Source organism: Haliaeetus leucocephalus, unplaced genomic scaffold (genome assembly GCF_000737465.1).
Source record: "Haliaeetus leucocephalus isolate CR32 unplaced genomic scaffold, Haliaeetus_leucocephalus-4.0 Scaffold228, whole genome shotgun sequence".
Taxonomy (NCBI): domain Eukaryota; kingdom Metazoa; phylum Chordata; class Aves; order Accipitriformes; family Accipitridae; genus Haliaeetus; species Haliaeetus leucocephalus.
The window spans coordinates 16,435,847-16,507,935 of record NW_010972664.1 but is presented as its reverse complement, the minus strand read 5'-3'; the positions used below and the strand labels follow the sequence as shown (position 1 = coordinate 16,507,935).

The window sequence follows — 72,089 nt, the reverse complement described above, 5'->3', positions numbered from 1 at the left end:
TGTTACTGACAACAACAATGTTTTGTTACTTTACACACCTCTGAAGTAGACCACATCACTTACATGTTTAAAAGCTGTAATTATTATTAATTAGGAGAAATTACCAAAAAGTAGGATTTGGTAATGAAATTAAGCTAAAGCTCTTGTAAGGAAAAATGGTCAGACTTTGTTTTAGTTCTCCAGCAGCACGACTGCCTACTACTACTGTGGCTTACTGGTACTTCCACAGTTAGTAGTGACACACTTTCTGCACCTGGAAACTGCCAGAATCCTGCTGCAGTGGCTCAGGGCACAGGGAACACAAGGGCTGAGGAGGGACTGCACCTCACTGCCTGGTCACCTTCCAGCACCAAAACAGCCACTCAGCACTGCCACACACTGACTCGGGGAATCATGGAAAAGTTTTCGTTTGCTCCCACAAAAAACCTCAGCAGTTTGCTCCCACTAAAAACCACTACCAATAAACAGTTGACATTGTTGCACCAATAATTACTTCACATTAAGGGAAAAAAGCAACTTTCAGCATTCATCTTACACTGCCTCTCGCACACTGGTAATTACTTTCTTACCATTTCTGCATGTTCTTGCATTTTTTTCTGTTGTACTGGTAGATGCGCCATTGCTTGCTGTACAGAGTATTAGAAGGGTGTTAGTTTCCCCTGTCAAGGAGAAATAGTCTGTGGAAGGAAGTTTTGCGTGGAAAAACTCCTGTTTAGTGAATGAAATATTTTGCCTGTGAAAGGACATTAGCTATTAACATGTAAGATACGAAAATATTCTGTAAGTATAAACTCTTCAAAGGATGAAAACCAGAGTATGTGGAGAATTAGAGCTCTTCTTTTCTAGAAAATAGCTGATTGTTTCCCCAGAAATCCCGGACTGTACTGAGAAAGTAAATTGGACACCAGAGCAGAGCTGTTTTTCTCAGCATGAACAGTCACGAGTCCACATTATTTTACTTATACTGGTATACATATTTTTGAGCTGTTCATCAACAGCATCTTTGTCCCCCACAGCCAAGCCCCTCCACCTTTCAATATAAAGTTACTAGCTTTATTTTTGTCAGTGTGCAAACACAATAGTACTTGGTTTAAGGAAAAAAAAAAATCTCACCTTAGAACTCAGTTCTACCTGTACAGCCTTCAGGAGGCTACCAGCAACAATCATGGTAATACCAAGGCAAGTAAGTTGCTACCCCACTGTGAGGTGAATTTTGTAGGTACATGTCACACAGTTTACAACCACCAGGCTGTGAACATGGGATTGGAAGGGACTGGATCATCCAGTAAAGTCACCTGCAATTCAGGTGAGCTACTGCCTCTCTGCTGAAAAGATATCCAAGATGAGAATCTGATTTCTGATAAGGAGGTATGCAGAAGTATGTAACAGTTTCTCAGGTCTTGCTCATGTTTGGGGGGTGGAGGCGGAATATTGCCTGGCATTCCTCACCCTTTAGCATAATGTATGAATAAGCTACCTAAAATATCTACACTGGAAATGATTTTTTATGTGTTGAAGAAATTCTCAATCCTCCCTTGTACATCTGTAACCTTTTATTCTTTATACTCTGGTCACAAAGAAATACAGGCCTTTTTTTTTTTTTTTGTCTAAAGGGAGAAGTTATGCCAACTTTCTTACTACCAAGATGCCTAGTGCTTGCATGGGAGAGGAAAAATAATTTGCTACAATACATCCCCATCTGAGAAGAGCTCAGCTCACTGCACTGTTTTATTACTAATTTAAAGGAAGTGAAATATAACCTTCTGTCTTTTGTGTCCTCGTGCATGCTCTCCTCCAAAATACCTGACCAGCTGGAGCATAATGGAAGGTTCATAAGTGAGTTCTGTCTGCTGCTCTGCAGTGGGAAGCACTCAGTTGGGGTTCCTTCACCCAGCTATCCACTTTTAAGAAAAAAAAAAAAACCAAAACAAAAAAACCCCTGAAGACTGTGCTTTTTCAAGTTTGGCTGAAATTAGCCCATGGCTTTTGGCAAAGGAGAGGGTGCAGCAGATAGACCATGCAGAAAGCCTTAATTCCTTCAAGGAAAGATAGTAAAAAGGATTAGTAAAAGCTCCATAATTAGTCAAGAATTTCCATCAGTGCAAGCAAAGCATAAAAGTGCTGCCTGTGTCAAGGCCTCTTCCACATCTGCTCAGGAAAGGAAAGCAGGTGGAGGCAGGCAGAGGAAAAATGCAGTGGAACAACTGTAGCAACACATATGTCTATATTAATAATTTTGAAAAGCTGATCACTCTCCCTGACCTGTCAATGACAGCAAAATTTTGCAGTCCTGTTTACAGTAGAGGTTTGTAGTATCAACTTAGGTGGAATAGTTAAAAAGATAAACTTTGTCTCAACAGTTAAATGACATTCCTTAGCTGCCAAAGTCATGAACAGCTATCTGTTTTGCATTTCATGAAGTAAAGAGACAAGAAAAAGAGTTCATAGCAATTACTAGGAACAGATGAGGAATGGCTACAAAGAAGACAGAGCAGGGGGAATTTTAAATGATGAGGACCTTTAACACAGTAGTTTTTGTAGTTTAAGATCAAAAGGCAGGCAAGTTTCACACTTACCTCTAAAAGGCAATAAATAAAGTAATTAAGAGCCTGATGCAAATAAACCAAAAAGGCCAGTGATATTTTATACTCCTTCATACTTCAAAGGGAGAGAAAACAGAACCTTACTTTTAACAGTCATCTCTGGTTTACCATAGTAAATTTAATTTAAAGGAAAGATGAAAAATGGACAAACCACTGGAAAATCCTCAGTACAAGACTTTAAAATGGGCATGGACTCTCATACAAAATACACTATAAAGAAACTGAGCAGAAAAAATAAGAACAAAGGTCTTTTACAATTAACTACGATTACCTCCATTTCAAATTCTACCACTGAAGCTAAGAAAGGGTGTTGTAAAGATGACAGGCTCCATGCACAGGAGCAGACAGGTACCACCACAGCACGAGTGGCAAAGAGATGCATCCTGCAGGCTAGAGAGTGCGAAACTCGGGCAGCACTGAAACCAAGCCTAAAAACCAAACTGAAGCCTGAACCACGCTGAGACGAAGCTGACACCTACTCCACAGGGACACATGGGATTTATGATGTCTTTGTTTTGCCTTAACTTTGATTCTCTCCTTTTTAAGTTGCTCCCATTTTTCTGAAAATTGAAAAGCCTTTCTGTTCTTTAGGGAGCTCACTGTAAGTAGAAGTCCAGGGAAATCTATCTCAAAGCTCTACCCCACAGAGGATCCCATCACAAAGCTACATAATTTGCATGGGAACTGAAAGAGGAATGTATAATTTACATTCATTGCAGTCTAGCAGATAACAGTACCTTAAACAGGAGTGCATACAGACATGAAAACTAGTATCTGTCTTGAACTGGTATTTGATGTATTGTTCAATCTCATGAAACAGCAGTGAAAATTTCTGATTCACAGGAACCTTGCTGAGATTCAAAATTTGTTTTTAGCTCCTGCTGTGAACGCAAAGTAATATTCTATATCAGAAATACCAGCAATGTAAAACACACACAAAAATGTAAACTCATTTGTGTATGTAGAACAGATATGATAGAATATATTCAGGATTCAATCAGGATTGCATTTGCAGAACAAAAGTTAGAATATTCTCCAGGCACTGAGACAAAATACTGCAAACAAGCCTCTGCTTTTTTCTTCAGATTTTACGATGACAATTTTGGAACAAAAAACAAAATGGAAAAAAAATTAAATCCCAAAGGAAGTTCCTAAGCCATCTACATTAAAAGGTAACTTACTCCAATGTCTCCTTCTGCCCAAGACGACTGATAACATTGGGAGCAAAAGCTTGCATTTTTCAGTAAAGCTCAAATAAATGTTTCATAACTTTAAGAGATTTCCCAGCCACAGTTTCATGCAACAAGAAAGCATGGCACTGGTCCAAAAACTCATTAATGTAAAAAGGTAGCCAGAAGAGGGTTCATAGATCTCAGCCCACATAAGACCATTTTAGCTATAATCCTGGAAAGTCATCTTCCTTCAGACAAGTGAGCAAAAAGACCTCATGCTACGGTCCTCAAAGAATTACTCAGCACCCTGTCTCAAGTCATATCTGGCACAATACACAGCATATAAATAAGCATGCACCACATACTTGCAATAGACAGTGTTCGGTCCTACTACAGAAATCTCACTATCTTAAATTATTCAAGACACAAAATTATTTCAGAGATTCAAACACTAATAATAGTTCATTAATTACTAGTGAAGAGCAGCTTTCCAAATACTGACAAACTCTTCAGGTGTAACACACACAAAAAGCAAGCTTCTCCCCTCCCCTGCTCTTGCATCCATAAAGTTTCTAAGGCTTCAATTAAGTGACGCTTCGGACGAGGACATTCTCTCTCCCAGCAGCAGCTAGATCCCCAACTTAATGTCAGGTCCCAGTTTTGCAACTAGGTTAATGTAGGACAGCTTCATATTGGTTTTGGTGGGGCACGGACCAGCACACCACTGGAATAATTTGGTCTCAGAATCTGCCCAGGCAATGTATGGCAGGGGCTGAACGTACAACAGGCTCCAAGGAAGCTCTGTTGTAACTTCCAAAGGGGATTTTTTTTTTGTGTGTGTGTGCTTTCTAAGTCCTGGTTGTTTTTTATTATCATTCCTTCTTTTATACCTACCTAAGATCAATCCTTCTGTTACTAGCCTAGATGGCCAGCTGCCTAGCTTATTATTTTACATTCCTGAAGGTATTTATAAGCATGTATTACATAGCTGTAATAAACCATAAGACACTTGGTTAACACCAAACACTGAAACCACTCCTCCAGCACCATGGACTTCCAGAATTTTCAGTTATCTTCCAACTCACCTTTTTGGTAGTCACAGCAAACCACAATACAGTGTTATTTTGACAGTTACCTTCGTTTCCCAAAATTAAATGGGATCAGAATCCAGTACTTTATGTAAAGGAAAAACCCCCAAATCTTAATAAAATCCCAGTTCCTAACAGCGTATTATAATTAATGATGCTTCAATTATGTTTTCATAGCAAAATAAAAATAATTTTTGCTTTTATGCATATTTTATAGCGTTTTTTCAACACAGTAGAGGAAGATGAAACCATATACACAAAGAACTGGCCTCCTACATAAAGCAAACAAAAAAATGCTGATTATTAAACCAAACTTCTCTCATAAAACTAGACCTCCACTGGCAGTATTCCCACTCCAAACAGTGGCAGATACTAAATTTGTCAGTATCAAGAGACTGAAACCATTATTCATTATTCCAAACGTTTTAATGTTTTTTGCATCTGTATCCGATTTTAAACTCATACAATAATGAAACAAACAGCCACATGATACCCAGTACTAACAAAGCTGCCTGCAAAAATGATTTCCCACTGAGTTGACCTCAAAGACAACTTGAAATACAACTGTATTACTATTTTCAAAACCTGTGCATATTTCCAAATTCAGCTTTTTATAAGGCATGCGTATAACTGAGTTAGCATTAAATAATTCCAAGAATATTTTTTCTATAAGTCATGATACCAGCCCTCTAATAAATTTAAAAAAGATATCCTCCCGTACTCTCAGCTGCAAATGATGCTATCACCTTTTTGTTTTCTGTAATGCTGGACACCAAGAGACTCTAACATATATTGGTATAGCAAACCTTTTGTTGGTATAGCTCATCTTTTTCCTTAACATATATCTGTGCATTTGAGACACTTTATTTTTCTGTCAGTCTCCACCACCAATGACTTCTCTGATTTATCAGTCTGCAGGATAAGTGCCTAACGGTTCGAATGACTAGGTCCAACTATATACCAGTTGAATCCTCCTTCATAAATGACAGTTTAAAAACCCCCTCTAGTGATGAATTACTTTGTTGGTACAAACAGAGAGAGGGGTACGAGGAAGCTATTTTCCTGTGTGAACAACACTATTATACTTCAGGGTTTTTTTAAGGAAAAATTAACTAGCTCTGAAATGTCAGACTTCTGGAGGATCTTGGATGCAGGACTTCTCAGAACCAGCAGACCAACACATCAGAGTTCCGAGGAGCTGTATATACAATTTTACACTATTTCAACGAGGTTTTTTTGCCTTTCATTTTGCATTGTAAGATATATTTGACAAATTCACTTTTTTCAAGTTCTGCAGTTCAAACAAATATTTTCAGAAGATCTTAATTCATGTAGTTAAATAAATGCTTACCTGGCTTTCCTTTTTGCTTGTCTTCAGACTTTGCTTAAGTATAACCTTAGATGGTTTGCATGTCTTCTAACCATGAAGTTTCTTATAGAACCAAACAAATTTAACATTAAAAAAAAAAAAGTTGATTTTCTTTAACTAATCATTTATCTACAAACACATGCACGAAGAATGTATTTACAATACTTTATGTAGTTATGTGCTATATGTAGTTCTATTTCAAGATAGTGTTACAAAGTTTTGCAAAATAAAAGCAAGCCCTTATTCTCATATAACTTGGGGAAAAACAGCACATGAAACCACATTTTTTTGGCACAAACCAATTATATAAAAATACCACTGTCTTAATCAGGTTTTCTCCGGTACACAATGCCAGCCAGTTTTGCCATGAACTGAAGTTTATTTCTTCATAGCATTAATAACTCCATGGAAACAAAACAAGTGGATTCTATTACCAGCTACTTTGAGGTTGATTAGCAAAGTAAGACCTTGATTATATAATCTAAATATGCAATGATAAATACTTATAAAAACCCCTAGTGAGTCAAATTTAAAATTGCCTGAATCCTGAATGTGGGTTATTTCAGCTTGAAACAAGAAAAATAGAATTTTTGCTTTCATATCAAGTGAGGTATTATTCAGCTCAGAACATCATTATTTATACAAAAAAGCATTTTATATTAAGTATTATTGCAAGACATTACTGTACATCTTTGTATTAACGTAACTATTTTCAGATGAAAACTGTATTCAAAAGGCCTTAAAAATAAGTGAACCACAGACTTCCTATTTTTTCCGCTAAAGAAGGAAAGGGCCAATGCCTGGCAAATGCCAGGATCAATCCAGCATTTTCCTCTCAGGCACCTTATTATCATGAGAATCACACATGTTATGTGTGAACTGAGCTGGAGGGAAGCATATAGTTTTTTAGGCTTACAATACAAAACAGTTTCCCTGATTCTGTTCCAGTAAAGAATAAATTGTGTCCAAATGTGCCTCTTTCATATACAGGCATCTGGAACAGCTGAAATGAATGCAGACGCGTTGATTTAGTGATGTAAATCTCAATGCAGAAGATACAAGCTTAGACTGGCTTAGACTTAGACTGGGATGCAGTTGTCTCACTTGTATTTGCCTTGTTTTTACTCTTTCCTAGCTCGTGGCTGGCACTGGAAGACAGTACCATGCCAGATGGACCCACTTAAGGTTGTTCATATGCTACCTGTGATTTGGGAGTCTCTGGGCTTGCTTTCACATTGGCTGTTCATACACAGAAGGTCCAAAAAAAGCTGTTGTGTGACCATACTAAAAACGCAAAAAGAAGTAAAGGAGAAAGGACCTGTACTCTGTTCATACAGACACAGTGCTGAAGCAGTTTGATCCAACACTGGGAGCTCTTCTAAGGCTACGACTATCACAGATTCCTGTGCGGGAGACTCGTGAGCCCTGGCACACAGGTGCAGAGTGTTTGGCACATAACAAGCACTCAACTGCAGGTTCAGGTGAGAGACTCAGACGCACAGCTGCCAGGCGTGCTGGCAAAGGTGACACGGAGAAAGCACCACCAAAAGCACCAGCTTCAGCGAGCGCTTTCTAGGTCCAGCGCCACGAGGCAGCGTTTTCACCAATATATGTCCCCAGAAAGGCCCACAGGGCGCACGTTAAGTCCCTCAGGCCCATCAGCTGCAAGCACCCAGCCTGCTCGCCTGGGCCCTGTTCCAACCGCAGCCCACCCCCTGACCTGGTGTCGGCGGCAGCGTCCTCTCCCCTCACGCCGGACCCGCCAGGGCGGGGGACGCTGGCGCAGCCACGCGCCGGCCGTTACCACCCCGCGCGCAGCGGCCCGCCTCCACCCGCTCGAGGGCCACTTACGCCAGAGCCGTTGCAAGTCCCACCCCCCTTCCCAGCTCCTCGGGGCCCCATTGGCCGCAACCAGCAACGCTCCTCCCTCCCGCCCGCTGCTCACCGGTTGGCTCAGGCCCCCGCCGATCAGCGCGACAAGCCGACCCCCGGCGCCAGCGCCGCGCCAGCCGCCTCACCTGGCCCTCGCACCTGGGCGGGCAAGAAACGGCAAATGAACCAAAATAAAGGTGTGCCGGCCAAACCGCCGGGGAGCAGGACGGCGGCAAACGATGCTACTGCCAGAAACGCGCAGGGGTTGTGCGAGATAAACTGGGAGCAGATGATGTCCGACTCCTCTCTGACAGGGCGCACCGCCCTGTGCCGCACCTCAGGGGAACCAACGCCGACAGCTCCGGCATTCCCGGTCTTTCACCCGGCAAAACTCACCTTGTGGGGAGGGGCCAAGATCATCCCCGTTCCTTCCCCACTGCTGTGTCCGTCCCATTAAGAAGGTGTAAGTTTCGGACCAGGCCAGCATCAACCAACCGCCTTTTCCTAGTGCAAGAGCAAGCGCTTTTGCGCTTAGCACAGCGAAGTCTCAAGAACAACTATGCCAAAGACTTGAACACAGAGGGCTTGCCTTTCCCATCAGTTTCTAAGGAAATCATGCTCTGCCTGCCTGTATCCCACCCCCCAAAAAACTTTTGAGTAACATTTGGCTGAGGAAAACCTGCCAGCATTTCGATGATGTTACAGTTGTTAGGAGTTTTACGAAATCCAAAGTGAAGAAGAGAGAGCGTAGACAGTGTTACAAATACACAGCTCAGGCTACCTCTCTCTGAGACTCCTTGCTTAAGAGCTACTGGCCCACCTCTTACAAAAGTAGTAAAGCCCAGGATCCAAAATGGGGACAACTCAATTAACTTTGGTACACTCCTGAAACTTTAAATTATGCTCCCCACTCCCCGTCAGAAGGGAACTTTTTTTCCCCCAGAACTCAGCATTATTGAATTGAAGTCACGATGGGAAATAATCTTTCAACAGCTGAGAACACTTAAAATTACACCTGACACATTCATACTTCCTTTCTTTCTACGACATGATTGCTATCACCTGTTAGGTAGATATGAAAGTTCCTGACAAAAAAAGTAAGTTTCAGGGCAAATCCCGAATTAAAAAACTTAGCCTATTTACTTAAGCCATGTGAGACATTCCATTTCAATCAAAACCCCCCAGAAGCCAAAAATTATGAAAATGCCCAACAGGCTTGTGCTCTGTCTCCTAATTTTCTTACCTCCCTTTGAAAAGCAACTCTTGACCTTTTTAGTTAAGACTTGGCTTTCCACTGGTTGCCTGAGGTGAAGTTACGCACTTAGAAATCTGAATGATAAATTCCTCAAGCTACAGCCTAAAACCCATTGGCACAATTACAGTTTATACATCTGTTAAGCAATTCTTGTATTTAATTCATTTTATCAATAACAAAAATATGCAGAGATAAAATCTTATCCATAGCTTGACTTCTTAGCTCATCAACTTCGTTCAGCATCAATGCCTTTTTTTATGATTAACTGCAAAGCCAGAAATGACCGTGCATGAAGAAAGCTTGTTCAAAGACTTTCTGTGATCATTGCTACATCTCACATGAGACCCAGCAACAGCAAGCTTAAAACATGGAAATCTGACTTTAAGCACTTGATTTTTTTTTTTTTTTTCTTTACTGAACTCGGCAAATACAAACCTGTGCTTCGTTTTGCTTGGTCAAATCAGGAATGGCTGACACCAAAATTACGTGAACACCACTGCTGTTTGTCAGTCCCGGGTTCTGATGGCTGGTCTCCAGCCGTGGCTTATTAGTCATCAGAACATAATACTATGAAAGACCTTAGATGCAGAAACCTATCTGCTTTGTAGGCCTTCTAATTCTTGTAAGGTGTAGCTGATGATTCACTGATTGTTCTTTCATTATTTTTACTTTTAGTGACTTTAATTTAAAGTAACACTGCTACAGTCAAAGCAACACACTGAGCACAGAGCCAAGGTAAAAACTGAAGCAAGGCCCCTCTTTCACAGAACTGATAGTACTTCAAAAGTCATTGTCTCAATTCTGTTTATAAATAAAATTCCCAGGATCTGAACAAGACGGATCAGCAAAAGCACTCATGTCACCTCTTGATTTGTCCATGGGCTGCTTTTCTTATGACTGTATCTCATTTCGTCAGCCTCCAAAACAGACAAACTGCACACAGCACTACCTCGGTGCTCTTCCCGCTCCCTTCCCTTTTCTACATTTCCATACTTTAACTCTGCATGCAACTCGGACCACTACGGAGGTCAGAAGCACAGCAAGCCATAGAGACATCCTGGCAGCACACGCTGCTTTCAGCAAACACCTGGGAGGGGCCTCAAACTCCTCCTGCATGTCCCACCTTTGGATGGCACAACGCAGGCCAGCCCACGCGGGGACTGCAACCTAATTACATGACTTCGAAACGCACCCTGCCACCCACCAGGATGGCCACCCACCACTGGCACGTTTCCTTGGCATCCAGCGTTACATCACTGCTTCTGCCCAGCGTTAGGGGACACGGTCCCCCTGCCCTCTGCCACCGTGACAGATTTCTTGGCACACCCACTGCGGGGAGGAGTGTTATTAACTGCAGATGTTATTATTGTCCTGAGCTGTTGTGAAGCCTCTCTCTGCACTGTCAAGTAACTGCCACATTTTACCTCAGAGACAGTGACAGTAGCTCAGTACACACCCCCCCGCCCCAAATGTTAACTCGTTATGATCTGCTATGGGCAGATACTACTTCCTTCCTTTTTTCTTCTAACCATTCTGGGATTTTTTGACATATTTCTTTTTCCAGTGTTTTCAAGCTCATTGTCACTAATAATACAGTCCATAGAAAGCCCATGGATTCATACAGGTTATCTGAGAGGCCTCAAGAACTTGTAACCTAATCTTAAACCCTGAATCCCCCAGTATTTTAACTGGGTTAACACAGCTGGTAATGGAACAGTTTCTCATTACACACAGCAGTTGTGGGGAAAAGGCAAGTAACTTTGGGTAGCTGGGTCTGACACAGTAGAAAATTTCATTTTTTCACAAGTTTTTTTTTTTAATTGTCTCAATTTGAAAGGGATCATTTTATGCGCTCTAATGCAAAGAAACAATGGCTGCAATTGAGTAGGAGTATAACTAAATGGCCTTTTTTCATTTTGTTTCATGCTGTATGTTTGTCAACAGAGTACATAGTACATACTCAATAGATAGACGGATATTTTGATTAGAGCTGTCCGAAATATAAGCTTTCCAGGGCATGAACTATTTTGATTTCTTTACCTATAGCAATTACCATTTGATATCATTTAAATATTGCCTCTACTTGCACTGGACCAGAATCAGCCCTATTGTCCTTTTCCTCTCCTAGCTGGCTATATGGGGAAAGGGAGAAAACTTTTTCATGCACTTGTGAGTGTATGCAAAAGACAAACAAACCCCACTCTTCATCTGCCTGGCTTCCCATAGCCTGGGGAGAAAGCAGGACACAGAGCAAAGAAAAACTACTCAACAATCCCTCTCTTCCAAACAAGAGGCCACCAAAGCAGAGGCAGCTGCCCCAGGCACTCCCAGCTCATAACAAAATTGTTCTTGGAATTGTAGAGAATAATGCAATTAGAGAGAACTGAGTCAAAACACCTTTGTTCAAAAACTATGCTCCGCAGTTCAGAGCATGTACTTTCCATTGAAAACAAAGAAATTTTATTACTTAACTTGGCTGTTCCCAAAATCATATGGGCTTTTCAGATCATGTCAGGATACACTGTCATCTCAAGCAGCTCAGCCAAATTTCTTTGCCTTCAAATCCAAAAGCAGAAAAAGTACTTTGCCCTTTCCACCATTCTCCCTCCTTGTGCGATTACAGTTTTTTCTCAAATCAGCTCTCTCATACTATACTGCTCCCAATGAAGGAAGACACCACCTTCTTAGCATGTGACAAGCAACTGCTTTCTCCTATTTTAGATCTAGACTTAAATCCTAATTGGTATGCAATCTCTCTTTACATTATCAAAACTTTCCAAGCCTTCCCTTCCCTGACCTGCTATCTTTGACTTTACTCTGGTATTAGTCTGATTTCTCAGAGGAAAGAGAGAGAGCTTTTACACTGTAATGTGTCATTAAAATACATGGCACCCCATCCAAACGCTATTATTAATAATCTCCATGCAACACAGCCACTTATATAAAATAGATGCAGCATGTAACTAATTTTTCCAGACTCTATAGGTCTGTGATCATGCTAATCTGTTTCATATGAAGGACTCATCGCTTTATTTTTAGATGAGATGAGTTAAGCAAATGTCTATGTTTAGAACACAGAAAAACCAACCAAGGCAGACAGATGCTGGATGTATATGCACGAAACTGTAAAGACTGAAAAAGACTTGGAAAAATTCTGTAACTGAAGTGCTACTGAAATATCCTGTAACTCCTGTTTCACTTGTATGTCTCTTTATATAAATATAGATATAGATCCCATTAATGAAATTCAATCCTAAATAGAGATGGCAACCAAAAGTAGTACAACAATTTTTGACATTAAGATACACCTCTCTCTTAGACCTCCCTGTAATTTAGAAATGAGATTTAAATTGCATATAGGTTTTTCATAATGGGATCTTTTTACTTCCAGATATTTTTGCCACTGCTAAAACTGAATCACAGAACTCCAGAAGATAAAATGCTCCCATGTGTAACTGTCATCTTCAAAATTACAAATGAAAACATATATTAAAAAAACCAAAACCCAGAAATGTACTCCATTTAGCTCACCTGTTTTAGTCCATGTTTATCATATAAATTTAGATTACATCTACTAACAGGAATCTTTTGCACAGTTGTATTTATTAAACATCCACTCCTCAAAAGAAAAAAAAATTGCAATAAATAATATCTTTCTCTATTTATCTGTTCTAGAAAAAAAGATAGGGAAATGAAAAAACGCACTTTCTAGTACTTTAAGCATCTATGTATCATTAATTTCGGTCCACCAAACTTAAACCACATTTCTGACATGCATCTTTCTTTTTTTGAGAGTGTAGGAAATAGGCAAAGTTCCATCAGCTCAAAGGGACTGAATATACGGCAGTGATGCAAGATAACGCTTGAAGTAGCAGTAACAAAGGAAGCAGCATTTTCCTTTGAAAGGAAAAAAAATTTTTTTTTTCTTATCACTTCATATAGGTAGAGGACTATTCCCCAGTGTGGGCACTGAGGAACACATCTACAAAATTTTCCTGAAAAGGCACATTCATGCAAGCTCTGGCACAAGGGGCAGACCAACAGCATAGCTGTAGTACTGGCACAAAAGGCAGTGTAAGGAGGTTGCTATAACTTATTTTCCACTCTTTTGAGCAAGGTGGATTCCATCTGCTGGGAGTAGTTCATCAAAACTGCCATTCCTATTGCTCTGGTCTGGGCAGCACAATCCCGAATGGTAAGACAAACACTGCAGAGCTGCTCAGAGTTAACAACAGTAACTGCTGGAGCTCAAGCAGCAGCTTCCAAGGACATTGTTCAGAGGGTACAAGAAAGATATAAGACGTGTTTAAAGCTGTGGTAAGATGAAAAAAAGGTTTTGGGTTTATAAACAAAGACTTAGACCAACTTCTGGAATAATAGAAAGAGGAAGATTTGTCTGAAGACAGGTTTTCTCTGTGGATGGGTTTGAAGACAATGTACATTTCAAGAGAAGAGGTTCCTGCACAAACCTTTGGGAGATAATGGGCAAACTGCAGCACTACTTGCTAGACTGTGTTTTTTCTAAATAAGTTTTTTTTCTGGTAGACACTGACTCACTGAAATACACACCTCATTATTCCGTCTCCTTTTACTAACATTTTTACCAGATACTTCATGAAGAAATAGAATCACTGACAATTGCACTGTGACTTAACCACCCAGATGACATATTATTTCCTGAAAGTCAGTTTCTTGGAGGATAAAAAAAAAAAAAAAAAGGAAAAAAGCTCCTGCAGTCTGTTTGGAGCCAGAAATCCTAAATTCAGTTTTGGCAGCAACTCCCATCAGGACTTTCCAGAGGGCTGCATGGGATTACATTTTCAAAAGGACTTAAAAGGTTTCAGAGCACATCTCATTGTTAAAAGTGATTTAGACTAATGATCTTAAGCATTGCTAAATGTACTGCTTCATGCTCTGTCTTGCCCAGTGCAGTGAGGGGCAGGGCCCTCCCACAGCTCCTGACAGATTTAGATGCAACGGTTTGAAATACTGGAACCCTGTTTCTACAGGGTTCTGATGGAGGAGACTGGCCGTGACCAGGAAAAGCGGACGGGGACTCACATCTTAGCCCACCATAAACCATCAACAGAGGGAGATTGTACTTCCAGGCCAGGCTGTGAACTTGAGGAGCACCCCTTCTGCTGCTCATGGCACAAGTATGAAGCAGAGATTAAAGGAAACAGTACCTTCTGTGGCTGCAAACAGATTCACCACAGGCCATCTGTCAAAGGTCACAAGCTCCTAAGTGCCTGAGACACTTTTCAAAGCAGGCGTGGGTGCCCTTGACAGTGGCACACAGCCTCCCTGTGCCACATTCCCTTCTCTTGCTCTAGTCTGTGATTTCTTTCTTGTTTTAGTGTGGAGGGTTTTTTTAGGGGAGGGGGAGGTAAGGCACACAGAATACTTATCAAAGGAATTAAAGTGTTTTATTCCATTTGCACTTTTGCAACAGAAAAACTTTTTTTTTTTAAATTTGGATGTACCATGGTATACTTGGCCTAAATTCTTCAGTGCTGTTCCAACATTTTGTGAGAGACTGGAAGTAACTCCTAAACATGTAAAATTTTGAAAATGAAACATGAAAATTGATAAGCCTGTTCACGAGCTGCAGTGTTTATTTTCTGAAAATTAATTTGACAGATTTTCTGATTCTTTGTTTTCTATCGACAGTAAGTCACCACACCACGGAAATGAGGGCTTGAAAGGGGAAGAGACATTTCATGTCATGTCAGAGTCTGAACTTTTGCGTGGAAGGGTGGGGTAGGTAGGAGTGCAATTGTGGCCTAATAGCTATATTAGGTAGATGTTTCTGCTAAAAGGTTGAACACTAAAGTAGTTTTTAATCTAAACTTTCTATTAAATCATAATTTTTAAAATGTAAATCAGTGTTCTGATGCCCTCTAGCTTTGCAGGTTAGTCTCAGTACCTAGATAAAACCAAGAAATTGTGCTTAAACAAACTCCAAACTCCTAAAAAATGCCCTCTATTCAATCATAAATCAAGTATCAAACTGTGATGAATATGCTGTGCTAAACTGGTTGCTTTTTCAGGATAGCTGAAAAAGGTATATAAAACCTAAGGCAAGCCATTCGGCCCATGCATGTGGCCCACAAACAGATTTTAGCACCAAGTTCTACCAGCTCAAGCTTTTTGTTGGACCAAGACCTCACTTTTTACCCATCCAAAGCTCCATTTAAGTCAAGAGAAATATTGTCTGAATTAAGGGCTGAGTAAGAAACGAATATGGACCGTTACTTCTGGCCAGACATTAGTACCATATAATTTCTTTGCCATTGCAATTCTCACCCACTATGTTATCTGTTGTTTGAAGCTCGTCTCACTACAAGTTTCCCAGGAAATAAATTTAGGAGCACACATAAATAAGAATGCAGCCTCAGGTACATTTGGTTTTGGATGATGGAATAGCACCACCCCTCAATTTGCTTACATTCCCCAAACCTGTTACTGAAACAGATCCAGAGCTCAGGGGAAAGAATGAAAGGTCTGCACTGCACGTTCTTCATTTACAACACACCTTTGCCTTTGTTCAGAAAGCCAGGGAGCCTTATTACTTCTGAAAGAACGTTTTCTTTTTTCTGAGCTTTAAGTGGATGACAGTTATGACAAAACCTGTCAGGGTTGCTGCTGTGCCAGAAACCACGTAGGCAATTCCCAGGAATGGGTTACTTCCTCCGCTCCATACCACGGTTGAAAGAATCACATGCTTCCTCCCCTTGAATTTGGTAACAGGGAAGTCTGATAGAAGGACGTTAAGGTTTTGCTAACAAAGCTTACATTATTTCCAGGGGGACAAAAAGTAGTGGTAAATGCTCAAAAACCTTTCCAAGGCATAAAGAGCCTAAAGATCTGCATTTGCTGCAAAAATTCCTTTAACTGATCTGTGATGTCTCTGCTATTCTGGGTCCAAAAACCCAGTAGAAGCTGGTGGTGAGAAATCTGGTTATTTCAGATACAGTTTCTGGGTGAACATGGAAATACTTTTTTTTTTTTCATTTTAAATTTCAGGTTCATAATTTATGTAACTGCTACTGTGCTAATTTGCTATGAAAACTCAGTTGAAAATGAGCCTTTTGGGCAGCGTATCATGATGATACTCCACTTATCATGATGATATTCGCACTGAGGGAAGTGCTCACCTCTACCTAATATGTTGTCTACCTAGAACGTTACATGATTTTACCTTTTATCTCTCCACATGGAAGCTTTCAGAATGGGACTGTGCTACAACATGTAAATCATAGCTCTCCTGGCTGAGAGAGGAGAGAAATTTATAGTCATCTTGACATAACTCCTGGTGACAAAACAAGTGCTTTAGTCAGCAAAGTTCACGCTGTTCAGCATGAGAGTGTACTTTCACCAGCACAGAAGTTCCATTCAGCACATGGCCCAAATCTGCCAGAGGGCTCTGCTGACACAGGCGTCCCATCCTGCACAGCTCTCCACCGCAGTGATACCTCTGGCACTTCGTGCACCCCTGTAAAGGTGTCTACACATCTGATTAGGCCACTATTAAATATTTCAGCTAAAGCAACTCTTCAGTTTTACCCTTCGCGTAAAGTTCTCGTGCTGTCTCCAGCCAAAAGTAGCCCCCTCAGAATCAAATCCAAAGTCACGGGCTGCCATTTGAGTAACTCGTCTTAACTCCATCTGCACGGGCTAAAGAAAATCCACTTGTAGCTGTCTCATCACCCTCAAAACTAGGTGATTTAGTTTTGGGTGTTTTGCTTGGTTGCTTTGCCATTTTACTATACAAATCCCATCCACTTCCATCTTGTTGTAACCATCTAATAGTCTTGGATAATATGAAAGGATACTATAGGAAATATGAAAAGTGTAATTCCCTGCTGGGAGGCCATCTGCAAACTGCCTTATCCGTCTGACACGACGGTAAAGATTTCTGAATGTAGCAAAGGCTGACACTCGCATCCAGATAATGAAGTCGTCATTTACATAACCGTTGTTCCTTTCATCTTCCTCATCTAACAAATACACCGGTTTCTGCCAGTAAGGAGGTCTTGCTGTCCCTGATGAAAAAGAAAGCAAACAGGAAAGACACACGATCAGTAAAAACAGTGGTTGGTGACTAACTTCTGGGCCTACTCACAACCAACACAGAATATGAGATATGAAAGAGACACAGACTGTCCAGTATTGAAAAATTCTATATGCTACATAACACTTTTCACCCAACCATCTCCACTCACCTCGAACATGAATTAACAGAGTTTAACAGTACCCAGGGGTTGCTACACATTAGAAACTTCAAGCACAGGAAAAAGAAAGTGACTTGGACAAATAAAAATACTGTTTATTCTGGATTCTTGCCTCTTCAGCAAGCAACATGCTCTCTACGGGGAACTTGCCTTCGTTTTTATACATTAATTTATTCCTGTACAACCGGAAAGGCACCTTTTTGGAGTCCTAACAGCACAGCCTATGATATCTAGAATATGTCATATGAAAACTACTTAGATAATTAACTCTTGCGTATTGCATCCAGTACAGCACTGCCCTGATCCAGAATAGGAAGCTTTTAGTCCCACTTCAATACAGATCAACTATCACAAGGAAACAGCCCTAGGAAACAGCTGTTTGAAAGAACTAGTGATAATAGCAGCCTCACTTGCCTCACAACTCCCTAAGAATCTGCAAAGGCATGAAGAAGGAAAGATGTGACATGCAATTCTCCTTCATAGATGTTTTCAACAGGAAAAAATAAAGTGACTGCATCCTTGCTTTCTCTGGACAGATTAAGCGTTACAAGAAACTATACGGAAGGGTGTTGATGTGGGCTAACTTCAGTCTTCCAAAACCACTTTCTCCCAATTTCAGTCAGTGATTTGAAAAAAACAAAAAAAAGTGGTACTTTGGCTAAATCTGTCTTCTGCTCTCAGTCACCCTCTAAAGCTGCTTCTCCCACCTGGTTTGGGAGGTATTTCTCCCAAAGGCAATTCATCTCAGAACGGGAGACCATCACACACAGGGCAGGGGGAGGTAGGGAAGCCACTGAAAAATAAGGAATACCAGTAGAACCATTCTTACCTGCAAACGCAGAAGAGAGATTGTATGATTTTGGATTGCGAAATTTCACATTTTTATCTGTCCACCAACTGTTTCCAGTCTTCAGCAGTGGTACTTGAATAACAGATGAGTTAAGATTGTAAAACAGATCAATAGTATCTGCAGGGAATACAAGAAGCAATAACTATGAGTAAAAGACAGTCATTCTAATTGCCAGCACAACTAACAAAAACTGTCACATTGAAGCACCTTTCAAGCGAATAGAAAACAAAACAAAAAAATCCCGGGAAAGGTTTCATCATGACTGTGTACAGAGCATGGTACATTCCATAAGAAGAATTAAGATTCCAGAGCCTTAGAACTTCTGACATTTTAAAGGCTGAACATACTCCTACCAATAATCCTGTTGAATCCCTGTGTAGAAATATGTGCAAGTATCTCATGTCCATCAACTCCTGTGTGACTAAATTCTTTGCAAATCACTTCTGGACCTCTCTAGCTAGTTACAGAAGTTACTCTCCTAGCCAGCTTTCCCTAGCATTTCTTTGACAGTTGTCCTGAACTGATTGCTTTGCTATATATAATATGTGTTTTCAGGGAACAGGGGAGAGGTGAAAGGACAATCAAGGGAATCCATGATCCTTTGGAGAAAATTTTGCTTTGGTCCTTGTCCACCAACTTGGACGTGACCACTTCCTGCAACCAAAACACATTTAGTTAAAATTGTGCTTAACCATGCCATTTTGTTTCGGTGGGCAAAAAACAATTTTCCTACTTAGATTAGTTTAACATAAGGCAAAAACGTTATAGGTCTCATTGCCATCTATGTAAACACCTATGCAGCCAACAAGATGATGGGCAGAGATAGTTAGATGACATAAAGGGGAGGGGCTGCTTTTTAGGAAATATGAAAAACACAACTCAACTGCATGAGCATCAATGAAAACTTCCTTTTTTTTAATCCTGCTACAAAACCTGTGTTCACACAGCTCCTTAAGGCTCGGACATGCTCTTCTGAGTAAGTGGTCACTCTGTGCCCCACTACCTCCCCAGCTGTTTGTCACTAGTTTATTAACATGAGTTGCAATTCTCCGACCTCTGCCTGTTTAACTGCTTGTCTGACTGCTCCCTTATGGGCTAGCTTAGGTTAAAAACCTTTCCCGTGGCAGGAACTTGGTCATCTTCCTCATTTTACAAAACAAGATTAGAGAGCAATCAGAGAACCAGATGAAGTGTCGAAAGTGAACAGGAAGCACCCTCTTTCACAGCAGAGGGACAGAAATGAGCTACCAGAGGGGGGATTCAGACATCACCTCCTTCCCCCACATCACCAGCGGCTGGAACCTTTCAACACACTGTGCACTAAGGACAGATGCAAAGGCAGACACTGGGAGGCTGACCCTTCGGATTTTAAAATCTTAGTATCCCTAATTCTCCGCAGGAGCATTCTGTCCTGCAGCCAGTGCTCCAGAACAGTGTGGGCTCCACACAGGTAGCTCTGCTGGCCTAGGTCTGAGCCCAGTCCAGTAAGTCAGCCTTCCAGGGGAGCAGGTGGGTGCCAATCAAATGATGAAAATCAAATGAATCTACAAGTTACTGAATGCAGCTGCCCTTCACAAGTCCTCTAGTGTGCATGGCTCAGCTGCTTGAAAACAGCTGCTGCATTGCCAAAAACCACTGTGTGGAACAGGTCAAAAAAAAGGGTGTGTGTGGGGGTGAGCGGCAGACAAAAAGGATGGGGTAGGGGGGAACAGTCTGTAGAAGTTTTTTGTCTCCTTTCCTCCCAAAGAAATCCATTCTGAAATCTGCCAGCGTTCATGGCTAGGAGCCCTCTAGGTTTCAGCCTAAATGTACTCTGTAGATTACGCCCACTAGGTTACTACAAACAAGACCAAACCCGGGATCAAATTGAGTAGGACTATGTATGCTTCCAGCATTCAAAGAACAAAATGCAACCACATAGATCCAAAGGTTCAAGCCAATGTGAAGAACATGTCACCTCCTTCTTAGCACACCACTGTAGGAAGGCAGAATCTGGGCTCTCCCATCACTGTACGAGAATGTATTTTTTAGCAAGGAAGTACATTAAATCTGTTGTATCATCGTTCCTTATTTCACCAGGGACTCAATTCCTCAGTCCTGTTGTATATTCACATTGAAGAGGGCCTTAGTAAAATAAAAATCTTCCTCAGTTTCAAAATGAGGGGCAAGTTACTAAACTGTAGGAAGCAGGACCCCATATTCACCACAGTAGCACCACCAAACAAAACCTTTTGTGGGAGAAAGACAGAGATCTTGCAATATCAGGACTCAGCTGGATTGGGGTAACGGAATAGTTTCAAGTGGAAATCAGTAAGGCAGATGTGGAAGGTACCTACTTACCATTGAACATGCTGTTGGCAATAGCACCGCAGGGAGCCATGGGTGTCCCATTTCGGTAGGTGGTGAAGGGTGCGCAGTAGCTCTTCTGAATCTGCATTCAAGGTCACGGAACAATCAGGCACAGAATCTGGGGGTTTTGTTTGTATGCGGAACATGTCTTGAGAGTTACAAGAAGCATTTTATAAAACCAACAGATTATTATGGCACAACCATCATATGTACTGAGAGGACAGTGTGTGGACTGTGTATATATTGAGAAATGCTACTTTTAAGCCAAAGAAAACATGTTTTAGATTTGTAAGTAAAAAAACCCGAATGCAATGATTGCATTTTCCAGTTGCCTTATGTAGGCCTGCTGCAGGTGCTGCTGTCTAGCCTCCTCTTTAGACCTCTAAATTGCATACTTAGCATGCTACATGATCACCTATTTCACCATAAACCTTTTCCTGCTCCTTGTCTGCTTCCAAAGCCAGATGGCAAACAAAAGACTCAGAATAACTTAATTCCCTAACCCTATAATAAAAGCACAGCTTAATACATTTCTGGCTAAGAAGACTGAAAACACTAAAGGAAAAGCTTTCTGTAAATTTATTTGAAAAAGACAATGTATTTTTAATCAGCATCCTTACCAGGTGCAGGTTTGAGAATTGCAACACTGGACTGACATCTTTTATTTATCTCCTCAATCTTCCTCTCTTATTAACTTATTAGACATAATGGCCCTAACAATCATAAAAGCAGAGACCAAACACTGAAAATCTGTACCTTCTTATTATTCCCTAGAGCCATCTTAACACACTTACAGTTACGTCTAGTTAGTTATCCATATGGTCAAAGATGCACCTGATGGAAATACTGACAATCTCGTAATAAAAGAAGAAAACTTACATTTACATTTCGACCCAACAATTGTGCGTCACTTCTTGATATCACATATCGACGGTGGTTTTGATAGAAGTTTTGCAAGCCATAGTACATAAAAACGTCACCCTAGAATTCAAGGATAAATCCCTTCAATAAGCTGAGTTCACATAGACAAAGTGAAATCCTATTACTTGCTAAAAAAGAGAGGGGAAGAGAGTACTCAATTCACGTTTAAGTGTTGGTAACTACACTCTAAGAAATTACTTCAGCGCATGCTGGCTAGAATCTCGTCTTTACCCCAACTGAAAAGTTCAGTATTTTGGCACAAAATTAAACATACTTTAAATCACCAAACAAAACCTAAAATAAAAATGTCTGATTATTATTTTAGTCAAGACAGCATGGCTGGCCATGAACCTGCAATGACTATGAATAATTTCATGAGACAGACACTCATTTTCCATAAAAGAAGGTGGACAAGAAACTTCAAAAAGTACCCATTAGCTCTTAATTCCTTCAGATTTTTTGAAAAAAATAAGGCTGCCTCTCATCAATTATTTGAACCCTTTGGAAAGTTTAGTCCTGTAATCAAAAGGAGGATGCTAGGCAGGCAAATACAAGCAAGAAAGAGGATTATTAAACTATAAAAAACCCCATTATTCAGTTAAATAAACTTCTCATCTCAAACAGCATTGTAATCTGAAGAATGACAAAGTATTTTAACAGCCTCTTCAATACTGAAGAACCCTAAAGTGACTTTGTAATTCAAATTGCACTGTAATTTTAAGGGATCATTTATGCAGTTCTAAGCATAAGATCTCTTTGGTGGAACATGAAGCATTTTAACAGTCTCAGCAACATGACCCAGTAGTTTAGGACAGGAAACGAAGGATACTTTTCCCAAGTGAAACTGCAGAATGACATTGCTACACTTGAATTATTTCAAGGACCTTTGGGATTAACAGCATAACCCTTGTAAAAAAAGACTACAGGGGTTTACTTACGACAAGTGGTCAGAGCTTCAGATTTCCTTCTCATTTGAGAGCTTAGCAATGCGGTAACAACTAACCCTTGACTAAGGGAAAGGGTTTGCTACTGACTCAGAGAGAGAGATACAGAAAGAAGTCACCTCCACAATCAAACACTATTTCCTCCAGCCCCATCTTCTCCTTGGACATCTCCCAACCAAGGACAGAGGTAGCCTGATCTTGATTATTTTTAACATGTACCAAAATGAACAGTAAAGGCAAAAGTGTAAAATTTTGAATATTTCATGTTTTTAAAAAGTACAAAGAAAATTTAGTCAGGAGTTCTACCAAGCCGAATTGGTATATTTTATCATATAGGGATATATGTAACAGAAAGTATTAAGCAAGTTGAGTTGGTTTCATGCATCCACTTACCAACATATCTTCCTTTAGCATGAAATTAACAGAGCAGTGGCATTCCTTATTCCAATTAGAGGAATTTTCACGAAGTTTTGAACAATCTGAGCACTTATCTGAATAATCAATCTGTCAGAGAAGTGAACAAGCAGAGATACTGTAATAAGGGGCATGCACATAGGAAAAGGTTAGTGGTTTAGCTCCAAGACTTCTCAGAGCAGTTCTCTTCTAAGTGACTCTGGACTGCCAAAAACACTATTAAAAATCGACAGAGGCAGAGAATCAGGACTTGGCCTCAACAAACGTCCACAAATTTTATCCCTAGTTTAAAGCTGCTTTAGAGCCTTTTGACGACTGTTGCAGAACCTCCACATCTGCTCCTCGGCAAAGGAGTGCTGAGTGAAGAACACTTCTGCAGCTCGGTCTGGCTGACCAAGTAATGCCTGACAAATCCCCACAAGCATTATGGCCCACCCCTCTCGAACAGCCTGGATGTAGTGCTGAGTGTTTGTTCCAACCAGGAGTCTATTAATACCACCACAGGTCTAACCAGCCTTGCCTCCAGGAGGCATTTAAACATCATGGCTCCCTGCATTTTAACATTTTGCCCCAGCAAACATGTACGTTCTTCTAGTACCAAACACAACCAAAGGGATTAGTTTATTTCCTTTCAAAAATCCAGGAAATAATAACAACATTTCAGATATTACAAGCCAGTGGCAGTAATTACCACCCATATTTCAGATATTACCACCCAGTTAACCACCCAGTGCTCAGATTTTATCGGTTACCAACTATCTCTGAGGATTTTCACAGGAATACTGGCTGCTGGACACATGTGCAAGGCATGAAGCCATTGCTGTCATCTTTATCCAGGAGCAAAAACTCAAAGCCTTTTCCCTCCAAACGTAGCCCAGTTTCTTCTTCATAGAACATGTTCATTAGAACACCACGCCCAAACAAACCTGGATTTCTCTGACGCTGTTTGCAGATATAATGAGGCAGACTCCCACAGAAAGGCAGAACACGCCTGTGAGAAAAAAGCTGGACAGCACAGCCGCAATGGTAAGCTGGGGCTTCCAAGCTGGTAGCTTCTGTTGTTTGAACGCACTGTTATCCGGACATCTGGAAGGACGTGCCTCTCCTTCTTGCGGAAGGGAACTTGTCTTGTTTTTCATTTTCTTCTTGGTGAGAGGAAGGAATAATATACTTGTGCTGGAGAGCGTTTAAGCTGAGATACTATCCTTACTGTTGGGAGATTATTGTTTGTTCAAACCTGCATTATGGTCAGGAATTACTTATTAACTAGATCTCTCTCTTCCTCATTTTGTACATTTGTACCCGGATCCCCATGATCAGCTTGTACCAATCAAACGATTGTGTACTTTGGTCAGGGTGTCCACCTCATGCCTCCTGGAAAAGCTTAAATATATGCTTTTTCCTGCCCCACAATTCAGTAGGATTTGTTATGTCTTATTCATTTTCAGGGATACTGCCAGCTATACTGGAATTTCTGTGTAATCTCAGATGCATTATTTCTTCTCCCTTCATTTCCATAGCTGCCAAGCTAACAGGCATGGTATACAATGAAAGGAGCTCTTCTTAAATTGCACTGGATGCTGCTGGGGAGAACTGCAGGTGCTGAGACAGCGCTGGACACAAAACATTGCTTTGGAAGACCAAATCAATTTTCTTAACCTGCTACATTCATTGCTATTGATTCAGATGCAATTTAAAGTTGTAAAAAGGTTGGGTGTCCTTTATCACAAAAGGACAACTCATTCTCAAAACATCTGATTTGGATCAATGGTGTTCCAAGACGCTGACGATATGCTCACCTCTGTTCATCTTGTCCTCTGAAAAAAGTCCATCCATTCCCTACTATCCACAAGGACAAAAAAATCACCCAGAGATCATCTCCTTTTAATTTAAATGGACAAACAGAAGAATATTTTTTGCACACTTCAACGGTTTAACCAAATAAAGTCTCAATATAATACAATTTATCATGTAATAGCAAAAAATAGCATTTGGCCAGCTCTAGAAGAGATAGGTGAAAAATACCTTTTTGACAAATTACTGAAATTCATACAACTTTTTCAAAGACCCTTGAGGGCAAGAACTAGATTACAACTCTCATGAGAGAAGTAAATGTCTCCTTTGGGACAGCAGAGAGAGAAAACAGAAAAATAAGTTGTACAAAGACTTTCACACCCAAGTTTGCTCATCTTCAAAGTCTTAAAAGTGACATATAGCAGTAAATCTAGCAGGTGACTGCAATGTAACTCTCATTTCAGTATCACATTGTTCCTGCAATAAAAATCATACTAAAACTACAAACAAAACCTCTGTTTTATTATTAAAAGGAAACTCAGGAAAGGTCACAATGTGCATTCTTTCTGTATTGACAAACCTCTGAAAACTCAAAATTCTTGATTCCATCACCTGTTTATCACTTGCCAATTGCAGGCAGGATAATAGTAAAATGCAGCTGCAAATGACTTCCTTGTTGGTAAAACCATTAAAAGAGTCCCAGCTTCACAGACCCTTCTCTGCACAGCTTTATAATACTCATCTCCAGTAGGTCAATTGTTTCTTTCTTTATCTGAAGAAAACAAAAATCAAAGAAAGCATCGGAAGTTACTGATAATGCTTTGGCTAAATACCATTATTTATTTACTCAGGCACCTTACTATAGGACTAGAAGTGAAAGAAAAGGTTCCCATACAAGGTCCTGAGCTCTAGAATACTGCCATTTTTTAAAATACCTAGCATTTGCTCTGCAATCCTAAAGTACAACTACGGCTTGTGAAGTCCCATCTAACATGGCTATGGAAAAGCTGTCATTGGTGAGGAGCTGATAAAGCATGCTGCAGCAAGAGGTCCATCCTGGCTTGCAAAATCCCTACGGGACTTCCCAGAGTATCAACCAGTGTCAAGTAGTCCAAAGGCAGTACTGCACTGCAACAGCCACAACAGTGTCTGAGAGACCTGAATGAAAGTGAGCATGAAGGTCAGGTCTGCATGTGCTGCATGCAAAGTACTTTGGTTTATAACACGGATATGGCTGTAGCTTATTGCTTATCTAAAGATAAAAGACAAATGTATTCGAGAGTAAATATTGACTACACATTTCAGCAGGAACACAAGATTCTCTATCACAGTTAGTCCAGAGTCTCCTTATAGCTCCCTCTTCCCACTTACAAATAACTTATTTGCAAGTTTTATCTCAGGATTATATCCTTCCGTGCCTCCACTCTGCACAGGAATAAATGATGTGAGAAAGCCTGACTAACCTCTATTCCACACTGGATGTGCTACATGAGGGTGAAAACAGTTGTCTTTCTATCACAAGTCCATTTCCTATAATTTTGTTTACTTTCATGAAGCCTGGAACTTAAACTTTCCGTATTTTCAAACTTACTCAAGGCTCAGTGTTTGTATTGTTTGGAGACAATACAATATTGGTTTTTGTTGAAAAAACTCCATTTGAATCTTACAAACAAGTAATCTGAGGAGTTGAGACAGCTCTGTATTGCCATCAACCTCTATACACAAAGCTTTCAAAGCAGGAAGCTTGTCCTTTGGTCAGATCAGAAAGTATACAATCGATTTTTATTTAAACCTTTGTGATTTAGTATAACTCCACTGTGCCAAGACAGGGTCTGACAAACTGGTTCACCCCTCCTTTGGTTTCTTTGTGAGCTTTCTTTTTATTTCCTTCTCTCCATTGTTCGGGATGAATGAAGCGGGAGAGACAGAAACAGAGGAAAAAAAATCTAACAGCATTAACTAATGAGATGTTGAGGCAACTGAGAGAGCAGTGGATCAGGCCACCATCCATTACGTAGATATAATGGGGTACAGGACTATCATGTAGGAAGATTCATGTGTTTTTAAATTCATATATTTATCAGAATATACCACTGTGTACATAATTTTCCACTGAATATCAGATGAGTACAAAAACAGCAAGTAGAATAGACATGTGCTTCCAGCTGTTCTTGCTTTCTGGTGTAATTACAATGAAATTTAGCAATGCAGCACCTTAAATATGCAAAGAAATTACTGACAAGTGAGGTTTGCACTGAAAATAGGTCAGTATGCCTCATTTCTAATTTTAAGGGTACAATTTTGCCTCCGCAACTAATACAGGATGAAAGAAATTAGTACATCAAGCTGCCAGTTCTCTAAATTACATTTTTGGTACTATAATTCCTCTCCTCTTTGAGAAAACTTCTGACTATTCATAGCAAGTATTTGACAATTTTTATACAAGTAAAAGAGTAAGATCCTCTGCTCACTAAGACTGTATTCCATATTTTAAGTCTGCAAGTTGCCAAAACATCCCATTGGTTTCTACTGTGTTAAGATGACTTATCTCCAAAACGTTGTTTGGGTACCTTTTATTGCTAACATTCCTTATAAATAACTCTCAGGAATCTGCCTGATGTCTGCAGCAGGACAAATAGCTGCAAAACGCTCCACTTACACAGCTCAAGATGTCAAAAACCTTTCTGTATGTTGTGTTACCCAAGTCAAGTGCAAGTTTGAATACTTTTCTGTAATCACATATTCACTATCCTGTAATCACACATAAATATCTATTCCTTATGCTAACACTATATATGAAGGTGTAACATTCTTTCTTACTTGCTTTTAACTCGAGCTAAGCCTTAACATTTTGATGTTAAGATAGCCTTAAGATTTTGCCTTCATAAAATGCATCTGGAGTCAAAATTTTTGGCCTATATTCCCAGACAGACATGCAGAAATGCTGTGATGCTACCTACAGTGAGCCGTAAGGGATAGTTCAGGTTTGCAATAGCCCAAAATCAAATATTAGCAACATAATCTTCAGTTTTTTGAGGTGAATCACCTACAGTCTACTGTAGCTATATTTACTTCAGTTGACTTCAAAAATCCATCCCACTGCAACCAGCACCTTTTGTACTGCTGTCTGTGAATTTGTGTTCTCTGTTCTTTAAAAAACTTACAGGTAAGTGCAAGCACCATACAAAAAAGCCTTATGTATTTACCACAAGAGGGAGCCTGCTTGCCTCAAAAAGCAAAGCTGGGTTTTTTTTGTTACTTCATTTCTGCAGTGTATTTTTTTGTGGGGCGCTTTATCTGAAATTATTAGGAACAGGTACCTTTGTGTGTGGGGGACTATAAAATACAGCACACCCAAATACACAGACAAGCACAGAGAAGGATTAACGACTGATAATTTGTCTTCACTTGTGAAACAGCAAAATATATATATCTAAAATAATAGTCCTTTTCCCCTGGGGATTCTGCATATCAGCCTGCTCTAAATACACAATAAAAAGGAAACAACTGTGCAGGAACTTGGGAGCTTCATAATGACGACTGATGGAGGAATCTGCCTCTTTCACTCTCTCTGGCTAGATACCAGCTGATGCCCGACAGCATACGGTAAACATGCCTTGTCACAGCAATAAACGTGAAAGCTGGATTACAGAACTGAAAAAAATAGGAAATTATCTTAAAAGGAGTCTACAAATGATGGATGGCTCTACATAGTTTGCACCCTACTTCTTGCCAAAAAAACCCCCCAAACCCCACAAAAACCCAAAACAAAACAAAAAAAGAACGAACTTGTCTGTGGATTTACTCACGAGAAGTTATCTTACTCTCAGATGGAGACAAAGAAATGCTTCTCCAAAGTTTTATTTGGTTTTTGAGGAAACTTTTACACAAAATCCTCTTACTGAGAGAACTTCTGGCAACAGGTAGAACAACCATCTAGCATAAACAGGAGAAATTCATAGCACAACTGTGTAAGTCACAGCTATGACTTGCAATAAAAAAAGGAAAAAAATCTTCCTCAGGAGGCAATTTTGAGACCTGAGAGTACAGACTTACCAGTCAAATGTTGACTTCTTTGTGTTTCTAGATCACTGAAGTCAGCTTTACAGAAAGAAAACCTTACTGACCAAGATCTGGGCACTAGAATCAAAAGTGGAATATATGGAATATATTATATACAGGTGTTTATACAATACCTCAGGGATATCCATCATTCTCCTTAGTTTCTGATCCCTCCAGTTCCAATCCAGAACCATATATTTTGTGGCGTTCAAGTACAGGCCATCTAAAAAAGGCAACATAAATTTTACATAAATATGACATGTGCTTATCAAAATGATTTTTGAATTTTACATCTTTTGCTGTCTGTTTCCAAGGAAACTAATCTTTGAACACTTAAGTACTACATTTGCTGGTTAGAAAACTAATGCACTGACACTGCAAACTCCCTTAACCACATAATCCCTTACCTTTTTCGAAGATAAACACAAAAGCAGAACAACTACTGTTGCCAGGCTTGTCAAGAGCTAACATCCTGCCAGAAAATAATTCCTCAAGCTTCCTCTTGATGAAACTGCAGGAGTTGAATTTCCATAGCTGATGAGGAGCTGGTAAGTTACAAGGACCCTAGCCTGAAAACTCTTGTTAATGGGAACTGACAGCATTTCGCAATTTACAGGACTGGGTGCTATGTGAATATGAGTCAGGTCAGTGGTGCTGCTGAAGAATTCCTTTATCCTCCAAAAAAATGGTGGTGAAAGAAGAAAAAAGCCCTTTCTGAACTGGCCCTCCAGCTGTTCCCCCCCTATTCTTCCCTAGTCTTTTACACAATGCCCACAATTTTCTATATCAGTTTTGACTCCTCTCCATTCTCTAGTGACCTGGCACTGCAACACTTAAGTGTCAAAAAAGGACTAGACCTTAGCATAAGATGAGACCCCTTGTGTCCCTTCCATAAGTTGCCTCCGCCTAACATGGCAATGTGCTGATGTGCTGAGCAGTAATGATTTAATGGTGGTGGAGGGCACAGAAAGCAACAAAATTATGCTACTCCTGTACCCTTTTGGAAGGAGCAGTAGAGTCCCGATCCACAGCCAGTCCCTGACCAAGAAACCACAGTCAGAGCAAGACAGCGTTTAGAAAGAGGAATGGAAAGAATCACCTTATCATCTTGTCATTTTGTTGTTTGTTTTTCTTTGTGTACATAATGTCTATTGAGTAAGTAAAAGTACTCAAAATTTGGTAAGAGAAAAGGAGATTTATATAGAATAATTAATTTCATTATAGGCAAATCAGAAATAAAATCAAATCACCAAGCAGATCTTTCATCCACCCCTCACAAAAGTTTACACTGAGCTCAGAGTGACATATGATACAACGACTTCTGCCATTATTTCCTTTTGATTTACTCGCAGTCTTTGGTTTCTTGGAGCTTTAAATCTTACACCATGGTTTTGCAATCACTTTCAAGTCAGCATAAATCAGTATTCCTGCCAACAGAGTAAGTCCCCCACTTCTGCCTGCTCATTACCTGATTTTGTATGCACACTGGTTTTGTTTTAATTGGGATCAGTTCACTGAGCTGCCAGACAGACTGTTGGGCTAGCGCAAGAAGCAGGAAGGGGGAATATGTGGGCGCTGACTAGAAGGGGGGGAAGTATTACTCTGCCCTTCTCTGGTAATACTGACTTATACCAGCTTAAAGTGATCATAAAATCAACTACTAGAATCTTGACCTCATTTTGACTGACACAGTAAAAGTGGAGAAACAGAACTGTACAGTTTAGTACCCAAATCCACAGATTCATGACAACCTAAGCACTTCAAAAACAATTGCAGTCTCGCTTCTCATGAGACCAAGTATAAAATACCTATGGAGAAACCCCTCCTTGTTCTCCTACCTTGCTCCACTAGCGCTTTTACTCTCCCAGGAGTTCCAACCCCTATGTGGAACACACCTTTCTCCAACATACTCATCTGTTCTTTTATCTAAATTGAAGAGAGAAAGACAAACCACAGTAAAACCACAATTGTTTTAAAATTTCTCAAAGAGATGGAAATAAATTCAAGATCTCATAGTATCTCTTTCTAGAATACCATCAAGTAACAAATGCTATTCATCTTTTAAACTGTCGAACTGATATATCCGGGAGAAAGTTTAAGAAATATAACAGCCAGCTGGGCATCACACTTCTCTAGAAGTTCAATCATTTTCAACTTTGAAAATCTGCTATAGCACCAACTATTTTTAGAGGTGAGAACAGTATGCTTCCTTCAGCATTTAAACAAATTCTCTGGAAGTATCTGGAAAACTGACAAAGTTGAATTAGCTTTAAACTTCAAGATGAAGACACTGGAAAAGGGTGAAATAAAGCAAGTGTGAAATAAAGCAAAATTTGTGTGTTTGATGGCATTCATATCAAAGGCCAAATGCCCACTCATTACTTCCAAAATCCCCATAATTTGTGCTCTCCAACAGGTATGAATGTTGGGTAACCAGGCATCCAGTCATCAGAATGCAAATGTGGACGCTGGTATAGTTTGCTTCTACAAACCTATGTGTGTGAGCCTACTATTTAAACAGGCAAAAGCCATTTGAATGAGCACCTCACAGGAATGTGGAACACCTTTAAAACATAGCACATGCATAAGCATCCACATTCTGCATAGGATTGCACCAGAGCTACTGGAGATGGTGTTTGGCTAGATTTCTCAAACTGCAACAATGGGTTACCAAAGGAAGCATTACCTAAAGAAAGGAACATTATACGAACACTGTATGAAAGGCACTATTGCTAAATGCATTAAAAAGAAAATGGTATGACACTAGTTAGTTGTTTAGTTGTTCTACCAAAATTCCCTTGCAGCCCTTTTACCTTTATGTGCTTTGCAAACAACTTGAGAACTCTGCAGTCTCCTTTAAATGCTGTCATTGACCTAGCAATAAAAAAATTGAAAAAGGAAATGCAAGCATCAGAGCTGGGATTAAGACCACACAGGAGAAAAGCAAAACTAACTGACATTTCTCAATATGCTTTGAGACACACAGTCTCCCAGTGACCCCTGCTTGTACTTTGAACACTATGTACATTCTTGTTTGCTACTTGATCAACAGTGATCAACAACTGGACAAACACAATAGCAGATATCAGTAGGGGGCAATATTGTTTAGATAGCTTTTCAGCTAATACTTAATAATTATGGCCTGTGCTTTCACAGCTAACTTAGTTCAAAAATGACTAATCGCCGAATTCTAATTCAAAAATATCTCAAGTTACTGAGATACAGGCATGAATGAACATGCATGTGCGTGCACAAAAGAAAAGATCTGCGTATGGACCAATCTACATTTTACAGAGTCTTCCTGCAGCATGGCTGCTGGGAAAACCTAGGCTGTCACAGTCTTTACTGCAGAGATTGCCCAAATTCCAGTTAACCAACACGCATTTGTTGGAAAACCTGACTTGATTTTCTGACACTCCATTTTGGCACACCGTAACAACTCTATGTTCTATATTAATCAAGCTGGAGACAACATATTCAGTATTTACTGAATGTCATTTAAGACAGCTTTCTCTGCATGTTTTTTGCAGTGCGCCAAATTTTCAATTTTCTCTTGTGCAAAGCTAAAGGTTTATATACAAGCATACATAAAAACCACCTAAGTCTCAGAAGGAGCTAAGCACTACTGGCACATCTGCCGTATCTATGCTTCTATCTGCGGCAAGGAGTCAAGCCTCCCAACTCTCCATCTCATGTTGTGCTGACTGACAATCACAGGAAATGGGGTCAAGACGCAAAAGACAACCATGAAATTTGTGAGGTATACATTAATTCATCAAAGTCATCAAGACTTCTGGAATAAGAAGGGGGAGGATAGAGAAGGGAAAAAAAAAAAGAGGACAGGGAACACTGAAAATGGTCATCTCTGCACAGCAGTTTTGCCAGCCTGAGCCAGCTGAGAACAGGACACAGACCTTGAGGCACTCAGGCCAGACGCAAGCGTTGGCACCTGAGGCCCTGGAACGCCATGTCCTCATTGCCTTTGGTGCAAAGTCGCGATTTTTAGTGGTGGATCATGATGCTTTACGGGTATACTCTGTTCCCAAGTATAACATGTTGCGTGTTTCCCCCAAATTGGTTACACTTTATTTTTGGTTTTTAACAAAAATAGCACTTCCATGCAACTGAAGTACTAAGCGTTACTTCAGTGTAAAACCAAACACCACACTCCCACAGTTTAAAGAAACAAGGGATATTGCATCAGTTTCAGTCAGTGAATTTGTTGGCTAGCAGAGGACAGTGTCCCAGTTTTGCCTTTATGTCTGTGGTTCCAAGACAAAACCTCTGACTGACTGCCAACCTCAACATAACATTGGCTATCGACATACTTGATGAGTTCCAAGGAACGAAGAGCAGAACTGCAGATAACCAGCATCACCACTGACTTCTTCTCCTTGTGGTTTTTACGGAGTTTTGCCCACTTAGGACAAACTGCAATGAAAAAGCCCATGTACGTACAGAGAAACTACTACATGCCACAATTTTAAATCACAAGAGTACATGATGAATGGTAGCCAGCAGCAAGAACACACATGCTGACTCCTATGAGGTCTGGATCTCTTGCAACACTTTTACATTTAGTCATGGCTGAGAAATTGGAAAATAAAATGCCCCAAATAAATAAAATACAGAAATATCAAATAACTGAACAAATTAGATAAGCATTAAAAATCAACAGTTTGTAAGGTGACAAGCCCATTGTCTTCATTTGACACATATGACAATTTGTACCAGAGAAAACCAATTGAAAAGAAACATTTACCAGACCAGAAGTTCTATATAAATATACAAGAGAATAAAAATTCTCTTGGTTCATGTCAGCAGACAGCTGCAGGATTTTTACTGTAAGATAATACATACACCTACTTATGAAGCCACAATAAATTACTGACAAATAATCCCTAGCAATTAAAAGAAACCCAAGAACATTTTGCTTAAAAGAAAAGTGATAGAGTAAAAAAGACCCAGAAAAACAAGAACTGTCATGAAAAAACAAAGTCATTAATATTTCATAATTAAAAACATTTGGCAGTACAGATAAAAATTGCAATAATATTGCATTAACAACGTTTTTTGTACAACTTTCATCTCATCCAGACCAACATTTTAACTCACTTTCCTTCAGGTAGGAAGAAAAACTGTGCGTGAGATCATTGGCTGGCAAAAAACAGGAATCTGAAAACATAAAGGAAAAAATATTTTTGTTGATGTATTTTTAACAGCAAAAGGAGCGCATATGTTTGCAGCATAACCACTAGTTATACTGATGAAATCACAACTGTGTTAAAATCCATCATCAATAAATTACCATTTGTGAAACACAGATTAGTGTACACATCATGTACTAGAAGCTTTATATTCGATAAATAAATAAAGGTAACATCTCTCAACTCAACTGCAATCCCTTTCTTCTCTCCCACCCTGAAACCTGCATACAGGGCTGCACAGGTGTGATCACACACTTCAAAAAAAGTTCTCCTATGTCTTTTCCAGAATCAATCAAAAGTCTTAGCAAAAAGCCTTACAGTCAACCTGCTAGGCTGTTCCTCCAATCTACCTACAATGGAATACATTTGTAGATCACCCAAACAATTCACAATGTGTAAATGCAAGAACCTACCAATAATCTACCTGTCAATAAGTTTGTTCCTCTTTGTGGCCTTTCATATTGTGGTAATCTACATAACTATATTGACCCTAACAGCAACACCTACACCGCATTTTAACACGTTCCTCTTCCTTCATTTCCCACTGCCTGCCTGCCTTTTACCCAGTCACTATGTTAACTAGCAAGTCTTAAAAGTACTCTGTGGCAGACATGTCATTTAACTTTAACCTTCATATAGAGGCAATGAAGACAAGGTCCTAACAAGTTCTTTGGAAGGCCCTTTCTCCAGCGTCTATAAAGAAAGTCTCAGTTCTTAAAAAGGTGATTAAAATTACATGGTCTGAAAACTTGCCATCGCTGTTAAGGTTCCTTTGCCTGATGGAATAATACACTCCCGCAGAGCATTAACAATTCTCTCTTCAGGGACCCACTATTTGTCGTCATGAAGCACAGCACCTCAGGGTGCCTGTCTATGGATGTTTGCTGATATATTTTAAATAATTAAGGAGGTTTCCTTACAGACGTTATACATGTTTACATGGATGGTGCACTGTGCTAATGCTGGCAGTGTCAATCCATGATTTCCATTGAAATAGACAGTGTAACAAACTTTGCTTGTAGCTGATGCCTGCCTGAAGTCCTGCTTGTGTAGTTTCTTGAGCATAGCCACTCTCCATCACTGTATCTTCCATTTAATGAGTGTTGTCTTGCTAAAAACTTTTATTTTGTACCGATGCCTTTTATTAAATCCAGAGATTGACATTTATTGGGAGTTGAGCTCCAAAGGCAACGAATGTGTACAACTGAAGGATCAGCAGCTGATTTACTTTTAAAATCATGTTTAAAAGATGCACTCGACGCTGGTGGGGAAGGGCAGGGGCTGCCCTTCCATAAGCATTTGGTGCTAACAGGAGAGCTCTTCACACCCACCACGGTCCTTTCCACCCAGTGGCAAAATATCTTTGCTGTTGTTTTGCTCTTCCAAACTCATTAAGCCTCGTTAATGACTGAACAATTCAAAAGATGGTTTCTAAATGACATGAACTTCAGTCACTGACTTTTCACCAACAGTCCAGCAACACTGGAATATTAACAACAATTTAAAATGAAAGTTTCAGAAAGGGGGGAAGAAACACATAGGTCCAGACTGCTGCAAGAGACCACGCTGACTACAAACCTGACCTTCTGCACTGTGTCAGTTAACAAGAACACATGACTCCAGGTAGTTGCTTGTTATTTGCTCACTCTTTTGACATGAATGACTTGACAGCTGTGGAAGTTCATAAACTCCTTGGCACTCTAAGCCTTAACACAGCACAATAAGAAAGAGAAAAAATATCTCCATCCAACCCAAGAGCCAATCCATATGGAAATGGGTCACTTTACTAGTCCAAAGGGCTCTTTTAATAAGAAAGAGACCAAATCAATTTATTATTTGCTAAAAACCCTAAAAGTCTAAAAATATTTAACACAAGCTTTTCAAAGCAATCTGTATGGGACTCCTCCAGGTTTTCTTGATGCAACAAGAAAGCTGAACCTGCCCCATAGAAATAAAGAAGGGTCAACCTAGAATCATGGATGTTAAGGAGGAGCACATTTATCTAGAAAAACAGGCTTAAACGTTAAAAGAGAGAAATCACTGCTGGTCTGGAAGACACCTATATTGGCCACAGGTCACTAAAAGTTCAAGATGTATCAAAGGTGTATGCAGGTTATAGTTACCAGGCCATCTGCTTTTCATGAGCACTACCAACAAATAATGGACAGTGCCTATAAAATGACAGTGCCTCTTTACCTGCAGAGGAAGAGGCAGAGAAGTTCAGTGTTGCCTTCACCTCTAATGCAACCTCCAACTGACAGAAGCTAACCCTGTTCTATCCTGCTTTGCCTTTTCTATCACTGGCTTTTAACTGGAGACAGAATATGGGAAACCAAGAGGGTCCTCGGCATGGTTAAAACTTGGTCACTTTATGCTTGGGCCAAAACTACCATGTCATTTCATGGCACCCCCTGAAAAACCATTGTATTCAAGATCTCATAATCACATCAGAATGATGTCTCATTATTTCTTTGTCTACTCCTGTCAGCCCTCCTATCATGCATTTGTATCGACTCAGATAATCCCAGAAACAAAATACATTTTCACTCTCTCAGCATCTTGGAAGCTATTATTAGGAATCATATAATTTCTATGACAAAAGTGAGCTTCTGAAATTAATACTTTACAATAAAAGGACACACTTTAACATTTCTTTTCATTTCTGTAATTCCAAGAAACCTCACATTTATTCCGAAGAAACTAACATCTCTACTTAAACATCAAATTAACATACAGTATAAGAAAATATTTCCATAAAAAAGTACCACTCAAGACCTGTCCCCAAAATTCTCTTTCTTCTGCAGAAAAGGAACTCAACAGTATCATAAAACCCTCATTATTTATCTACTAAATGTAGGGTAAGTTACCTGACAGCTTTAATTCCTCTATTTCAATCACTGAACGGTTTTCACCAAAATGTTGACTAAGAAGATTTTGTAGATCTGCAGGGACACCAGGTTTTGGAGCGGATTTTTCCAGAATATCAGAAATTTTCTTCTAAAAAAACAAGTAAAATGGGTAAGTATGGCATTTCTATAATTTCTGCTCTTTGGCTAGCTAACAACACTGTACATAAATCTTGCTCCATAACTTTATACAGTTATATGGGCTTAATTGCAGCCTAATTAGAAAAATACCTTACAATGGGACAAGATTCCCTTCATCTTTAGTGGGGATGAAGACTTCAGATGCAAGTTCAGATACTTCGATGAGATGGTCTTGTGAGCCCAAAGATAAAATATCTTGTGCACTCACCTGAAATGCTGCCGTAACAAAAACATAACTGAAAGATGGTTTTGTGAGTTTTGCTTTTGTTACACTTAAGTATCAGTATGAAAATTCAGGGTTTTTTCGTCATTTGTTTTAACTTATTATTCTTAAAGCATAACAGGAATCAAGTGGTTATATAAGTCTTGGTTATATTTTGATTAAAATAGAGTAACTATCTATCTATTTTGGAAAGCAAGATGGTTAGCTATATTCACAGAATACCATGCAAGTGTGATGAAAATGAGTTAAAAACGCACAAAACCTCAAGTCAAGCGGAAAGAGTTCAGCAGGTACTTTGTTCTTCCAAGATGTATAATTTTTTAAACCAAACTAATAATTTTTAGAGCCTGGACATGAGTTTATAACGATTGCGTTTTACACCTTAGGAATGTTAGCAAATAACAGGTCTGATTTTTCACTGAAGTGAAAGTGTTGCTGTATTTTTCCCCATAATTAAATGGATCACGGGGATAGAATAGCACAGGGTTCCTGTTATCTGAATGATCTGCCAGCATTTAAGAAAACACCAGATTTTCAAGGATAGAGGCAGCCTAGTGAGAATGGCAAGAATGCGAAGCCTCTCTTGTTCTCACTGAGAAGTGATTCAATTGTGGAAGGCCAACTTAAGGTTTCGCAGCTGCATAAACTGAACTGAACTTGCTGTCATGAGGATGCATGGCAGCATGAGCCTAGAAGGGAAAAGGAGCAGGAGAGTGTGGTTAGGACAGAGCAATAGGGTACGTATCTGTGAGGCAAAGTGAGATTTCACAGAGAGATGAGGTAGGCCTAGAAGCATTTTTGGCAGCTTTAGAGGGGTGGTGGGTACCTTCAGTGCAAGTTCGGCAGGCTAAGGTCAACGGAAATTTGCTAAGGCAGCAAAGATCAATGGAAATTTTGAAGAGAGCTATAGCAGGAATTTTAATGTAGGGGACTGATCTTCCATCCCTCACTCCATCCCAGCACCCACTCCCTCCTTCTCTTCCATTCCCCACTACTCCGTCTCTCCCTCTTGCCCAATACATCCCAAATACTCCCGTAATGGCAGCATAAGGGGCAGAAGGCTGAACAGGGAAGAGCCATATGGGGGCTGCTGAAGCCACTCCACCCTACAGCAAAGGCAAAGTAGGCAGCTGCCTCTCCCAGCCATCTGCCACTCTGGCTGCTGCCTGCTTCACCTCTGCTAAAAGCCAGCTGTGTGTTTGCAAGACCCCAACTAAATCTTTGACAGTGGGATATGCCAAGATGAAGTCCTTAGGCCTTCCTCTCAGTCTACCTTTGGCCTGGTGCAAAGCCCTCTGCAGTCCCTGGAAGACTTTCCAGTGGACGTCTGGTTGTTCAGCAGGTTTTTGCAGTGCCTCAGCTGTAGCATTCCTTCCCAAGTTTCACCCTGATTTCGCACAGTTGTATTTTTCTGCCATGCAGCAGCTGTTTTCTCCAAGAGTGACCAGAGGCCATCAGCAGCACACACAGCCTTTGCATGAGGCCCACAACCAAACCTCTTCGTTGTTCTTCTTGTCAACCACAAGCACCCTTCTCCAGCCCCAGCCCCACAACCTGCCTTGTAATTAACCCACATTTAGGAACCTCTGATTTAGCAGACAGCAAGACAGAACTATCAGGCTCATTTTACTTTGTAATTCAGTATAAGCTGCTGTTCCACAGGACCATTATGTCATTTGTTGGGCCACTTGGTTCCTTCAGGAAAATTACGGCACTCCGGAGGGGAGAAGCCTGATACTAACGAGAAATTCCGTAAGAGCAAGAGCAAGGACACCTGAGCAAACTCCCTTACTTCAAGGAGAGCTGTGGGGAAATGTTCCTCGTGCAGGAAATTTTATTATTTTTCTTCCAATTCATTCCAGATGCTTAAAAGCAAAGGGTTTCCCCCTGCCTTTTCCTTATTTTTGGAGAGAGCACTTTGTTTGGAACCCATAGATCAACCTGATAAATATTTCCTGATGGATTTTTTGATTGGTTGTGTATGTCAAGTTAGTGGCCTAGCTCCACTGAAACCAAAGGTGTAACTAAGCGCCTATTGTTTGCCTGAGAAAAGGGTCTTTTTGTTGGGTTTGGTTCACCAATCTCTGTCATGGGATGCTTTTGCTCTGGCAGCAGTAGAACAAGTACTGCAGTCACTTCTGCCAGAGCTGCATTTAAAGCAAAATCCCTCTCTTCACTCTTCCCATTCCCTGGATGATTAAGAGGCCTGACATAATATAAAAAGGCCACCTCTCAGCCTTGCAAGGGAGCCAACTATTTACAGTCTGTCCTGAAAGACAATTAACTTGCCCAGTGTCATATAATTTCCATCTAGACTGCAGAGTGTGTTTGTTGTTGAGGGTGAGGATGGAGCATGGCCAGAGGGACAAAGTATTTATTTATATACTTATGCTATGAGGAGAAGAGCGAACAAGGACAGTTTTTGGCTCAAAAGATACAACAGCAGCTGGAGCCTGGCCACACCGTTGAAGTGGGGCAGATTCTGCAGCAACTGGAATTCCACCTTGCTTTGATACAGTTAATTTTCCCAGCACGCAACACTTGGAAGTGGAGTGTAGACATATACAACAATTGAGCAGAGTATAGACACAATGCCACAGTTCAGGCTGGGAATGGGTATTTTGAGTGACGTCAGAAAAGCAGGAATTTCTATTCTTCTCTAAAAGAGGCTGCAACATTATGACCATATTACTTCTCATCATCACAGGGTTGTCCCAATTCTGAATCTTGTAATAGCACATACACCCACTGCCCAGTCCCTAAACACATTCTATGACATTCATACCTTCTTTCTCTTCTTTGCCTTTACAGTGCTCTCTTGTTTTTCTTCAGGCTGACTTAGAAAACACTCTGTAGGCTGCAAAGCATGTATTTAAAAAAAAAAAAAAAAAAAATTAAACATAAAAATCTGGACCCCCGGGGGGGAAAAAAAAAAGTCACCAAGGAGAGGTAAGAGGGAGATACAGAAAGTATAATGCTGGGTTTAGCGAAAAACAAAACCCAAGCTTCCCCACCTGTAGAAGGGATCAAATTCTTAGTTACCTATATCTGGAGTAATTTTGGAATTGAGATCTATGTTGTTGTAACCAAGAGGGGAATAAAAAACCAGGAAGTTGAAACATACAGGTTGTAGTCACAATTTCATAAAATGGTGAAAAGCAGGTTTTGATACATTTGATACATACAAAAAAAATCAAGAGGAAAACATGAACAAAACCTTTCACAAACTTTATATTTTTCATCTCTTATTGTGTGTGATTGTTTTTCTAAACTTTCCCAACAGTGATCAAAAATAACTGGGTCTAAGGTGAGCATCCAGACAGTGAAAGATACCACAGAACTGGGTCTGAATAATTGGAAACAATCATGCTCTGGATTTCCTTTTACATTTGTAATGCAAATTTAGGAAAACATGTTTCAAATTTGTTCTACCCCATTCTTGCTTTGTCTCCTCACTGCAGTCAGGGTCAAACATACACAAGAAAAATACATGGTGCATTTCAGAATAATCTTCATCCAACACGTGTTGCTATCATTAACCTTCTTTTGTGCCTGAGTGAGCAGGCTGAACTGGTCCATTTGTACCAGAGTCCCTGTTCGCATAAGCCAGGGTTAGGATTTGCCCTTAGCCACCTAAAATTGTCCAAAAGGGAGGAAGCGAGGCACAGGCTTTCCTTGTTTTGAGCATAGCAATTCTCTTTTCTTTTGCCTTCTTAGAGACTTCCACTTCATGGAAATGCAAATTAATCTACACAGACGGGTTTTAGAGCTTAGTAAGCGACTTGATGAAGAGCAATGGGAAAATAGGCTGAGGTGCAGGAAAAAGCTCCTTGATACTAGGATGCATTTGGCTGGAAAAATCTGCTCCTGTGAGAAACTGCAGACAAGTCTCATCACATGGAGCATTAAAAGCTCAGGAATAGCAAATCCAGCACTGGTCCCCGGGGAAAGCCTGGAAGAAAAGTATCAGCAGGAAAGTGAGCCCAGCTGAAAGCCAGAGAAGCTGCTCCTTTGTTCCCTTGTGAGGGCAGCTTCAACAGTACCAAGAGGGCCAAAGGAAAGCTAACAGAAATTCAGAGTATCTGAGCCCTCCTTGCACTGGTCCCCCCAAAACAGAAGGGCACTTCATGACAACTGGTACTATACGACCCTACCCCAGCACATTTATGCCTTTCCAAGCCCACTCTCATATCCTTATCAGAAGCATTTTGTGGGGTTTAATTGTTCCTATTATGCCTACATTTCCCTTTTTCTCCCCACTCCCCTGGCTAATTTAGCTATAAAAAGCAGGGTACCACCATGCTCAACACAAACAAACGACCTATTGCTTGCTCCTGCTTTCTGTGCCATGATGCGACCACAGCCATTGCACTTGCAAAGGCAGCAGTACTGTATAGAAGTGGCCCTGAAACTGGTCAAGGTTTGAAACGATACTTAGGAACTAGCAGAGAGGATTTGGTTGGGGACTGGCTACAGCCAGCAAAGCACTCTACCACTAGGGCTGGAATGTAACGCAACCTGGATAAATACCCACCCATGAGAAGTTGTGATAGGGACCGTATCTTGCCTCAACAACAGAGATCTATCTTTCTGTGTGGTTTTCTCAGGTATAAACATGTATTATCTTCACTAGAAATCAAGGGAATGACTGCAAGTAGAAACTCACTTCAACTAACAAAACTGGAATTTTTAAGGTTAACATAAGCTTTTTGGGTTTTTTTTTGTTTGTTTGTTTCTTTTTAAAAAAATCTCTGTCCTGACTCTGATTCAAGTGCTGTTAAAACACCACCATACATTTCCTCATTCCTGTCCCTACCATTAGCATTCCCAGACACTGCAACTGAAATGAAGTTACCCTCTGCCTTCAGTTCCTGCTCTACGCTTACGCATCCCAGCTGTCCATAGATACTCAAAGACAACTTGCCAGGTGTTATAATCATAAATTCCGTGTTCAACATCATATTTTATGCAGACAAGCCTTTGGATTGATTTAGTCAAGGGATACTACCAAGCAAACAAAAAGCCAGAAAGGGGCCAAGCTGAATCTCTTTCCTCCAGTAGACTATGATGGTTCCCTATCCTAGAAAGTGCTACCACTCTTTCAGCATATTGAAAAATGCCACTCATTCACTTCGGGCCCATTTCTCCTTTCATATACATTGTAAACTGTTTTACATAAATCTGCAAAACACTCCCAACTGGCATCTGCATGAGAAAAGAATAAAATCATGCCACAGAGCTGAAAATTTTTCTCTAAGAGAAATAAAATTTTCTCATTGATAACCCTTCCTTCAGATGTGTAAAAGTATCACCAAATGACATGGCTTCTTTTCTGAGGGCAGTATGTAACCCTTCCTTTCAACTTCAACAGAATTACACAGCAGGCTTGTAGTCAAAGCCTTGCTTCCTCAGAGAAGCATGTTAAAACTCGAAATTATTTCCTTTACAACAGCATACATATATTTAGGCATAGTATACTATTAGCCCAGCAATATGTCCACTTTATTCAGACATTTTTTAATGCCAAAAGACAAAGAGAAACTTCATGGTGATGAATGGCTGTGAACTCACACATCTTTGATGATGTGCAGTCTAAAATATTTAGGCATCTGATCTAGACCGAACTTCTGACCCTTATTCAAATGTTAGTTGCCTACCTACTCATGCAATAGCTCTTTGCATGCCACCCTTAAGAAAAGGTCATTTGCATGTTTTTCTTATGCAAGACACAGAGCAGACAACCTACTGTTTTTTGACACGGCTCCCTTGTGCTCTGTGGTTTTATGCCATTTTTACATGGAAGTTCTTAAAATGCAGAAAACAGGAAATTTGTGCTGAGACCATTGATTTATGAACTAAAATGTCATAAATTCCTTGTTTGTTAATCATAGACAGAACATAAAATATTTCCTGTATTATATTTCTAACAATTTTTTTTTCTTTACATGTTGCCAAGTTACTGGAAATTCAAATGTAGAGTGAAAACATTCTTGCGTGTGTGTCAAAGTTTACATTCTAGGTCAGCCATACACTCTGACTTTTGGAGTTTGTGACAAAGTAAACACATCAATGTGCCATTCAGATTGGAGACAAATTATTCATTTCATTGTAAGCCTGAGGACAGCCTGCAGACTAGAAACACAAATGTTCATAATTCTATTTGGTTGTCTCCTGACTGGCTTTAAAGTGCCAAGTCCACTGCAGAATAGCTTCCAGCCTGTGAATAAGGCAGCGATGAGTAAAATGGGTTGTGTTATATGCGCCAGAACTACAAAACTACTAGCTTTCCGTAACTACATCTAATTTTGCAAGTATTTTACTCTAAAAGACATGTAATAACACATCCATGACCTTGAGCTCCCATAAAGCATTACCTCCTGGAGCTTCATGGCTAAATATCAAATTACCCAATTCCAGAATGCAAACTGATATTCTTTATACGACAGGAAGAGCTGAGCAGTCCTGATCCACCTTGGCATGATAACCTGTGTTGGTTACCCTTTCTAATGTTCTCACAGAAAGAGCAAAGCAACTCCTCCAAACAAACTGTCTTAACTTAGTTCTAAACGCTTAAGTGAAGATAACAGTGACAAAAAGTGGCTCCATAAGCATCCTCACCGAGTTGAAGTCCTCAGCATCTGACCCCCTGGCAGAGCATGTAAAAAGGCAATACAGCTTTCTCCTGTATTGCTCAGTTCTCTCTTTCCTAATCAAAACGTGAAACCAGTTCAGAGATTTTGCTCCCTCCACCTTTAGTCTTCTTGGAAAGACACCCAAAAGTGTAGTGATTGCTACTGTGTTGTTTACACTTCTCTGTTACAAAAAAAGAATGTCCCTGCAAATGGTTTTCACTTGGGCAACTGCCTAGGCATCACACAGTGAAATTAATATTGACCTATGGGTCAAAATTAATATCCATAACCTCAAGGAGAGATAGCTTCCAGTGTAATTTTACCTCTTTGACAGCCATTCAGTCGATTCTCCTGTGTGGTATCAGGAAGGCAGAAAAAATTTACCTTCAAATAAGAGACTTTTAAAATCAGCTGACCTCTAGATGACTCTTTTTTGCTCAAGTTGGTGTGATGCTGTGTCAAAAGACCTTGCTGCCTTTTCCTTAGCATATTCCATGTAACGCTGAACAACACAGTTCCTACTGGTTTTAAAGGAAGCTTTTAGTAGTGAAAGGTTATGAAAACAGCAATCCATATAGACCTAAATTACTCTTCACTTGGACCTTGCACTGGGGACATGCTTGGGTAGAGATGCTGTACAACATATAAATATAGCTTTCCAGACCTTGTGCATGCAGGGAAAGAGAAAAGATTACAGGGGAGGACACTCAGTAGCACCCATCCAGGTTTTTATCACTAGACAGTCACTTTGCAGGAGGCAGGCCTGGCAATCCCAACTCACACGAAACAAGAGTGAAGTTATATATTATTGTTATTATTAAAATGTACTGGAATGTGATCACTTCCAAATAAGGCAAAATAATTTAATAAAACAATCTTATTACATGAACAGATCAGACAGAGTGAAGAAAACTGTCCCTTTACTGAATGAAAAGAGACTATGTTTCCCTATGCATTATCATCTCTGTGCACTACACAATTGGTTAGTTTACGAACCTGCTTTCTTTTCTTTGTCACAGCAGGTTTGGAATCTGAATCTTGAGGTGTTGCTGTCCTGTTATCACTTGCTTTCTCAATAGCTTCATCATCTGAAGGATCTAATGAGAAAAAAGAAGAGTTTTTGTTGCTGTTTTTCAAATCCATCCCCTATCTTTGCATTCAAAAATAGCGACAAAATCTTCAGCTGAAAGGTTGGCACAATGATACAATCTCAGGATTGGCAATAAGTACAGCTGTAACAGGATTTTTTATCAGTTTAGAACACTGGTATTTGAAATCTATTGTAAGAAAAGTCCCAGATTTCCCTTCTTCTTCACAGTATTACATCTAGCAGGCAAGATATTTCTTTATCTTTCTGGAATGCTGCACAGTGGATGCCAGCTGCAGTATCACAGGTAGAAATATCTAATCTTTCCAAAACCTCCTTTGAATTAAGCTAAGCAGTGAACAATGAAAGAAGATGTTTTTGATAAACTGCATCTCAAGTTGCATGACATCTCTCCACATTATTTCAGAACACATAAAACATAATCTTGGATCTGTAGCACTGCATTCACCATATATAATTACAGACCAATCTCATTAGACCCCAAAACAAGCAACAGCACTAGTACTGAAGACTAATAGCATTATGGTCCATAGGAGTACTGTAAAAATACATCTTTCTTGCTAAGTTTGCTGACGCTTCTTTAGGAATAACTTGTCTCCTCCTACTAAAACAAGTCTTGCAGATGAAGGAAGAAAAAAAATAAATCAAACCAAACACACACAAAAATGCATATAAACCCCACCCCAGCCTCCATCCAAAAGCCCCAAATGGCTTACTGACACCAAGTACCTAGAAGAGTAAAAATTACAAGATTGGTATAACAAAAATGTATGCAGACATTTTCTGCAAGTAGATTTTAATTGTGTGTCTCTTACTTTGGTAATAATTAGGCAAAGGCACCATTCCCAAAGTTTAAGCAGAATGTCCACCAGACTAAAAAAGGCTTATGTTTTGAAAGAAAACTATTTAAATTAAGAGGTTTCTACTCATTCTCTTTTTCATCTCTTTTATCTACAGAGAGACTCTGGGGGAAAAAATTATCCAGAACAACAGATGCCTCTAATAGTGCTATATTAGTGCTTAAGATATTATATTCAAACACAGAAGTTTCTGCTGGGGACTGAATTACTTCCCTGATCATTGCCAGAAGCATTAATATGCATTGAACTGAATAATTCAATTTCTGTATCTGGAATATTTCTGCCCAACAGGTACTTAGTCATTGCTGCAGTCTCCTGTATTCTGAAGCTGTAAGTTCACAGCTTCAAAATTAAGTTACTTATTTTGAACAAAGAGGAACAGTAGGATTTCTTAAGCATCACCCCAAATATGGATGATGCAAGTATATCTATGCAATCACTAGCTGTGAGCAAACTGATGGCCAGAGAACATGAAAGAGAGAGAGAAAAAAAATCCAACTATGGCTGGTATTTACTAATTCCATGTTGAAATAGGTACTTCTTGAAAAAAGCTAAGTGAAAGGATATGTGAAAGATATGCCAAAGAATTGAAGTGTAAGGTAACTAAAAGGATGCGAAGGGGAAAAAAGGAATCTTTATTCATCCACAGATGCAACATTATATATGATATGGCAGTAAGGCAGTGGCTTTGAAAATCCTAATCTGACAGAACAGGTAACAAAATGGGTATATATTTATGCCTGGAATGATACCATCTTGTAACTTCCACTCCGTGTCCCACTGTGAAGGCGTTAGATAAACACGTTAACGAACTTAATTCAGACCAAAACGAACACCATGGAAGAACTGGCAGCACTTGTTTGCATCTCAACGCAGGATGAAGACATATTCTGAATTATTAATTGGGAACAAGAGAAGCCCCCACTTTCCCGATCTAGAGCAAATGCACAAATGTGTGCACCAAGTGGACACTGCAGCTCAACTGGCCAATTTGCTTCCTTCTCTTTACAGGCACAGCCACCAAATCAGCAGCTGAATGGACTGTGGCCACACAAGTGCTGGAGCCCATGGGGGTGAGTGGCTGGTGGCAGTGGAAGAGCAGGGATGTCAGTCCTGGCAGCCCTTTACCACAGGGTAGCTGCAACATCAAGCTGCCCCTTAAGCTGGTGCCAAGTCAACTTCAGAGGACACTAGGTGGCTGGCCATTCTGGGATCTCTTCTCAAAGGACATGAGCAAGGGATATGACAGGTCTAAATCAGGCTTACTTGTACACTAGGAAATACATGGCACTGATCTCCATGAGTTGCCCTCATGAGCTACTTTCCCTCTCTTCTGAGGGACAAATTGAGTCCAACTGACTCTTCTGAGCTGTCATTTGGATCATAACAAGAAGAATGAGCAGCCATCCCCAGCACGACTGCCACTTTTGCTAGAACATCACTGTTACTGTCCAAAGAGTGTTCATCAGACGTTGGCTGAAGGTGAAGAGTTTTCTGTGAAAGTTTATTGGCCACCAGAAGTAAAAAGGAGAGAGTATTCCAAAGCCCACTTTTTTTTTTTTTAGTATCATGAATGATGATATGAATTTACATTATTATAAATTTATTATTAATGCAAAAAAAAAAATCTGTCTAGTCCTGTACAGCCTAACACATGGCAGCAGGCGAGCAGGAAAAGACAGCAAGCTGAGGGTCTGGGAGACTAACAAATTTCTTCCTTAGATTACAGCTCAAGTACCTGTGTCAATCTACTGGGTTCCTCCTTTCTGTTCTCCTGAGGATGTCCGAGTGCTCCTGCACCATATGCCTGCCCCTGCACAGCAAGAGCTCCTTCCTTGGCCTATTCCTCTCCAAACTCACTGACCACTTATGTCCTCTGGCCACTTTGGAATCTCAGATATGATACTTCATTAGAAGCAGCTGAAAAATTACATCATCCAGCATACTCCTGGCAGTTTAAAAGGTGCCTTGGTAACTCAGTGTTACCATTGTGCATTACCACGTGCTTGTTTCCCTCCGTATCACCCTTCCTCTAGTAAACTTCTTGTGCTGCATTTTGGTAGGGCAGCTTCTGTGTTTGAAAACCCATCATTGACTTCTGTCCCGACTCCAGAGATACTGCAGGAGTGACCAGCTTTTTCACATACCAGCTCCACACCCCTGGGGTCCTGGATGTACTACATCCAAGCAGGCTGTGGAACAATGATATATATGAAGTACATCAAAGAAATCAGAACTAATCACCTCTTTGTCCCTCTTGCTCACCATGCTTGAGCCCCAATCACCCATTCCAGAGCATATCTGTGCATGTCTCACTAAATTGAATTGCTGAGCCAGCTCTTTCTCAACATATTTACTTCACGTCGGAAATAAATGAGAATTGCATAAAATAGATTCAGGGAAAGCTGCCTGTGATCTTTAAGCATTCTTTCTTAAATCCCACTTGGCATGCTCTGAAAGGCAAACAGGAGTCGTCTAAGTTTTAAATAACCTCTTCTCTTTCTTATAACTAAAAGACACACTGCTAGCAATAGCAATCTAAAACTGGACAAATGGTTTCCATGATCTGAAATAGCCTGACAAACAATGTACCACCTGTCCACTGCCCATCTGAGTTTTGGACTGCACTTCGTGATGCAACATCCTCTACTTTCAGCAAGAAGCAAGAGAAGAGGGGAATCAATGTCCAGCCTCAGACTCAACAAACACCTGTGAAAAGAGTTCAAATTTGAGCATCTTTCTGCAGTACCTGAGTATCTTTATTTCATACAACAGCAGAACTTTTATTTGTTCCAGAAACAGCCACTCACGTCCCAGTCGAGACAGCAGCTAGTTTCGAGTTGTGATTGTTTGTGACACCATGTCAGCTCCCACGATGACAGGAGTGTTTTGTTGTGGGCATCAAAGTACCACAGGCCAGACTCTGCCAACCATGCTCACATTAAACAGTGTACTTTCCTCTGCAAATAGTTACCTTGATGTCAGCAGGGTTATTCACAAAATAAATCATAATTTGATGTGAATAAATGCAGGAGCACCCAGCTCACAGATTCCAAACATGTCTGTATCAGAGCAGCAATGCTTGCCCTGCTTTGAGGTGTCAAGCTGCCCAGGAGACTCCTCTCTGCCAGAACAAGAGAGAGCACAAATCCTTCCTTAATACTAAGTTGGCACAAATGCAGAACCTAATTGATTAATACAACATTGACTTTGATCTCCCTTGCAGTGCAAATGAGCAGGCAGGCAGGTGCTGGTGAAAAATGCTGCTGAAAGGGTGATGATGTTCAGCGCAGCAATCCTCTGCATCTATTTTCCTGCAACGTGTGGACCTTACACAAGCACAAGCTCATTAAAGATGTCTGAACAGTCACGTAATGCTCTCGATATAGAATAATAAATGCGAATTCCACAGCTCTTCATGCTTCTTCCTTTGGTATTACATCAGCAGCATGGCACATACTAACTGGCTTTCCAGACATTAAGTATTTATATTTGATTTTATTTTGAACCATGCTGAAATGGAAAAAGCCATTTATGCTTAACACACACACATATATATACAAATAAGACTTTCTCATTTATGATACTGATCACTATTTAAAATCATTCAGTGCAATGGTTTCTAATTTCTTTCAAATCTAGTATTGATATACACACATATGTCTAAGTACATTCAATATGTATACTAATTATATACATATACACCCCATATTAATACATACACATCTGCATATTCTACACATACACATAAATAAATAAGCACACAGATATGTAGGTAATTTATCAGGTTCCTTTTAATCTTCAGCTTTAACTAATATATTCAGAAAGAATGCACATTTGCTTGGTCATTTATACTAGTATTTTTAAAGGCAGGTAAGACCTTAATGATATAGGAGATAATGACACGTGCTTTGATATGAATGCAATCTTGTTTGTACAAAATAGCTAGTACATACAAATTTGTGTTTACTAGGCTGGTTCACCATTACTGAGACTTCTGACCTTCACATGCCACTTTTCTACTCTGAAATGATTAATAAAGGAGCTACAGTGACCACAACATAAATAATTAATTCTTATAAGGACTAAGGCTGACTGAAAAAGTGAAACTTTTCTAGGCAGCTCACCTCCAAATGCCCCCAAATAAAGAAAAAGTTACAACTGAAAAGGAACAGAAAATAAACTTAAAATTCTTTGGAAAATGCGACTTGTGGTTTGAACCAGCCTATGACTGAAATGAAGATAAAGGAAGCTGACAGAAATGATGGCAACTATGGGAAGTTCCTCACAGGAAGAGGGGATGAAGAGGACAGAAGGGGTTTTTTGAGAAAGGAGGCATAGTGCTTACAACTCTTCATAATATAGGAAAAATGAACATGCATTTAAAAAGAAAGCTCAGAATAGAAAAATATTGTTTTGCATACATACCCAAAGATAATTGAGGGAATAAGTTCCACTAGTTGTTTTTTTGTTGTTTTTTTTTTTTTTTTTAAACTGGAAGCTAAGTGAGATCAGACATCTATTTGGTATCCAAAAGACCCCCAGTGACACAAGCCAGTACAGGACAAGTTCATTTCTTACCGTTAAACTAATCTCTGTGACGGAATTTGGAGAAAACCTGTCTTGCGTGTCCACGAGGGAGATTCCCTCAACTTTTATTTGACATATCTGGCACTGCCCAGAGTCAGAGACACACTCCTGGTCTGAAGATTCTCTGGGTCTGAACAGAAATCCCGGCTTTCTCCCTTATGCCCCCATCAGGGCTACATATCAGTACTTAACTAGAATTACTTGCATGAAAACAAAGTTTGTACACAATTTATTATTGTTCCCCCCTCCCCGCTTTCCCCTTCCCCCGACTTCCATCTTCCTCTGACTGTTCTAAAATTGCCTCATATCTGAAACCAGACTTTAAATAAAGCCTGTGTTTTCTGATTTTTAACAAAAAGCCCTGTACACTGTGGAAATAGGTTTTGTATTTGTTATGCTCTCTTTCTAGTTTCAGATACGTTACAGGAATGTATGTGCTTGTCATTACCCTGTAGGTGGGCATAGTTCATTCAATTTGGGTGTGCTACGATGGATTAATTTCAGGCTGCTTTGCAGGCTATGTTTTTATTTATTAGCTGATTAAACAGTACTGATCTGTGTTCATCCTTGCTCAGTTGAGAGGCCTCCTCTTGCCACCACAGTTATGCTGATCACAGTAACTGGGCTAAAAATGGTGATGACAGTATTTTAACATACCACTACGGTATCACTCCTCAAGGCAGCAGGAAACGTGAAGCTCTGGCAGGTCCTGCTGTGCTGCCCACCAGTATCCAAAGGAACAGATGAGGTCTTTTAAATAAAACAGGCCTGGCTGGGGGGCTGATTAACTAAGAAAAAACGTTTAACATTTTAAATATTTTAAAGCGTTCCAAGCTCAGCTACTTCCCTGACAAAAGGAAAGGGATAGAGAGACAAGGAGAGGCCGTCAGAAGGGATGGAAAGGTGCCGCATAGCAGTGGGAGAAGCAGGTATGAAAGCCAGCGGTGTGCAGCGGCAATAGGCAAGCAGCAGCTCAAACTGCCTCCTGGACAGATCCCAAATTACTCATCTGTGTGTCACCAGCACTGCTAATCCAGAAAGGAGGATCTCTTTCATGTCTACCACGACAATCCTCTCCAAGTTCCCTCTCTGTAGGCAATGGACAGCTTTGAATTTTCCTGTTGAGAAGCCTAATAATAGCTCAGGTACCCTGGAGCCCAAGGTGTAAAGCCAACTGGCCAAGCAATAGCTGTGAAGCTCTTTTGGGGACCTCCAGACCAGCCATGTGGAATGGTTAAGAATGCAAATTTTATTCTTAATGTGGTTCTTCAGACCAGTTGCTGGCTATTTACCACGACAATACTTTAGAAAGTGCTAGTAAATTAGATAAAATGTTAGTTACAAAACTAATCTGGCCTTGGGGAAGATCAACACACAACCATTGCATCGAAAATAGCTACAACAGTGTCAGTACCCTCTTAATTTCTCACACTGCTCTGACTAGATTAGAATGGGTCCACTGGCATCCCCAGAAAGATAAATAATTCTCCCTATTATGGGCACATATCATCTGCAGTGTTACAACTGAGAAATCCAGATGACAGATTACAGAAAAAAAAAAAAAATCATTCCCTTACCTCCCTTGAATAAGGATTAGCTAAATCATTTTAAACAGTAGAGTAGAACAAGATTTAGTTTAAAAATCAGTGAGAGAACACATATACGGACAGGAAGTGAAAAATGACTATTTAATTGCATCAAAAGACATAATAATACAGCTCAGTGGAAATCTTTGATGCAAGGAAGAATGACAACATGGCTAAGCAGTATGCCACTTCAAAAATTAATGAAGATCTTTCCCTTTTTTTTTTTTTTCATTATAGCTTTTGCAACTCCAGTTTTAAAACACTGATGAAGTGTTCATACTTTTCTCACCAGGGTTATAAATCAAATATAGTGCCTTCACTCATAAGGCCTTAAAATACTTGGGTACTTTGACCATTTGGAACTAAAGAGGAAAAACTGTGAATGAACTGGTATCTGTTAGTGTTACTAGGAAGTCAAAAGTTGCACGTAAAGCTCCGTTGCAAGAGACTACCAGTTAATTACCATTCCTTCGTTAACTTTCCCTGTCAGCCTACTGCAGCAGAGAACAGAGCTGCCTCCCTGCCTGGGCTGAGATAATCTCCATGGTAATTACATGTGGTGCCAGTGCTCCATCATTGCAAACCAGCCACGGTCCCCCAAGGTCTGGGCACTGTTTTCCCTTCCCATCTCTATGAACTAAGGACTCCTTTCCCCAAACAGGCCTATTCCAGCACAACAGTAAGTTTCTGTATCTGCGAGGATGCCTTGGACCACAGACTCTACCTGCCAAGGTAGAGGTAAAAAAGGTATTCTAAAGTGTACTTGTGAGGCATACCTGAAGGGCATATAATATGAGACTGAGCAGAAACAGAGTCCTATCAAAGAATCGAAAGCGCTTCAATTTTGTCCCATTAGGTAACATTCAGATGGCATAAGCTCCTTCCCACTCCATCCAGCCTAAGCCTGTGCCAAGCCAGAGTTTCTTGCAAACAGTCTGTAGGAATTTCCTTAATAGTTTCTAAGTATCAGCTTGTGCTACAAAGACAACATTCTTCCAAAAATGTAAACCCCTTCCCTAGGCAGTTCAGAAGGCACGTCTACCACAAACAATTTTTTTTGCCCAATAAATCTGGTGACAGGATATTCAGTTTAGGTTCCTCTTTCTTACATTGAATGGCGACTTAAATTAAAATCACTGCCAGCTCAAACAAAAAAGAACAGGTCTTAACGGAATAATATCAAATTAATTTTCACTATGCTCCAATATGATAAAAATATTTTAGCACACAGACATAACTATGTGCCATGCAAAGAATCTCCCACAGAGCATTTGTAACAACTACCCCTCCTTTCTCCCTCATTTTTAACACTTTCTCTTTTAATATTCATAATGGGTACTTCCAAGCTTGCTTTTGACACATCTTGACTTGCTGACTGGGAGTGACCCAGAAGACAAAATAAAGGGCATATCGGAGAATAAGACCAGAGGAAATCCTCTGATGTACACATGTAAGCACAGAAGAATAAACATGATCAATGTTAGGCCCAGCTTGTAGTACAGCTACAACCCAGCCCTATTCATAATTTGACTTTTTTTCATTTTTATATACTGCCTTATAAGACAGAAACATGTCAGAAAAATCACAGAAAGTGACTGATCAGATGTAAAAGTAGTAGGCCACCCTCCTTCTAATAAAAATAACTTTTTCTCCTGCAAGACAAGGGTTGAATTTGACATCCTATTGCTGCCTCACACAAGGAATAACAGCATTGCCAAGGTAAAAACGGAGAACTCAATATTCATTTAGTCACTGTAGTTTTAAAACCTATGGTAAGCAAAGGGCAAACACAAAGATTTGACGTGTTAGGAATATGACAGGCCCTTTTATTGTTTGTGATCCAACTTAATTTCTTCATTACGGGCCTGCCAAACAAGAGCAGACAGAGCCTGAAGATACAATAATACATCAGCACAGAGTGCAAATCAGTTCTGTTGTTTGCTCTAGTACCCTTCACCAATGACACGAGGGAAGGCTCAGATGACGCCCACAAGTTGCTGCAGCCTCCTCATTTCTCTTTCTTTTCTTCTCTCAAAAACTATCCTTTATGCTGAAACTTCCAATAATCTTCTTAAATCTCCAAATTCACTGTAAAAGCATATTTCTAGAGAGATGGGGAGGTGGGAGACAGTTTTGTTTGTAAGTAGCATGGGTTTTGGCTGTTTACAAATCCACTGGATGAAGGTTATAAAATGAAATACTTAACCTTGTAAAAAGGGCTTCTCTTCTTTACAGATGCCAGGCATTATATACCCTACAGCCACTTTAGAAACCACTCAAAAGGATGCCAGCAATACCGTGCAACAGTTTATGCTAATAAGAGAACACTCTATCCAACTCTGAAAAGCAGAGTAATGGGGCAAGCCAGGATACAGTTGACCACATTGGAAACTGGCCAAGCCATTATGGTTCACATATCTCACCTTGTGAAATGTTCCATGGGATCTTTAAACAACTACAAGAGCCTAGGAATTTTGGGTTAATAGAAAAAAAAATCAGTTCACAAATACTAGTTACAGAATGTATGACTGGACGAGGGGCAACCCCACAAGGCTGGCATGAAAGAAGTATCAATCCCAACAGAAGCATCTGAGAGAGGAAGCGGCCTGGGCTCTGGAAAAGCTAGATCCACATCATTCCAGAGGAAACACTACCAAAGAAGGCCGGGTAGTCAAAGAGAAAAACTGTCTACAAAGAAGCAGAAAGACTGTCCAGCATCATAAGGAAAACACAAGTTATGAGCCCAGGAAAAGCTAGGCACAAACTAGAGCCCAACTCCCTACTATATTTCCCTCCTGGTGGTGTGGACAGGAGACTCATGCAAAAGCCATGCTAAAGAAAACTTGAGTGTATACAGCTGTCAACCAAAATACTGTTCCACCCATATGGATGAACTCATACAACCACTCTTAAAGCATTTTCCTCTCCTTTCAGGACGTTCACATTACTGGGGTTGGTCAGGCAACATTTACAGCCCTGTACACATGAACAGTACCGCTCTATAAAAGCCTCCCCAAAGATTAACACTCCCTCCCCAAAGCCAACCAACATATTATTTATATAAGCAAGAAATCACTCTTCCTCCACAATATTCATATAGAAGTGCATGTCACAGTTCCTGGCAAAGTATGACTATTCCTGTGCTTTAGGACCCACCGAGCACTGTGATTCCTTCTTTTTCTAAGAACTACCGATCTATCATGTGTGGAAGCTGCTCCAGCTGTTTGTTGCAGAAGGTGAAGAGTACTAACTCATGCTGGGGAGCAGTACATATTCCCTCCCTTATCCTCATCTCCTTCACACTCTAAATGAGGGAATCTGTGGCAATTTCAATATCCCAACGCTGGAGAGGGAGGCAGAAATGGCAGTGGCACTGCGGAGCTGGAATTGGTAGGGTTGATCTGGATCGCATCAGGGTACCACCCTGGAGTGCAGATAGCACGATGCTGTTGGTGTTTAATGATGTCAGTATCCCATATGTTTAGAATTTCACTACTTACACAGTGTTAGTATGTCACTCAACATATGTCTATCTGAAGGCAGACTCATTCCTTTTTCAGGTCTTCTTTTCAAATACCAGCATCCTTCATCTGTTATAATATTCACTCCTAACAAACACTTATTCTTGTTAATGGGGAAGAAATAGGTAAATCGGGAGGAAAGAGGAACTTGGATAAATCCATAAAACTCCTTAATGGGTGGGCTCTAGCCTAGGTCTGACTATGAGCAAGTTTTGCCCAGGAATGTAGTATGGTCCCAGACATGATGTCTCCCTTAATACTGCAGAAGATTCATATTTTCTACTGTACTCCCACTATCTTGGGAAGCAGCTGTGGCTTACAGCTGTACTTTTTGTTTGAAGGTAACACACAGAGTCTGGCTGACCCTGTGGACTTAAAGCCAATAGATCATGATAAAATTACACAGTGGAACTTGTAAAAAATAGTAGGCTTCAATTAAAAAAAATATATAGCACACTTCACAAAAACTTAGCGGCCAAAATTATTGTTCATAGATACACATTGCTACTTTACTGACGACTGGTATTATAATTCAGGCCTTTTTGGCTCAAAAATATTTTGCAGACATATACATCTACAGTATAAGGTTATCACAGTCCTGATGTTTTCTCAGGTTTTCTCTGAATATTGAAAATTGCATGCATGCATATAATGTAGCATACACTTAGATATATGTTACCACCAACAAATATATCCCACTGAAGAACAATACTGCAAACAATCTTTTATCCCAACTCTGCTCCATGTCTTAAACACAGAACGTGAGAGCAGACATTTTGAGTTGCTCAGATTTCTGCAGCTTTTTTTATTCAGAAGCCTTCATATGACATAGCCGTATCAGGTCCCTGTTTGACAGAGTATCAGGTTGACTCCTATCAAGTTAAACTCTCCTTCAGGTTAAGAACAAAATACCCTGACATGTTGCCACACAGAGTTTAGAGTGGCAAATTCCCCGGATTATAAAGCATCTGTTGAAAAGCAGTTCCCTATCTAAGGCGCAAGGCTTATGTTTCTATGCCTCTTACTCTCTTGCTTCCTCCTCTGCATATACTACACATTTCTCTGCAGTTTTGCCTCTGATATTGCAGTTTGTACTGCCCTTTCAAGCTACCCTAGCATCTCAAATTTATACGGTACCAGAATATACATTTGTGGATTTAACTACACTTTTCCAAAAAGTATTACTATAAGAGCAAGTGAAAGGAAGGATCATTTCTTATAGACAGAAGCTTTTAGGGAAATACTACACACTCTGCTGCGTTAAGGTTTTTGAGAGTAGGAAAGGTGACAGGCTTTTCATCTATGTCAGTGCTCTCTATTTAAGACTAGCAATTACAACGCAATCTCTCATCTGTACAGGTCTTTTGTGAACTGGCATGCAGCTCATTTGTCTAAATGATCAAATAAAGCACATTATGACTCCATCAGTTGCAACTGCCGTAAAAATAGAGCTCATACCTACATTCATTTGCTGCAAGCAGTTGGTTGATTGCTTTTCTGTCCTTTTACGTTGCAGTCCTGTTCCCTTAGATCTTCTCTTTGCAGAGACTGACATGCTGGGAGGTCAGTTTTCTGACAAGGTCATCTGCCTTCAGAGTATGAAGAGAACTGCATGGAAAGTGGGTTGGGCTATATTTAGAGTTTGGTCCAACTCTGTGCCAAGGTCCCCCCGCTGTCTCTCTCTTGCAGCACCGTCTCAGGTCTATTCTTGCAGATTCTCAGCCCACAGAACATACGAGGAGAAGAAAGTCGCTCTGAGCTACTACTGGATCGAGGTTTTTGCAATTTGCTAAAAACAAGTGGATCAGGAGCTCAGATGAGGACTCCTTAAATCCCTCACTCTTCCAGTATTTATTTTCCTTTGTTCAAGTGGATTTGCCCTTTCCAAGTGAATAAGGAGAGGAAACTGCCTGGGATACAGCAAAGAAGAGTCTCCCGAGCTAAGGTAAGCTTGCTTCGTTTTTGTATTGTCATCATAATTAGAGAGCAGTTGATGATGACCTGGATCAGATATTCTGTTTCTGCTAGACCAATTCTGCATGTCAGCATTAAGGTTTTTTTGGATAATGAAATTCTCAATTTCGAAACATCAATTTTCATTTATCACTGTCTGAAGAAAATGGGAAAATGAAAGGATATCAGCATTTGCAATAGAATATACATTATCTGATTTTACCTGGTTAAATCAATGTAAAAAGCACACAGCCATGCCCACAGACTATATAATTCTGAAAGTAAGAGAAAAACAGATGTGTGACTATATGCATGATGATTGCATATATAGGCATGCATTTAGATGTGCTGAGTGATGTTTTATCCACATAATTTTGTACAATATGAGAAAGTATGGCTTCAGGTTTGCAATACAGGGCTTGCTGTAAATAGCACAGATATAAAAAAATTAATAAATTAATAGATGAACACATGCTGAAATCCCTTTACAGCTCCAAAGAAGTTGCTGAGCTTCAACCAGAGTACAAGTAGGATTAAAGATCATACTGAATTCTGTCTCCTTTCCACTGTATGCTTTACACTGGTCCTGCATTGCTTCTCCTTTTAAAAACACATATGGCTGAACAGTTTTCCTCAGCACCATTTTAAACTGTTGTCATTCCTAAGGGGAAAAAACCCTGGACAGAGTACAGCACTGCATGCCTGTCTGTAAGGAGATCCTAACACACTTCAGGTCACATGGACATGATGATACTGTGGTGTGGACTCCAACACGAGGAGATTGTTATCATGTAAAGACACTCCGGAGCCATGGATTTAGCACTGGCACACACACACACTCTCTAATGCAATATGACCATAGCAAACACCCAGGAATGGTAACCTGAAGAAGTAGGGTAGAAAGGTCCACTTTACCCGAAGGTCCAAACACCGATGCGACAGCATCAAAAAGTTCTTCGTAACATAAACACTATGTAAAAGTCTTAGCAAAAACATCTGAAGAAAGGCAGGTTCTAGATTAATAGTAAGCAAAGGGCAAGAGAGGTCACTAAGTCACTGGGAGTTCATCTAAGCCAGGACGACTGGGCGAATTCCTGCACTTATTTCAGGTCGTCTTTTCTTAACATATCTGCTGGTTAAACAATGCCATGCATCAGGCTGAAAAAGTAAAAGATTACAAGGTGGCAAAAGTCTTACCTGCTGAAGAAACTTCTGATTTTGGTTACTCTCCACTCTGTACAGGATCATCTCACTGTCCTTTGCTTCTGATTATTGCTTAGTAATTTATGCTTAGAGTCTTGAGTGTTATTTGGAGGACATAATAAACACCATCCATTTCACACAAAATACCTTCCTAGCAGTCCTGAGTCTCTTTAACAAATGGTAATTAGGGTAGCAGGCCATGGAGCCAACTCGGGCTGTGTGGCATGTGATAATTCAGATTCATCCAGAAGGTTGGTATTGCAAGAACTCAAAGGAGAGGCTGTTATGGGCGGGTTACTGAAGTATTGCAAATGCATTCATCAAGTTCATCAGCAAGTAAGAGGCTTCACAGTGTAAAAGCAACTAGTGCAGCCTAAGATTGGCAACAACCTTTTATAAACAGGTTATAAACAGTGCATATGTTGTTATACACTGATAGAAAAGAGGACAAATACATCTTTATAAATTATTAAATGTTCAGGTTTTGCCTGAAGTTATTGCTTAATGAATCAACTTAGTTTTTGTGACACTGTGGCACCAATTCTCCGTTTGTGTGTGGGAAAATGTTATTTCCCCATCAATGTTAGAGACATCGGGGTGTAGGGGGTGGCTTAAAAAAAAGCAGTACGGATGTGACTGTAGCTCACTAACACAGCATTCTCAAAGACCCCCTGGCAGAGAGGCAGGAGCGCTGCTGCGTCCCAGTGGCAGCCAAGAACTGGCGTGTTTTGAAGGGAGGGTCATCACACCTTCACCACAGGAGCTGAGCCTAAAAGGCCTCTGCCACCCAAACTGGTGGGAGGTTTGTTGGCATACAGATGAGAGGATGACAGCAATGGCAAACAGCAGTTATCACTTTGATGATAAATATGAGCATGGCATTACTGGAAGAAGTTAGAAAGAGGCACATCTGAGTGAACAGGCCTCATGTCCTAATGCAGCCAAACCTCAGTCTGCTTCTAACCTCTTCCTGGTTGCGGCCGATCCTGCTTGGTAGGATCCTCCTCTTCCTATTCTCTCCTTTCCATTCTAAAATTCCAGCACCAGAATGAGCTAGCTTCATCTTGCTAAGGTATGACCTCCAATGGGCATGATGTGCCCATCCTAGTGGAGACCACCAAGGAAGGGGGGGGTGGGGAAGGGATTTTTTCCTCCTCTAGTGCAGGAAAGAAAGACTGAAACCCTTCGCTTCTATTTGGGCTTAGATGGTGCTGAAATCTACCTTCCTCACTGGGGCTGGAGGGCATGGCTATATGCGTTGATCGACATATCCAAGGTTGAGGAGGAGGAGGAGGAGGAGGAGGAAGAGGAGACTTGGCTGATGATATATGCTGCCAGCTGGCCAGGCAAAGTTCCAAGGGGACGTTCACAAACTCCTGGCTCTGGCACTGTCACCCTCAGCTGACAGGTGTAAGCAGGGTCAGAGCCAGATGGCTAAATCCAAACAGCGCCAGGGGGATGAGTAAGTCCCACCAGTAGTCAGATCCCTACTACTGCTCACTGTATTTATGTCCCTACTTGGGGGCTTTCTCCTGGTACAACCAAACAACAAACGATGCTGGGATTTTCCTCCCTCCCTGCCAAACTGAACTGACAGAAACAAGCTGGGGTTTTGAGGGGAGTGAAAGCATACCTCAGCTCATCCTGAAACAAGTACCTTTAGCAAGAGGCCCTGTCAGACACTACAGCATCATTGGCACATGGCTCCCTAGTCAGTCAGCAGGACCCAGGACTCGCCTCCACCCACCACCATCATTGCATAGCTGGTGCTGCAGCCAGCGTCCAGGCAGGGGTACCCAAAAGGGGATGGAAGACTGTGAGAAGGGTAAAGGTGGCACCTAGAGAGTCAGTCTGAGAGTACTTGGGTACAGTTCTCTGTGTGTAAGCCTGCATGAGGAGGCAGCGCAATATTTGGTATGAAAACAAGTTGCTACAGGTGCTGAAGCAGCTCTACCTCAACACCTGCACAGACATTCTCTTTCAAAACCTTTCGTGACTATTGCCATGACTCCTGAATATACTTTCCAGGAAGGGACAGAGGATGATGTGCCAATGCATGCTGTATTAGAAAGAAAGACACTTACAGGCACAGAAAAATCACAACACTATAGTTAAGCAAACAGTTAATTAAATAATTGTAGTCATTCTGTTAAAGAATATTTTCCCTTTAGACTTACATGTAACAGGGAAGGGGAAGGAAACCAAAGTTCATACTCACAACAAGCCATATAGCCCCAAGCTTTGTCTGACCTGCTTTCACAAATCCATCTCTCAAAAACAGGAGGAAAAAAACCCAACAGAACTTTTCCATAGGGTCTCCTGCTGCATTATGCTCTCTGTGCACCAGAGGTATAGTGGTATCTTGTTGCAGAGAACAGTCTGCTCTAAGGTGAGGAACAGCCTCAGCATTCTGCATTTTCTTTCAGTCTGATACAGTGCTGGGACTAATGGAAAGATCTCCAATACTGGTTTTCACATTTTGCATTAGAGAATATAACTTTTAACCATGGCAAATTCACTCTTGTCTACCCAAAGCACAGTAAAGCTTCATGCTCACATCTAAGCAGAACAAGGCACAGAAAAAAAATTCACTTGAAGATCTGGGTACTCTACAGGCCTGCACTGCCAAACTGCTTTGCAGCTGCAACTGCCAGCTCCAAACTGGTGAAAACTGCAGGCAGACCACTGTCTGCTATACTCAGTGCCTTATTTCTTGCCCAGACACCTTTGTGGTCCCACTCAGTACAGTTTTATGGGTCTCAGCCCTTCCTTCAGTGTTTATTCAGGATTGGTACACAATCTATTCTTGTGAGATAAGGTTTGCTGTGCACAGCCTCCGCATAAAAACAGGAACCTGGGGTCTTCTCAGTGCAGGGGAAGGGGAGGCAGAAGGAACAGCCACACCTGACCTCGGACATTGACCATCAGCGCAACTGAGGACATAACGGATGCAGCCTGCTGTCCCCCGGTCCCATCTGCATCTCTCTCTTGCACTCATACAAATGCACATACGTATGTACACAGTTGTGTCCAGACAAATGACAAAGTTGCAGGAGGTGGAGACCCACTCTCTATCCATTAAAAGCAAAACAGTATTTTAGGCTAAGACGAAGCATCTCCTTTGAAAAATGCATTTATTTTATATGGACTTTCAGTTTGGCTAGATGAAAGAGAAAACTATGAAAGCTTTGCCTAAAAATGATGAGAACGAAACTAAACAACTGAAAGCAGTTTACCTGGAATGTTATAAAACAGTGTGCAGGGGTATGAGACAGCATGTACATACCCAGAGCAGCGGTGGTTATCTATACTTGAAAATATGCTTTCAGAAGTATTTAAAAATTGAGGACATACAGCTGGCTGCCTGCACGGATTGTTTTCTCATTTTCATAGAGCTGTTCTCAACTCCAAGATCAGTGACAGCTACAGAAGTAAGCTGAAAACAGAGTGCTCCAGTGGGGCACACGTTTCTTACGGCAGTAATGGAGGTACACAGCATGCTCACAGAAAAACCTTTGCTCTCTCAGGGATGCTCGGCAGGAGCTGGGAGCCTGGGAAAGTACCAGCACAGCAATGGCTGTGTTTTGCTGAAGCGGTTTCTCTATGAATGGCGTATGCACAGCTTTCTGCTGCTCTGTGACATCTGCTAAGGAAAAGGATTATATGCAAGGCTAATTGTATCAGCACATTTCATTTGAAGATGAAGGTGGCTAACTTTAAAACAATTCCCAATGAAGATCCCACCTATACAATGTGACATAGTCATGCAGGAAAAAAGAGTTAAAACTGGGATTATACAAAACTAACACAAATTTCTTATCCTCATTACGTAAGCCTAAATTCTTTCAATCGCAGCAAATTCAGTGATCACTACTGGGCCTAAACGCCACAGAAAGTAATCCAAAAACACTGAATTCTTTTGTCTCAAACATCAGAGAGTAAAAGTGCATACGCACTGCTGCAAAACTGTAAATTACAATTTTACATAAAATGAAATTTGGACTAAACATAGTCCTGTTAAAATAAAACTTGGACGTGAACTTTTCCATTTTTCACTCATAACCAGCTATTCAGTACACCAATCTGTTCCTCAGGAATTCACTTGAACAGGAGAACAGTGTCCAAATCTCTAGCACGTAAATAACATTTAAAAACCCCAGTATTTACAACACGGTTGTATTTAGCACAGTACTCATGCAATTTTCTTAACCGCTAATAATATTGCAGAAGAATATAAGAGCAAAGGATGAAAAGAATGTAAAATAATCCCCAAATGAATGACAAATGTTTTAGATACTCTCCCTAAAGAGACAATTTAAAAGTCATGTGCAAAATACAGTGAAAAATAGGCATTTTACATCAACTCTTGTCTGTCTTTAAGAATGCTCAATTTAGATAGAAAATGAGTGGCAGCCATTCTTCCTGTTACTATGTTTTATTCTGCTAACACAATGGTTAGAGATGTCATCCAACACAACTTGATGTGTACTATTGTTTGTCTACTCACACAATACCTGCCTGAAAGAGTGGGAAGGCAAGGAAATCCCGCTTGGGAAGAAAGTGGGGCAGTACAGGACAAGCTTGTCAGTATACAAGAAAAAGGAAGGATAGACATGATGCACCAGGACTCGTGTGCTGAGCACATGCTGTTGCTGTGCAGTTTGTCTCGTGCAACCAAGCCAACGGGCTGCACATTCCTCACTGTACATTCACCTGCTGACCAGCACCAGTCCACTTAGAAGGTGAGACAGCTCAGGTTGCGATGGAGTTTCTTGATATAGGTAAGTAGACGCTAAGAGATTGAAACTGTGTGACCTCTCAACTCCTTTGCAACAGGAAACTTGAGACTCCTGAAGGGGGAAAAACAGAGCATTCGCTCCCCCTCACACCAACTTCCATCCAACCTTCAGCTGTCTGAGCTGGACAACATGTAGTCTAATTATAGGCTTCTTGAGTCTTCCGAGAGACTGTCCTCTTACGTGGGCAAAGAATCTCACTAATCTCTTTCAGAGCACAGATCGTCCTCCATTTTAGACTCTTCTTCTGCCCTATCACAAGTGTGCAAGGTGGGTTCCCCACCAAGTTTGCTCCTCGCCAGTGAAACAAAAGGAAGAAATGCCACGTTTCATCAAGCAATGCAGGGTATGGAGTGACCACTGGAGAAGCACGGCTTGCTTCTTCTCTACTGTCCTTTCCCGTGACATGTCACTTAAAAAGAGCTGTTAACATTGAAGACTTTTTTATTATTAAAAGTGCAAAGCTACGGTATGTACTGAGCAGTTTCATACTTTACCCATTGTTGAGGATGTACTACATACATGAGCTGATATGCTGTTTTCTTTGCACTTTCTGTACATACCCACTACACATGGTTAGAGGAGGGAATCCTAGAGGATTTATTTGGATGGAAGTCAGGTGCATCTTTATGCTTTGTTATATTAAAGAGCTTGGGAGTACACATTTCTACATCTGAAAGGGATTGCTTAGCCTTTAGCAAATCACTAGCACTTCTTCCATCTCACTTTATCTTACTGCAAAAAACAAGATGCAGAAATTTCCCTTAATGGGCTGTTTTAGAGCCTAAACAACATAAGTAAAGGGCTATGGGATAGAAAGTGCTATAGTAGAATAAAATAATAGTTGTTTATTATATTCAGACAGAAAGGACATGAAGATCCTTTCCTTACCCCTTGAAAAAACATCAGTGTTTTTAGAAATATTTTTGAGAATCCAAACCAGTTGCATTCAGATCATTAAGATGAAAAACAAACTTGGGGCACACTCTGTCAGAGAGACACAGCTCAGTGGGATCTCTTTTAACTTAGAGTTACAATTCTCCAGCCTCAGTACTGACAGCCACAATCACAGGCTTCTTTGTCATGTCTTTGCTATTCAGCAGCTTCTGGGAGAGTGTCCTGACATGAAACAGGAGAATGATAAGGGCTAGCCCTATCCAAAGGGTTTCACTACCGTATCCAGCTCAAGGACAAACTGATGACAGACTATGTAAAGCTGGGGTCAGAATATATACGGTATGCGAGAGACAGCAGCAGTGCTTTATCTAGGCCTTGAAGTCTCAACTCCGAAGACAGCCTCATAAGGGAGATGTCCTCCGGTATCCCGTACGAATTCACACACTGTGAATTCTTCATTCGAGACCCTGTTGGGAAACGTAGTCTCCTGCTTGATTTACTGCAGAACTGCTGATAAGGAAACCCCGCTGTAGCAGAACACTACCCACAGCACAACAGAGATGAGATAGGCAGCACATCTGCTGAGGGGAGATCAGCGTCTTAGTCAAAGTTACAGAAAACAGGAACTGTAAAATAATCCAAGTCTTACAATATGGAAAACACCATAGCCCTCAAATCAGAGATACTTTGTCTCTCACTGTCTGTCTTTGGCAGCAGAAATAATGGCCATATACAATTAATACTATCAAACAGAGCCCAGCATAGCAATAAAAAAAAAAAAACCCCTACGTACTGTCATGGTAATTTTATCCTTTTGTTTATTTTTTTAAACTGAACTCATTACTTAGTTCAGCAATGGTCAGGACTGGAAGGCTGCACCAGAACTGTAATGAAGGTAAAACCCTGGGGAACAATTTTGATTATAGTGGAGGTTTCAGCTGACTACATTTTAATTAATCAGAGTAGTACAGCACTCTGAATTCCCAGGTATCCCATTTCAACCTGCAGACTAACATGACTTGTTTTAGGGCATATTTTAACATTGTTCTAATAAATTCCTCAACAGTTCTTTTAAGTCTCAGAAGTAATCTAATTTCTTTTTTATTTTTATTATGGAGGCTTTCAATAGGCATTTCAACTATAAATCACTAAAATGATGTGGCTGTGGAATGCCAAAAATAGACTCAGAAACCAAATACCTCTTCAATATTTGTATTAATTTAAAGGACAGCAAATTTCCTAATTACAAAACAAAAGAAGTTTTTTCATATCAATAAAGCACTTTAATTTAAAATAGGTCTCTATTATCATAAAGACAAGCCACAGCAGCATTTGTTTAAAAACCTCAGCAGTGAGCCAGCATAATAATATTAGATATCATCCGCTGTAAGTTAAACACGTAAGTTGTCAATGAGAAGAGAAAAGCAGGATGTTCAGGGTTCAACGTGCAGTGCAGTGTCTACGTTGTCTGTATAATCCAGACCTAAGCGAGCCATGCTTAAGGCCTGACAAAACATGTGCAGAATTATGTGGCAAACAAAGAACCAGATCCCAAAATAAGCAAGTTTTGAGCTAACACATCATAAGACCCAGCACAGATGGTGTAATTTATATCTTTAAATTCACAAAGCACATAAATTTTCTTTGCATTCTTCTCTGCGTCCTGAATTCACCAGTGTTTTGCTACTGTATGGAAAGGAGAATGTTAAACCCCCAGGACTCTGCCGGTTACTACTGAGACACTGCAGTCCCCAACATCAGTTCAATGTGACCTGCAGAGGTGGCTGTACACTGCCCCTATCCAGCAGCAGCAGTAGATACCAAATCTTCCTCCAGTAGGGATGTAAAAACCAGAAAAAGGTCCAGACATTATGAAGGGACCAGGGGAAAAACCTAGGACAGCCATCAAGCAGAGAGGACTAAACCCAAGAGAAGGGCAGAGCACACCGCTGAAGCTAGTGGCAGTGGTGGCAGGAAAGGGGACAAGGACAGCAGACATGGAGCTCTAGCTCTGAGCCAGTACAATTCTCCATGTCGATCGTGTCAAAAATGCTTTGTTTTCTACAAAACCCAACCCTCCTTCCTCCTAAACGGGGTGAGCCGCTGCACCACCTGCTTGATGTCTGGGAGGTCATGGAGCTGTTCCTCGGTCCCTGCGTGGAGGCACAGTAGAGGGGGTGGGTGACTCCTGCTGTCTCAAGGCACTGCCTGTCATACAGTTGTAGAATCATCCTTGCTCCCAGCAGCACCTACCCCTATTAAGGGGTACCGAGCCCCTCATTGCTACACCACTAGGCCAAATGCAGCCCATGTCTGCCAGCTGTCCACTTTCATTACTTAAATCTTTTGAAAAGATAGGCACCAGAATTATGACTTTTCCCCTACATAAAAGAAAAGGCTGGGAGCAAGAAAGAGTAAGTAACTTCATATGGTGCCTTACCCCAGTGTATCCATAAAGCCGCCAAAACCCAACCTAAAATAAAATAAATAAACCCCCCCCCCCAAAACCCCAAAAACAATTAGATTAGTTTTCCAGGGTGAAACTGTTCTGTGTAGGATTAAAAAAGGTGGCTCACTTCTGTGTAGAAGCAATGAAGCAAATGTGATTTAAGAGAATGATAATGGATTTCCTTCAACAATGGGAAAGGTACAGACCTAAGCTCACACCTTAGCAAGGCATCCAGTTCAGCAATCACTACTTTCCTTTAGTTTCTGCTAACCTAACAGTACTACAGATACTCTATTTTACAGTTGTCATTACCACAAATATTACAGGAATAATTTGCTGTGGTAAATAATCACAGAATTAGGTAAAGGCAACAGCATTCTCAGGAGCATGTAAAATTATTCCAGGCTGGAAACCAGTCATTCATGCCTAGCAGTAACTGTTTGCGAAACCAAGGCTTAGAGAGTTTGGACTGAAAAACTCAAAGAGGAAAAAGCATCAAATTATTGCCACTGACCAAGGCACAAAACCTGAGGTTTTGATTTGCAGAGGCAGTTTCTGCACAGATTTGCAAGCCTGAAGCTTTTTTTTTGACCCCCCCCCCCCGAGCAACCAACCGAGTACTTCATTCAGGTTTCAGAAGAGCTCGAGTGATGTATTTAACACCCGCTGGGTACACTGCCACTTACACCGTGTTCAAACCAGAAGAACAGCTGCTGCTGCTCTCCCTGCCTCAGGTAAAGCACCAGGAGTGGGAACCCCCCACCAGGAGCATGTGAAAGCACCAGCACTCACATGCTGCAGCCTCCAGTGATCTAGAATTCCCCTCCTAATTTTCTATTCTTCGCTCATGCCTTGTCTTTTAACTGCATCCAAGGATGAGCAAAGGTAAATAATGTGGTGCGCTTTACCTGGGGCTGACCCTAAAAGCCGCTTCAGAACTGCAAGCTTGGGCAGATCCTAGCCAGGATCCCTGAAGGGAGCCCAAAAGAGCTTGAGCCTACAAAGCCTTATCACTCCATGGCTCTGAACAATACTCTGGCTGCTAACCGAGCTTCTCAGCAATATCAAGAGCAACTAATGTCCCAGGATTTTTCTACACAGCAGTCACTAAGAAAGTGAAGATAAATTAAAGGAGGGTGGGAAGCTGAAGCGTGCTGCCCTCTGGCCTAGGTGATCTTGACAGAATTCAGGTTTTCTCAGCTGCCCTTAAGCTTAAAGCCCCAGGAAACATACCTTGGCAGGAGGTTTGCCCCAAGAAAATGTGTTGCAGGTAAACCCATGGCTGTGTTAAAAGTCACCCACCTCTAGCTACTAGCCCAGGAGGGAGGGAGCCAGCATTATTTCTGAAAATGGGGAAGAAGAGCTTCTTCCAGGCAGAGAATTCTTTTGTCTTTAGTCTTGCACCAGTAAGAGTACCAGTGCACCAGTACAGTACCAGTACACAGCACCAGTGCTTTATGAACATGTGTAATAGTAATAAAGATGCTCATAACTCCAAACTATATCTATCATGAGAACTCCTATCCCAAAGAGGAAAGCGACAAAGAAAATGCTGCCTTAGTGCCAGCATTAGTTTTACTGGCTTTGGTGTTTTTTTTTTTTCCCAAAACTATAGAATCTGTGCATCTCTGTCTGCTTAAATTGCTCATGCACGTGTTGGGAGTGGAGACTGTGCATTTGAAACAACCGAATCACAAGCATGCCCACCAAGTAAACCTTGCAGGGATGAGGGGGAAACTACATGCACAAGAGTCTTCAAGCTGCCTACACATGCAGCAGCTGCCTCCCACAGGGTCACCGGAAAAATCCACTCAGCCATTCTGATCGCTTTTAAGAGCAAGTAAAATACAGACAAAAATACAGGGCGCTGGGGGGGAAAACACAACTCAGACAAAGCAAGGCATTTTTGGATAGGCTTAGACAGTTTCTGGCCTATTTTAACACCACTTAAGATTGGCAGAAATTTTGTGGAGGAGAATCATTTTTGTCTCCACCATTTGAGGAAGATGAAGATCATGGCTTCATTGCACAGACCAGCCTTGGTAGGGCAGTAATACACAAGCTGAAAGAGAGGTAAGTCAAAAGTCTCCAATCTGTGTTCAACACAGAAAGCATTCAAGAGATCAAACAATTCTTCTTTTAACCTCCAAATTCAAAATGGGAAGCAGGAGTGGCTGCAGAGGATTTGCATTCAAAAACCAGCCACTGTTCTCGTTCATGAGTCAAGACTTCTGTTAGCATGTACTTCAGGAAGCTCACAGTACCCTTGTACTCTGCTACACAAGTAGGAAATAAAGTTCCTTCTGCTGTGTTGAATTACGGGGTCATTTTTCAAAGAGAGTTTTAAAGTGTACAGAGCTAGAGTTGGACACGATCAGAAGTCCATAGATCTGTCTGCTGCATTCAACACGGTCGACTACAATGTGTGAGCAACTTGCCTGCAGAACCAAACAGGAGTCAATCTGAATCTGGCTCAGATGGTTCATCTCATTCCTCTCAGGAGGCCTAAAATAGGCAGCTGCTCCTCCTCACTAGGACTGCTTGCCATGGCATCCCAACAGATTAAGCTCCATTCACCATGAAGCTATACATTATTAATCTTATCTGAAGCAGACAGTGCTGACGCCCAGCTTCCTCAGTGTCTGGAAGAATACCAGCTGTCTCCAGCTCAGCCTGAGTAAATGGAGAGAATGTGTGCATGTATCAAGAGCAAATCTTTCTTAAAACTTTGCAGGATTCAAAATCCTTCCCCTCTTCTTTTCCCTACGCACAATCACAGCAACTGCCTGGGATTCATACCCCACTCAATCTCTCTGCATACCTAGGGGCAAGACTCCTTTTTGTATCTTCTGCTTCTAAGGTAACTGTGCTACTTCCTCTCAGACAAGGACCTGGCCCCAACAGCCCATCCATTTGTGTTTTTTTGGGGGATGGGTTACTGTAAGACTGTCTTTATCAGACCAACAGAAGGAGATGGCCAGATTATGCAGCCGGTGGAAGATATGGCAGCACACCTCCCAAAGCGCAGGAATGGACACTGTAAAGAATTACTGTACTCAACAATTCCTTAGCTTTTACCTCTTAGAAGTCCTTCACGGGCTTGGTTCTAAGGCTCAGCAATCTCTATGGTCCTTTTTCTTCATTGGCCTTGGAGCATTACAACCAACAGACACCACACAGTTGCTAGTGTTGTAAATAAAAAAGTTCATTTCTACTGAAAGGCAACCAAGTTGAGGAAGAACTTTTTACCTTGAACTTCAGAAATGGTCCGTAAGGGGTACTGGATAAATCTCATATTCATCAGCCCTTCTTAAAAGTGGTCACAATCAACTGGATGGCAAATTACACAAAAGCCAGGAAGAAATGGATCTTTACTGACTTACAGATGACTTTTCAAAGCCTCTAAGAATCTCAAAGATATTTTAAAGATTATGTAGACATGGTATAGACAGGTGCAATACAAATACATGGCTCAACAGGTAGATTAAGCCCTTAAAACCCAAAGAATACTAAGCACTGTAGCTAATTTTGCACAAGAAACTTGTTTATTGGACCAGTTTTGCATTTCAGGATGCAGTCCAGCAGTGAGCTGGTTTATGAACAGTCACATCAAAACATACATACCTTGCATATCCCATCCTCTTGAGAAAAACAGGGGTCTCTACTGTGGCAACATTACATGTGAGGAAGCACTATTTTTAAATAGAAGCCTTTCACTCTGGGGTAAAATTATTTCAACAGTTTTTGATCCCCTAAATCAGGGACCAAAACTTTGCTAGCAAGCGGGAAGGTGTTCTACAATTTGAAATGTTACAGCCAAGCTGATGAAAGATCATTCAAGCAACCTTAATGGCTCCCATGCAGTCATTTTTACTGTAGAAATCAACACACCATGTTCAGGTCTAATAAAACCATATTATTTGTTATTATGGAAAATACACTAATTCTACTCACTATTTCCCCACAGGTTTACAGCACTAATAAATCTGGATTTGTGTCATTAATCTCTAGAATTAATGACTGACTACCACTAAGAGTGCAGTAGGTGGTGATTAAAGCAATAGAAATGCCCCATAATAGAGATGTTATTGCCTTTGTGTGGGGAGGCACCGTGTGGCAAGTGAATATTAACTTCAAAGATCCAGCTCATTTTACACAGTTGGGCTCTCCAATGAAAGGTGAATTTTGAGCATGTTAGTGTAATAACATGCTCCCAAGATTTATTTTTTTTTTGTAATTATAATGAAACACTATGGCTGAATAGTATTACCCTCACCCACTTATATCATCAAAACAAGATGACATCGTTCCTTTTATTTTCTAAAGCTTATTTTTGGCAAAGTGATTCATCTGTTCTCTCAGATACTATTTAGAAAGCAAGATTAGTAGATTAAGCCATTTACCTCCTCAAGTATTGTGCTTTCTACATTGCCATACCTACCACATAGCTTCAGGCATGGCAAATAAAAACCGTCTTAAATCTGTGACTGCCTCAGAGCTGTTTGACAGGGCTCTTGGAGTAGGCTGATAGTTTTGTAACACGAAGTCCCAGGCTTAATCCTGAGTATAAAGTACTTGAAAAAATAAAGATTCCAAGTAGAAGGCTGAAGCATATTACACATCCATACCCAAATTCCACAAGGCAAACCTATTGATATATATTTACCTGGCAAGTATGTACGAGGGGGTTTGACTGTTTATCATTGTAGCAAAGGAAGACTAGATAAGCATGTATATCTCATCAAATTAGCTAGAGCCTATAGGCTTCCCCACACTCGTATCTGGGTTTGACCCTTAGAGTCATCTGTGTATTTCTATTAAGATACGTTCATTAAGCCTTCATCACAAGGCAAAGACAATTAGTTTCCTCCATTACCTGATTTCCAGTTAACCAGTGGTCTTAAGAGTCTGATGTCTCACATACTAATGTACAGAGTTGGAGCCAAGATCTGCCTGTTTATACAGGACAGAAAGCAATTTAAATATACACTAATAGAGAGAGTTTGATTTTAATTACATTAGACACAGTATTTGCTCAAGTAAAAGCATAAGGGGAGTACATTAAAAACCAAAACAAAATAAAACCCCCA

At 40.6% G+C, this 72,089-nt stretch overlaps 2 protein-coding genes across 2 annotated transcripts; both read right to left on the bottom strand.

Moving 5' to 3' along the window:
* Positions 1-15,668: 15,668 nt before the first annotated feature.
* On the bottom strand, positions 15,669-24,268 carry LOC104831651 (cell cycle control protein 50C-like). The gene is made up of 7 exons (XM_010567357.1): positions 23,998-24,268; positions 23,051-23,161; positions 21,672-21,773; positions 20,784-20,874; positions 18,423-18,560; positions 17,195-17,404; positions 15,669-16,115 (listed from the first exon to the last, which is right to left on the bottom strand). Exons 1-7 carry the CDS (start codon positions 24,208-24,210, stop codon positions 15,928-15,930), a joined length of 1,053 nt encoding a protein of 350 aa, XP_010565659.1. The 5' UTR covers positions 24,211-24,268; the 3' UTR covers positions 15,669-15,927.
* A 1,098-nt stretch (positions 24,269-25,366) lies between these two features.
* Positions 25,367-57,235, bottom strand: CMSS1 (cms1 ribosomal small subunit homolog (yeast)). Its single transcript, XM_010567355.1, has 10 exons — positions 57,160-57,235; positions 45,033-45,133; positions 40,190-40,261; positions 37,002-37,131; positions 34,043-34,102; positions 33,256-33,358; positions 31,741-31,801; positions 30,766-30,853; positions 29,062-29,150; positions 25,367-25,637 (listed from the first exon to the last, which is right to left on the bottom strand). The coding sequence occupies exons 1-10, from the start codon at positions 57,167-57,169 to the stop codon at positions 25,554-25,556; spliced, it is 798 nt and encodes a 265-aa protein (XP_010565657.1). The 5' UTR covers positions 57,170-57,235; the 3' UTR covers positions 25,367-25,553.
* Between the last annotated feature and the right edge of the window lie 14,854 nt (positions 57,236-72,089).

Bases quoted from the DNA above. Each gene is read 5' to 3' on its own strand.
- LOC104831651 (XM_010567357.1), bottom strand. From the start codon at position 24,210: ATGAAAAACAAGACAAGTTCCCTTCCGCAAGAAGGAGAGGCACGTCCT. The intron at 23,162-23,997 runs GTTTGTTTGGGC...CTTCTCTGACAG, and splicing joins ACAGCGTCAGAGAAATCCAG to ATTGATTATTCAGATAAGTG. The intron at 18,561-20,783 runs GTAAGTAGGTAC...TATTCCCTGCAG, and splicing joins TGCCAACAGCATGTTCAATG to ATACTATTGATCTGTTTTAC.
- CMSS1 (XM_010567355.1), bottom strand. The intron at 40,262-45,032 runs GTTCGTAAACTA...CATGCTTTGCAG, and splicing joins TGACAAAGAAAAGAAAGCAG to CCTACAGAGTGTTTTCTAAG. The intron at 37,132-40,189 runs GTATGAATGTCA...TTGTTTTTTTAG, and splicing joins AGGCAAAGAAGAGAAAGAAG to AAGAAAATTTCTGATATTCT.